The 70,694-nt window shown below is 42.1% G+C and overlaps 5 protein-coding genes and 2 long non-coding RNA genes across 10 annotated transcripts in view; 5 read left to right on the plus strand and 2 right to left on the minus strand.

Moving 5' to 3' along the window:
- The window catches only part of LOC128769912 (cysteine-rich secretory protein LCCL domain-containing 1-like), an 11,892-nt gene extending 11,415 nt beyond the window's left edge, over nt 1–477 (minus strand). Inside the window, exon 1 of the mRNA XM_053883983.1 lies at nt 335–477. The gene's annotated coding sequence lies outside the window, so the exon portion shown is untranslated. The remainder of the gene's footprint in view (nt 1–334) is intronic.
- Nucleotides 478–4,113: 3,636 nt separating this feature from the next.
- LOC128769913 (neuropilin and tolloid-like protein 1) lies at nt 4,114–18,568 on the plus strand. Of its 2 annotated transcripts, XM_053883985.1 has the most exons (13): nt 4,114–4,287; nt 4,386–4,445; nt 5,269–5,403; nt 5,474–5,722; nt 11,683–11,724; nt 12,341–12,468; nt 12,590–12,818; nt 13,087–13,200; nt 13,286–13,430; nt 13,764–14,058; nt 15,640–15,748; nt 15,831–15,925; nt 18,423–18,568. In XM_053883985.1, exons 1-11 carry the CDS (start codon nt 4,260–4,262, stop codon nt 15,652–15,654), a joined length of 1,440 nt encoding a protein of 479 aa, XP_053739960.1. In that variant the 5' UTR covers nt 4,114–4,259; the 3' UTR covers nt 15,655–15,748; nt 15,831–15,925; nt 18,423–18,568. The 2 variants fall into 2 exon arrangements, with proteins under 2 accessions (XP_053739960.1, XP_053739959.1); XM_053883984.1 differs by lacking the exons at nt 15,640–15,748; nt 15,831–15,925; nt 18,423–18,568 and having other exon boundaries at nt 13,764–15,033.
- A 4,001-nt stretch (nt 18,569–22,569) lies between these two features.
- On the plus strand, nt 22,570–23,262 carry LOC128769595 (uncharacterized). The gene is made up of 3 exons (XR_008416410.1): nt 22,570–22,753; nt 22,819–22,863; nt 23,055–23,262. It is a non-coding gene; the product is annotated as an uncharacterized LOC128769595 (long non-coding RNA).
- Nucleotides 23,263–26,551: 3,289 nt separating this feature from the next.
- atpsckmt (fATP synthase c subunit lysine N-methyltransferase) lies at nt 26,552–28,262 on the plus strand. The gene is made up of 4 exons (XM_053883438.1): nt 26,552–26,983; nt 27,158–27,295; nt 27,793–27,843; nt 27,999–28,262. The coding sequence occupies exons 1-4, from the start codon at nt 26,735–26,737 to the stop codon at nt 28,188–28,190; spliced, it is 630 nt and encodes a 209-aa protein (XP_053739413.1). The 5' UTR covers nt 26,552–26,734; the 3' UTR covers nt 28,191–28,262.
- LOC128769594 (uncharacterized) lies at nt 27,023–29,397 on the minus strand. 2 transcript variants are annotated; one of them, XR_008416408.1, is made up of 3 exons: nt 29,252–29,397; nt 27,943–28,141; nt 27,023–27,861 (listed from the first exon to the last, which is right to left on the minus strand). It is a non-coding gene; the product is annotated as an uncharacterized LOC128769594 (long non-coding RNA). The 2 variants fall into 2 exon arrangements; XR_008416409.1 differs by lacking the exon at nt 29,252–29,397 and adding an exon at nt 28,209–28,269.
- Nucleotides 28,353–44,002, plus strand: LOC128769592 (E3 ubiquitin-protein ligase MARCHF6-like). 2 transcript variants are annotated; one of them, XM_053883437.1, is made up of 26 exons: nt 28,353–28,716; nt 30,474–30,573; nt 31,639–31,712; nt 31,784–31,927; nt 32,532–32,604; nt 32,686–32,860; nt 33,252–33,492; nt 34,401–34,459; nt 34,594–34,626; nt 34,703–34,754; nt 35,092–35,150; nt 35,227–35,307; nt 35,566–35,634; nt 35,763–35,837; nt 35,947–36,081; nt 36,163–36,282; nt 36,792–36,892; nt 36,977–37,114; nt 37,650–37,833; nt 38,428–38,497; nt 38,583–38,764; nt 39,405–39,539; nt 39,896–39,985; nt 40,069–40,201; nt 40,577–40,712; nt 42,400–44,002. In XM_053883437.1, exons 1-26 carry the CDS (start codon nt 28,698–28,700, stop codon nt 42,479–42,481), a joined length of 2,760 nt encoding a protein of 919 aa, XP_053739412.1. In that variant the 5' UTR covers nt 28,353–28,697; the 3' UTR covers nt 42,482–44,002. The 2 variants fall into 2 exon arrangements, with proteins under 2 accessions (XP_053739412.1, XP_053739411.1); XM_053883436.1 differs by having other exon boundaries at nt 33,252–33,507; nt 42,400–44,001.
- Nucleotides 44,003–45,318: 1,316 nt separating this feature from the next.
- ankrd33bb (ankyrin repeat domain 33Bb) lies at nt 45,319–57,723 on the plus strand. The gene is made up of 5 exons (XM_053884240.1): nt 45,319–46,039; nt 49,482–49,611; nt 54,111–54,251; nt 54,317–54,480; nt 56,903–57,723. The coding sequence occupies exons 1-5, from the start codon at nt 45,587–45,589 to the stop codon at nt 57,560–57,562; spliced, it is 1,548 nt and encodes a 515-aa protein (XP_053740215.1). The 5' UTR covers nt 45,319–45,586; the 3' UTR covers nt 57,563–57,723.
- The last annotated feature ends 12,971 nt before the right edge of the window (nt 57,724–70,694 follow it).

A 70,694-nucleotide genomic window follows, 5' to 3' on the forward strand; every position in this document is an offset into this window, starting at 1 on the left:
TGTTCAATCTATTCTCCGTCTCTCATAAATAATGGCATCATTTTAGGCAGCTTTACTTCTAATATGCCTTTCCATGCAGCCAAAAGCGCAAAAGTGCATCCGCAGGTCACAGCATCCCCTCTCACAGTGGCTCCAGTGTACCGTCACACACGTTATGGTGCGGCCACAAGGTGAGATTTATTCACAAGGTCACTATTTACTGTACACAAAATCCACACAGCAGCCTGATTGAATTTCCTTTTTCAAAGATGATTTATGTAAAATATCAACACTGCTACTGTAAATCATATATACAAGCTCCATACGTGCAGAGAGTAGGAATCAAGCAATTTACCTTAAAAACTGGTGAGAAAAGTGGCTTCAAATCCAGACACGCTTTAAATCCAAATCCATCCCACCAAAGTGAGCTGAGTTGTGAGTGAAGACTGCGTTGGACTGTCAGCTCCGCACAGGCTCTCAAATGTCTGAAGGTACCTGCTGAATTCCTCAGGTCTTTCAGTGCATAGCAGGCTTCACCCACTGCTGCTTATGTTGCACTCACATGATACTTTTGTGCTTAGCAACGCTCAACAGAGCAGACCACACCTCCGGGTACCGGGTTGGACCCCCTTTTGCATTCAGACCTGCCTCAGTTCTTCATGGCATAGATTCAAAAAGGTGTTGGAAACAGATTTTGGAAACAGCCAGTTGACATGACAGCATCTCACAGTTGCTGCAGGTTTGCATGCTGCACATCCATGATGCAAATCTCCTTTTCTAACACAACACAAAGGTAGGGTGGCCATTTCCACAGCAATGAAAAGGACGACACTGTAGCATTTAGGGAGCATGGATAATCGAAACACGTGGCAGTTGTGTATCCCTCAAAAACGAAAGATTATAGTGCATGTCAACACGATGCAGTGACTCTGAAATTAAATTAAAACACAATTTTGTCAATCATATATCATGAAATAAGTGTCAGAGAACACTCTTATTCCACTTATTCCATACTCTGGTGTGACTACACTGACAACTATGGTGATTTAGCTAAACAAGATAAAAGCAACTGTTCATACAAGAGTGTATGAGTAAGAGCATGGGGTCCACAGTCTACGTTCCTACAGTCAAATGCAGTCTGTGTGTGAGAATGAGTGACTGAGAGTAAAGCGATTTGGTTGCAGGACATGCATGAAAAGTGCCTTATAAATAGGAGCCATAAACTTCACAGTGCTCTGCTGAGCATATTTTGTTATCATGAGGTGATTTCTCAAAAAACATAATACCAGGACAGACATCTCCGCTGCTCATCTATTGCTCTTATGTTTGTCAGTCATAGCATGCCTTTCAATAGCCCCCTTGCCTCTGGTACTGGAGTCCCCATTACATCAGGAAAGAATGCAATATGCATGCAAGCCATCTTTGCAGGCTTTATAGCAATAAGTGTTCTTTTGACCACTCTAAATAGAGTGTGTATTTTGTTTTTTTTCAAAACTTTTGCTAACATGTCATAAGCAGCTAGCACAAGGGTGGATTCTCACTAGACTTTTTTCATTGGAACAAATTTGTTAGAACATTGGATGATGTGCTGTGTTACATTCAGGCAAGGAATTTAAAATTCGGACTGTCCCTTCTGGTAAGAAGCCATCCCCTTCCCCAGAACATGAGCAGTTGTTGAGTCCAGACAGGATGGACTCATAACCCATATTCTGACTCTACCATCTCAATGTTGCAACACATTTCAGGCAACCAATTTTCTGTTGTCCAATTTGTGTGTGCTGTCCATGACCTGTTCATTGATGTCAGCAGTGCCGTCCTTTCAGTCTTCGGCTGCTGTATGCAGGTTCTGCATCAGGGTTCACTGTGTTGTATGTTCAGATATGTTCATCTGACTCTTACCTTTATCATCAAATCATCAAAGCAGTCTTCCTATTCTATCTTTCATATAAGTATCTTCATTCACACATCTGCCTCTTAGATTAGTCCCTGCAAACCATGCAGATGGTTTGGAGTGAAAATCCCAGTAGTCATTGAAATTCTAAGCGGAGCCCATAACGCTTTCAAGCTTAAGTTACATGGGCACAATCTGAATGGATGTATTCAGATCAGAGATTAGATCTTCCTTGTTTGCATGATGCAAAAAGATACTGAGGTGTGTGTGCTCATGCAGCGAGACATTTCCGCATGGTAAAGCATGGTCAAGTGTGTGAATGGTAGAATGGATCCATTCTAATCTTTTGTAAACCTTTAATCTTAACTCCATGTCCTGTGGTCATCGTACAGTGTGTTCCTATTCTGCAGTGAGGGAATTACGGCATATTAGATTGACTACACAATAAGAGCAGCTCTTGTATCCAACATTGAGGATGTTTCTTCTTTCCCATCTGACCCAGTCATCTCTTGAGGTCATTGGCTCTGGGTTACACTGGTCAGATTGAGGACTCAAATATTGTGTGCTCTATAAGCAGAAGATGAGACTCAGGGGAAATCTCAGTGCTTTACAGGCAAGAAAGAAGTTGTCTGAGGAAGTTGGAATCAAGTGTAAGTTTCTAGCTACATAGATCTCTAAAGAGAAGCACTGCTGTCGTGTATTCTTGTCGGTTAAACTTGTCAAAGATCTCATCAGCAGTGGCGGCCGGCAGCAGGGTGGCCTGGTATTCCCCTGCGAGACCACCATAAAGCTTCAATTCATATGCTTTTACATACACTGGAACATTTATGTAAGTTTGTGGTTGTGTGTGTGTTTGCGCGTGTCCGTGCCGCTTTCTTCATTTTGACATATTCCAACATCAACATGGACACATTTTCTAACCGAGAGAAGAGAAGACAAATTCAATCCACTGGTTATTTATTGGATAAATAATCAAGTGGCCATTATTAATTCCGGCTTCTTGAGTAAAGCACCAAGGAAAAATACAGTTGTGTAACCTCAGGCCATGTCACATAATGTTGTATTATTTATTATCAAATTGTATTACATCATATAATGAAATCAAATGTGCATACCTGTAAAGAAACACCCATGAGTCTCTTGTTTTGTTTTCCGTCTGACAAGTTTTTATTAAATTATTTTGGAGACCTTTCCAGTCACCATACCCATATTTTAGATTTCATTTTTTTCCTGTCAACATCATGTGCCCAAAATGATGCTACATTACATACAATTCTGGATATCAAGTTATCGTCCCAGTCAACTATAATTACAACTGGAGAGTTTTATACTTCACGTGAGTATCCATTTAAATATATATTATAAATATAAAATATATACAAAAACATTGTACTTCATCAAGTATGTGACAGAGTTGAAGCATGTAAGCCACTGCTGCCCCCTGTTGATTACCTGAGGTACTACATATTTCCCAGCTGCAATATACAGTATATATACAGGATATATGAACAAGGTTAAAACTAGAATTATTGTAATTCACAGATCACTGTATCTAGTAGAATCTGTTCATAATAACCGTTATTAATACAACATCATAACACAACAACAACAGTCTTGGAAAATCACAACTTACAAATTACATATCAAGTACAGGAGCTTTATGGCATTGGTAAATCGTTCTGAAAAGAAATCTTGAGTTAGTCCCTGAAATAAAACAATCTATATTGTTCCTGATTTAATACAATATTTATGCTGTTTGAGGAGATCAGAGGTGCCACAGGAGGTCCTTTCTTCCTGTGGCAATAAAAACATACAATTCGTCCTTGAAAAAAATACAATGAAGGTTTTTTTGGCACATTTTCTGTTCTTGAACTGCATTTGTTGCACATTGTTTTCTAATCTATTTTGTATCACTTTTTTTTTTTTTGCACTTTATAATATTATTTCTTTTTAATTTATTGTGATATGTTGTGTACAGAGCATGTTACAAACACGATTTCCCTTGGGATTAATAAAGTTTTTCTGCTCTGATTCTGATCTGGTCTGAATTGGGGACAAAGTCGGTCCAACGGGTCTGAAATCTCACATCAGCATTTCATCTAGGTTTGACTGATACACGCCCCTCCTGCAAGAATAATCATAAATATTGAAAATACCCGCCCCTGGAGGGCGACATCAGGCTGTGACTTGGCCTCTGGATCAGTGGCCTCTCCTGTGGCCTGAGCCGCCTCTGACCGGCGGCTGCCCGGACTGGATTATAACGGTCGAAGGTGGAGCTCCAGTACGAGCGAAGGAATCCTGATTCATCTGTCACAGCAAGTGAAGACCTGAAATGCTGGAGCTTCTTGTGATTAGCTGAAGAAGAATTTTTATAGACGCACAATCCAATATGTGGCTGGAACTTCTACTGCACCTGTGTAAGTTGTTTTTAAATGCAGAATTTCAACTCAATATTTGTGCTGTGATCATCTTAATCCACCTGAAAATGAAAAGTGAGTTCCTCTGTTTTGTACAGCTGCAGGTCTCATCTCACCTGCCTTCCCAGGGGCTCTTGGAACTAAAGCAAAGACCCAAGGTAGGTAATGTTTGCATAAAGGGACGATAAATGGCTTTCATTTCAAATGATTTCCATGACACTTCACCACCATTAACACCATATCGTACTATTTTTTTTTTTTTTTGTAAAAACGAATTATGTAGAATCTGTAATTTCAAAAAGGAAACCAGCAGAGATCCACTAGTCTGCTTGTGTATTTTTGCAGTTTTGTGCATTATTATTTTTAGTAAAACTACAATGCCTTTGAACTCAATGTTGTATTTTATTTATTTAGTTTTTATCATTAGTTTGTTTCCTTTAGATGACATCAGAGTTTTGATAACATGTTTAAAGAAACACAATCTGGACCCATTACACATTACATAATGATAATGCAAAATAAATAAATAATACATTGATTAATTTATTTTAAAAACAATAAAACAAACAAAAAACAACTATTCTTGCCATACGGACAAAAATGTTGTTAACCTTTGTTCTTTATCTTTGTTAAGTTTTATCTTTTTTTATTATCAATTCAATCACTTTTAAGAATCTTTTTTTCAGTTCATGAAAAACTCACTCACCTCCTTCTTTTAATCCCATCATAATGAATGCAAGTCCCTCCTCTACAGAATCTCATGCAAATCTCTCACCGTGAACTGTTGGTTAAAGTTTCAACATCTTCAATAAGTGCACAGAGAGCAACATCCTGGCCGTCCTCCTTCTCTCTGCCTCATGCAGTTAAAATGAAACACATGAAACTAAAGTTACAAAAGCGCTGTGTATGCATTCGGTGATGACTATAGTATTCGAGTCTGCTAAGTCAGTGTTTTTTGCTCTTGGTCTTGCCTACATCTAGTCAAGAACAACTCAGGTGTGACGCCTGCTGGCCAGTGTGGCGCGTGGGTGAAGGAGCCTGAAGGGGGGTACTTCACATCACCCAACTACCCTGAGAAATACCCCCCTGAGAGAGAATGTGTCTACATCATAGAAGGTGAGGTTCTGGGTTGAATGACATCAAAATATCCCCAAATATCTCCACTAAAGGACCCTTCTTTCTGCAGCTGCCCCCAGACAGTGTGTGGACTTGTTCTTTGATGAGAAATACTCCATTGAACCTTCCTGGGAATGTAAATTTGACCACATCGAGGTGCGCGACGGGCCATTTGTTTTCTCGCCCATCATCGGACGATTCTGTGGTCAGGAGAGTCCAGCTTATGTCCGCTCCACTGGAAGGTACCTCTACGTCAAGTTTGTAGCAGACGGAGAACTGGAGGCCATTGGCTTCTCTGCACGTTACAACTTCACACAGGGTGAGTAAGTTACAAACCAGATGCACAGCTCTACGCCAGAATGCAATTTCTCAATGCCATCCGAGTTTGATGTATTCAGAAGGTCCAAATGACTTCTTTAAAGGGGACCTCTGCAGACTGCAGAGAAATACAAACGTCTGACAAGCCATGCCTGTGACTAGTGATGTGCTGATGGGGCTTCATGAATCAGTGTCCTCATTTTCAGTGCTCAGTAGATGGCGCTGTTGGTTTAAAACCGATGAGAGGGTCATTGAAGTGGTTGTTGAAATCTTAAGATTTTAGAGCAGAGAGTGCCATCTGAAACTGAGGACGCTGTTTCATGAAGCTTCGTAAGACCATCACTAAACGCGACTCCCCTTCGGTCTTAATGGATCACATATATCTATCACAGAAGCGTTTCAATCAGCTTGTGTGGTGTTGTTGCCTTCCATCCTCAGCTCAAATATTTGTCCTCATCCTTGTCTTAGACACTATTAAGTTCACAGTCATATTCATTCACAAATGTTTATGAATTTATTGGTGTAGTAGTATGAACAAATGCATGTATCTACCTCAACGGCGGCAGCTCCTGTGAAGAGGGATTCAAAGATAAGAAGGACCAGATGGTGGAAAAAGCTGAGCCACTTGTCTTGTTTAATGGTGAAGGATGGAGAACTTTGAGCCAAACATATTTTAAGTTGCTTTGAGATGTAAAGGTCAGCACATGGATCACAAGGGAGCCGTAGATAGGCAACAAAACAGTTTCACTGGACCTAGTCGGTGGGTTTTACTTTCTATATTTTCATCTGATGCAGCATATTTCTGACCTCAGATATTGTGTCTTCATTCAGGTTTTCCACCAGGGATATACTGTCTTCATTCATTCATGTTCTGTGGGGTTTTGCTTTGGCATAGATGAACACATATAGACAGACCTACACACAGACTCGGTTGATGAAAGCCTGTCTTCCGTACAGTACAGCTTGCCGCTGCTGAGCCTCTGCAGCAGCAGCAGCAGCTTAGACTTTGTGACCAGCAGATTTTATAAGCCACCTACGATTAATCTCTCATTCTGTCCAGATATTGCTCTCTGCCAAGACCAGTCTTCAGCATCTGTCAGTAACGTTTCCGCCTTGATGTTGATGTTGGACAAATTCCATCAGATAACGTCCGTGTTGCCGCAGTCAGCATTTGTTTAGCGTTTCATAAAAAACAGTTTTCTCAAATTATTCATAAATCCTCCTTCACTTAAAGCATCTAAACAAGCAATCTACTTCTATTTTAAGGAATAGTTTTGCATTTATTTGCAGATAAGCTGAAGCTGGTTCCCATCTGTTTTCACCAAAACTAATCAGTATCTCATGCCAAATTCTAATCTCTTGTCAACTCAACTTTCATGGCAGAAGATAATGAATTCAGCAGCCCACACAAACTCAGGGTGTAAGAGTGAAATGTAAATAGACAAGTTATCTTTTTCATGTTTCACTGTTTCATGGGGAGAGAGCGCAACTCAGTTGCATAACCCGGCCCTCAGACAAGGTTGAGATTTAGAGGTAGATTACTTGGATTCAAGACAAGTGATGCAGATGGTATCCTGGTCAGGGATCAACACGCGTGTGAAAAAGTTGCGTGAGTAAGAAGATGTCACCATTCCAATCCTGCTGTTGATTTTCACGGACATTCCAGTCAGTCACCTTGCTATAGTTCAGTTTGAAAATTGACTGTCAGAAATGAATTAGGTTGTTGTAATGTTGGAATGCTGCCCCAGGAGCTGCTCCTACTTTCTGGAGGTGTGACCACTACACTGGCACTGAAGGGCAAATGACAACCACAGAAGGAGAGCATAACCACAAAAACTTGAATCACAATTACAAAAACAAATGCACAACCACAAATACTGACTGTGCTCCAGCTGAGGAGACTACTTTAAGAGACTCTGACTAGATCAGCTGCTTCCTCACATGTGGTTTAGGAGTCAGTTAAGCATGTGATCTGACATACACAAGGCGACCATGTAGACAGACGGCAAGATCACAAGTCTCTTCTGACTTTGACATTTTTCCTGACAAAAACAATGAAAAATAAATGAAATAAAACAAGTCCAAAAGAATATTCACATGAAGAGGCTCACTCAAACTGGAACGACAGAAAAGAGAAACCTGGTCCAGCATTATTTTATGATGATTTCTTTTACTTTTTCTTTGTTCTTGGTATATATGTGGTTGAGAATGTGTAATTCCAGATGTCCATCCTCAACAATGGCAGAAAACCTTTACGTAAGTTTAATCTAAACATTCAGTTTGTTCAAATAAAATCCTATGGGAATTTAGTATAGCAAACACACCCATACACACACATGAAAGTGACTAATCTTGGCTCAAACAGCGAAGAAACACGAGAGGATTAATAAGAATCCATGCAGATCTGCAGTGGTGGTGTTTATGCTGCTGCTTCTCATATTTGAGTAATAATAATAACAAGATGGCCAGTGAATAAAATGGTGACTCGGGCATGTTTTGTAAACAGGATGTAAGATGAAATATGATACATTAAAATGCAGATGTGGCAGTTTCATCACCAGGTTGTCATTTCTGCTGAGACCTAATCTGTCCTCAACTAAGCCGGTAAATCAGGATTTATAATCCACCTAGCAAGTGGATTCATCAGCACAAAGGTTTAGTACACAATATCTCTAACCTTGCTGTGCCTTCTGATTTCTTTATTTTATCAGAAGGATTGAACAAGGTTTTGAAATTATGAGGCAGACAGAGAGAACATGCTGACTGGTAGATTAAGTATAACCCTCTCTGTTTCTATTGCTTTTTATTTTATGGTGCTTAACCTAAAAAAAAAATTCAGACAGTATTGCACATGATAATGAAAACTGAACTTTATCATGTGGTTCTCTTTCAGGGTGACCCTCATTGTGAAGGGTTTTTTTCCCCACTACAAAACCCTCACTTACCTGCACTTACTGCAGTGAAAGTATACTGGTGCAAAATCAGCATTTTTTAAAATCAGAAAAAGTAAAAAAGTAAAAGACTGCTGTTCAAAGCTCACCTCTACCAGAAGAGGTCTCTGACATTAACTCCAACAGTATTCGTCAGATAGACTACAGTGAATTGACCTTCTGCACTACTTCCTGTTGATGGGACCTTGTCCAGACTCCATCATGACAGTACTCACCTCCTTATAAGTATTTTTGTTGGTGCATTTATGGACTTTCTTAGCACATTTATGGACTTTCTAGTTTTGTGACTGCACCATCCTGAGGAGAATGGTGGCATGTACTGTGGTAAAAAGAGTCCACACCGTGCTTTGCAGTGATGCAGTTCTTCAAATGAAGAGAATCAGATTGGTCAATCCAAGGCATGAAAGGCCAATCCCAGGAATCAGTTTATATCAAATAGGCAGCTTGGCTACCAACGCTTACAAGAACTCGAGGGGCTTTTCTTATTTCATATACCGAAACTTTGACATGGCAGTTGTCTTTACATAAGTGATAAGAGCTTGTCAATATCCTCTATGGTTTCAACACAGTCACAGTAGCTTTTGTAACTCACTGTCCCTGCCAAATTTATTACTCGACTGAAACACATTTTTAAAGTACATCAAGGTGAGAAGACTGCTGAAGACCTTCGAAAATAAGGCGATTTAAGCTACTCATAAATATTTTAAGCTTTGTGTCTCAAGAAACAGCCATGTCAGGGCTGTTGAAACCAGGCAGGCATACAGACAATTTTGGGTGGCTGGGGCTCTAGTGTGTGCAGCATGAGGAAGCGTGGGAGGGGCTGTGGCGTGGGCTAGTGAGCTATATGGTGCAAACTTTCAGATAAGATATATTTGGGCGCAAATAATGAGAGTGCAACGCTTTTTTTCCTGAGAATTTTCAAATAAAAAATAATGAATGGGCTCCGAAAGGGGCACCACTAGATTATATTACATTAGATATCCTTTATTAGTCCCAATGAAGTATAAGAAAAGTTTTTTAGTCCTCTGCACGTACATGGCGTAAAATATTTTTTCAAACTCATACTGCTTGAAACACTGTACCACTAAAACTGAAAGGTGTGAAAGGTTTCCTTTGGATATTTCATGGCTGGCTCTCAGTCCAGTTTTTAATCAAGTCAGACATGCATTTTGTCTTAATCCAGTGTCCTTATTATAAGTGGGATCATATGAGTACTAACTACTCAGCGCTGTCTTGGTGGTGGTTCGTTGAGATACCCTACTTCTGTGGTAGAATTGTGATCTGACCTTTTATGGAGAATGCCGCCTTTTGACTTGCTTAAACAGCATTTTAATAACTCCCACCAAGAGTCTTTATAAATCTCAGTCCAGTCCCTGCAGAGATGCAACAAACCCATCATCAAGTTCATATCAGTCAGGGATTTTGCTTAGCTCATCCACCTCTATTGTAAAATATCTGTCGAACCATTTCACATTGAGACTGCTTTAAGTGGAGCCATTGTCATGACTGCTAATCTAAGGTTGACGCAAGAGCAGATGATTCTGAACTCAGAGGACTCGGACAAAGCAAGAGTTCTGTCAACCACAAGATTTATTACAATAAACACAAAATAATACAGACAGAAATCTAAACTGAAGACCAGATGCGGAGCGCGGAGGACAACACACAAAGGGAGAGGGAAAAACCTAAAACAGAAAACAGGCGTGAGATACACAGCGCTGCAAACAGGGACAACAGAAAACTATGCACTCAGATATAACTCTGACGCGGCCAATACAAAACTAAAGACGCTCAGTAGAGGTGAAGACAAAACTCTAACCGAGGAAATAACTAGCCCACAGGCTGAACTAAAGTAGCGAGTAACACACACTCTGGGAAGCCAACAAGGAGCTAATGACAGGGAGCAAGCAATAGGAGAGCTAGATAGAGCAAGAAAAGGGACAAAAGTGACAGAATAAGGAGATGAGCGCAGAGCAAAACAGAGAGATAAACAGGGTCACAAGCGACCGGAGCAATCGAGAGAGACCGTACCATGAGAACAAAAGACGATCATCTGGCTGCACATGCTGGTTCTCCAGGTGTATAAATCTCTGCAGAGGCAATCAATGGGATGAGAACCAGCTGCGCTGCCATGAAGCTGAAGGGGTGAGAAAGCAAACATGAACCGGAACACAGGAAGTGACACAGTAAAAGCATGAACCATGACAGCCATGTCGGAGTGTTCCAAAAAGTGGCACTGTGGTGGGAGTAAACAACAGTACAGCAAAATGACAAGTCGGTCAGATATTCAGCAGGACTGCCAACACTCACCCAATTGGAGTGAGACACACAAATGAGGCTTGTTTTTGTCTTGAAGCTCCCAAACGTGACTTTGTGCTAGTCTAGTGGTTAGAGAACGCCACGGACATCACAAGGTTGCAGATATGCGCCTTCATTCTGTTATGGATTAATTCTCAATTAAAATTAATGAATTTTACCATCAGCCAGTTTGAAATTTTCTCTCACTAGCTTCACGTATTGAAATCTATTCTGAAAACTTTTGTGGCTTTTATCATCCTGTTTTCATACAACAATCAAGCATGCACAATCAAGCATGCGATGATGATGATGATGCCACGGCTTGTGACCTCGTACCAACTTTTTTTTTGGCTCAGCGCCACCTTTCACAGCCAAAATTGCGTGCAGGAACCAGAACCGATGCGTCTTGCCAGTTGAAAGGACTCCCAGTGACTCTGTTATTAAACCCTATTATTTTAAACCCTGTGTATTGTGTTGTTTTTGTTGCTCCTCTTCTGGTGCTTCCTAAAGTGGGCAAGTAATCTTCCTGTGGTATTCTGGCATTTTCCGGGTCTGATTTTCTACAACCCATCACCTAGTCTTTGTTTCTTTCAACAGCTCACTTGTTCCCACTCAAGTCTTAACTGGTTCATAAAAAAGTGGCAGATTATGAGATGTGCAGTCCTGATAATGTCAATATGGAACCCTCTTTCATTTTCTCTCTTTAATTCAGACCCGGAGTTTAAAGATCTGGCTGACGTACCGGAGTTGCCTTGTAAGTATTTCAAATGTGATCACAGTTCTATCATCTGTCTATCATCTAACATCTACAGTTGACAGTATGAAAGCAGCTGTGCCAAACGCATTGTTTGGAGCCGTTCAGAATCAATATTTAGCCCCTAACAGGAACAGATAGCCCTTAAAGGTACACGAGGGAAACAAAATTATAAATTTGGTTTGTTTTTATCCTTCAGAGAGTGTGACTATGAGGCTTTTGTGCAAATCACTTGCCAAGTTACTCGCCAAGTTATTGGAGAATTAAATCAATGCAAGTGAGATATCTGTGAAGTAAATGCAGGGTGCACCGGATGTGACTAAAAAGTTGAACGACAATACCACTTTTTGTATAAAAATAAAAGAATAGTCCACCAACAAAGCGGATTCTCTGGGTCTTGGGAAGTTTAGATTGTCATGGCAACACAGAGACGCACAAATTGGACTGATCAAAAGAAAAAAAAATAACATCCACAGACACTGAATTGGAATCAATGAATACATTTTTATGACACAAATATTAAATTTAGTGTTTTGCATGGTTATTCTCGTCTTTCATTATCACAGTAATTTGTGCAGCCAGACAACTCTTTTGAATGACAAATTGTTGTCCACAGTTTGTGAGTTTGAAATGACAACACCAGAGGGAATTGTAGAGTCGTCCCAGATCTACAGAGACACTAAGGCATTGGCAACGGAAGCAGTGGACTGCAGGTGGTACATCCAGGCTCCACCAAGGGCAAAGGTCAGTGTCCAGCTAACACACACAAAATAATAATCCACACAGTACTTGATATCAATTTCAATTTTAAAGTAAACAATTTTCTTAAATGGCAATGAATCTGTCCATATTTAATCGTTCTCAGATCTACCTGCGGTTCCTGGAGTACGAGATGCACAACTCCAACGAGTGCAAGCGTAATTTTGTAGCCATCTATGATGGCAGCAGTTCTGTGGAGCACCTAAAGAACAAGTTCTGCTCCACGGTGGCCAATGATGTCATGCTGACCACGTCAGTGGGCGTAGTCCGGATGTGGGCCGACGAGGGAAGCAGGAACAGTAGATTCAGGATCCTGTACACCGTTTTTCATGAACGTGAGTGGTCATTACAGTCAAAAGAAAAGGAAAAATGAATGCATTTTCTCCAGATGAGGTGTTCTCCTTGTCAGATCTACCGTATATAGAAAGTGCTAAAGAGATTTGGGTAAACTTTTTTAGAATTCTACAGAAACAGCAGAAAAGAAACTGCAACCGCTTCCCCCGCCCAAAGGAAAAAAATCTCGCCTGAAAAACATATCAAACAAATAAATAAAAAATAAAGGACATCTGATCTAATAATGTCTACATAATGGAATCATTGCAGCACCATGTGAAGGGGAAGCCTTCTTCTGCCACAGCAACATGTGCATCAACAACACTCTGGTCTGCAATGGCATCCAGAACTGTGTTTACCCCTGGGACGAGAACAACTGCAAAGGTGACGAAAGACTGAGCGCTGCTCATCCAGAGGGAGTGAATGTCCTTAACTCCTTAACTGATACTGGCAATGCTTGCTCCTCCAGAGAAGAGGAAGCCCAGTATTTTGGACACGATGGACAACACCAACCTCAGCATCATCGGAGTGACCTGTGGCCTGGTTCTCATCATGCTCATCATCTCTGTTGTCATTCAGATTAAACAGCCCCGCAAGAAATACATCATCCGCAGGTACCTCATTCCTCATCCTATTTTGCACAGGTTTTCTGTTGCCTGGTTTCTGTGGTGGCAGCATCATCAGGAAAGGTGACGTTCTTCAACCCAACCAAATAATGAGCAAAATGTAAGCACAAAACTTTGTCCATGAAAACACCGTCAAGACTCAGGAATTGCGCGTAGGACTATTTCCCATGCTCCACAGCTCCCCCAACAGGACAAAATACACACCACTCTCCATTACATGTTGGACTTCACTTAATGCCACTTTATTAGAAGCATGCAGTCCGCGATGTCTCCGTTTTTCTTTTCCATATCCTAATGGATTTGATCTTCTTTCATCTTTAGAGATGACTTTGACCCAGCTCTCCTGCACCCAAACTTTGAGCCCCCCCACTATGAGCTCTGCGCCTTGCGTCGAGATCCATCCGGTGACCTGAATGATGCTGCAATAGCCGAGGAGTTTGAGAAATGTCAGAAGTTCCGCCGCTCCTCTTCCAAATGCATCCGTGACCACCACTGTGGCTCTCACGGGAGCATGCACGGCAGCATCCAGGGGAGCCGCAGCAGCCTGAGCCTCAAAGAGAGCACCGCCGACTGTGACATGGGGACAGTGGTGCCTCCACCAGTGCCTCCTGTGATGGTGAGCCAGCAGTCCCCCCACCTCTCTCACCACAACACCCCAACTGGACGGAGGAACATTGTTGTCATGAAACACAGTTACTCCCAGGACGGAGCCGAATACAGGGATGACATGGACGATGACCAGATAGTGGCTCATGGCCCAACGACCAGCAGACAGCACATTCACCACTATCAGATGCATCATCATGGCATGCCGGGTGTCGACCAAATGGTCCACCGTACACTGTCAAATGACTTCTGATGAAAGTACAAGCTCGACGAGTTGAGTAACGCGTTGGGCTTGAATGAGTGGTAATTATTTTATCAATGTGTTCAGTGTATCTTTGAGAAAAAACACTGTCGTGAAAGTTACCGCTCATGATTTCCTACAGAAACACAACCTCCATGGGACCAATTTTTCTTAAGGCGAAGGAGAAATGAATTTGCTTTCTGGTCTAATCATAGTAAATATTCACTGTCAACAAAAAATTATGTTTGAATGTTTTATTATTTTCCCTTTGTTGTCTGTCATCATCTCACATATTAGTCATTTATTATGGTAGAATTCCGAAATAAATATAACATTTTTCTTGCTTACGCTTTTCCAGTTAGTTATAATTTATTCTTCTGCACTATAATTACAAGAAAAAAAAAGCAAAACTGTGCTATTGTGGCCGATACCCGCTATCTCAATCCATAGTTGATGGTACAGTCACAGACATGCAGAACAGAAATGCCAAATGTAATGTACGTCAAGTATTGATGAGGATAAATAAAAGTATTGCTTCCTGGGAAAATACACAATAAAGTAAAAATGTGAATAATCCATACATGTATGAAATGTTTAATGTTTTGCACTGATAATAATTCAGACAGTTGGAAGTGAGGAAGACGGTAGCTTCCCTTACCATACGATGTTTCGTATGTTTTGATGTGAGTAAAATGAGACTATATTCTTGGTGATGATGATCTGGACTAGTAAAACTGAACTTGAATAAAATCATGAAAATAAACCAAAATTTTTTCTGTATTCTGTTTGATGATGGTTTGGGGGGTGGGGTGGATGCAGCTTTCACAAGGGTTGAGAATTGGCCAATTGCAATCATTTTACCGGGCGGAAACACCCTTTTCACGGAAACCAGTGTGATGACATCCATATTTAGGGCATCCTGCTGAGAAAACAGGGCATCCAGTTTCTCATGTTTTCCCCCCTCTGGCTAAAAGCCAGCCAGACAAAGCAGTTTGATGTGTTCTGTTTAAAATAGTTGTAGTGTTTGCATTTGGGCTATTGACAGTTAAATTGACTGTGTACTGTATATTACAGATACATGAGGGTGAAACGGATCCCCTCACTCCCCATTTGTTTGATTTTGAGTTGCTTATTTTATTTATGTTGGTATCAGCTTGTAACTGTTGGAGGCTCAACCTTCACAGTCATGGATGGGAAAAGACAACATTATATACAGGCAGTAGCCAGGGCAGCCACGTAGTCGGTTGGATTAGCGCTCCCGCTGTGGGGTCCTCAGAAGTTGAAGGACACGAGCAAAGTTACATTGTGGCTGCATCGGGTCATATCAGTTGACGTTTTCTGTGTTTGCAGAATGACCTGCCTTAAAATTACAACTTCATGGTGCAGCCTCAAAATGTTTTTCAGCCAATAAAGAAAGTTCTCCCACCAGAGGCCAAGAAGTAGAGAACAAACAATAGTGGTAAGGATCACATTTCTGTTTGTGTTGTCGTGATTTCTGATTCATTATTTTTACAACAATTGTCTGTAATTTTATATTATAGGTTGTAGGAGACATGACATCCTTAAAGAGCAGACAAGTGTTGTGTTTGTCTTGGACCGTATGCCCGTTTGAAGTAGTTGGGTCTCCGATGTTCAGGTCAGTTTAAAAAAAAAATCTTTTCTTTGGGTGGAGAGAGACTTTCATTATTAACATATTAACATTCATTTTTTTCTTCAACAGTATGTGTCACCTCATGGCATATAAACTGCTTCCAGTCAACTGCCATGACATTAATTTTCCAAAGTTGTTGCATTCTTCTTCTTCTTTCTCTTTCAGCTTCTAACTTGAGGGATTGCCACAGCAGATCATCTTCCTCCATCGCACCCTGTCCTCTGCTTCCTCTTCTCTCAAACCTACAAACCTCATGTCCTCCTTCACCACCTCCATAAATCTCCTCTTTGGCCTTCCTCTCCACCTTCTGCCTGGCAGTTCCAACCTCATCATCTTCCTACCAATCTAACTGGCTATCTGTCCTCTGTACATGTCCAAACCACTCGCTATCTCTCCTCTGTAATTAATTTGCCTCAACTTTCTTAGCAGGCTTTGCAACAAGTGACAGGGAGGAAGCCAAAACAGTCGTAGCGCAATTTCAGAGCACACAAAGTTCCTGATACCACAAATGTACTACCATTCAAAAAGGGCAGAATTTCAGTTTCAGTTTAAGAACCCTGTCACGAACCCCCTCCTTCAGTTCAAAATGGTGTGGACTGCTTTCTGCTCCCAGTTCTTCTCCTTCTTCTCTTCTGGGATTGGGGGTCGCTTCTTTCCGCCACAGACACACACACACCTGAACCTGATCCCGCAGTCTTCCCGTGCAATAATTAAACGCTGGTCAAAAGACAATCGGCATCAGTTTGTCACGTGTGTTCACCTTGGTACGACCCTCCGGGGTCGTCTCGACATCTTGGATGATTCATCTCCGGACCATGGACATTTTGCCATGCGCTTTCCTTTCGTGAGTTTTACTGCTTGATCTCTTTTTGTTTTCCAGTGTGTCTGTGCCTAAACCTGGTTCCTCTCTCTCCCGGTCCTGTGGACTTTCCTTTTTCTGGCTCCCTTAGTTATTGTATAGTAGAGTGTTCCTGTTTTATTTCTTACACACTCCTTTGAGATTAGAAATAGAGATTTTTGTTTTTCTTATTAGGTCTTTTTGTTCTGTTACTTGTCTTGTTTAACTACTTCTGCACTGAGATTGAGTACGAGAAGTGAGTTCTATTAAACTGCTGGACTTGACCCTCCGTCTGTCTCCTCTCTGCTGCATGTGGGTCACCCGTCTACGAGCGTTACAAAGCCAGCATATAAATTAGCTCAGCACTTGAGGACTCAAAATGAGGGAGCTACTTGAGGAACTTCGAAACGGAGGAAATTTTATGTTAACAAATATGTACCTCAGACAGGAAAAGGTACGCTCAAAGTCAAGTGGAAACCAAAACACCTGAATATTGTCTGCATTGCAAAGGGATGGTTGTACGGACGGAGCTATGGAGACACATGAGAAGGTGCCATTCTAGGCCAAGGAAAACAAAGGGTGCTTGGCCTTGCCTCAATTTTGTTTGGTTTGTGTCGCGGGAGGAGATTAACAATACAGAAAATGCTGTCATGAAAGTATAAAAAGCAGTTGATCAATTGTCTCTGGAAAAAAAAAAAACAGAGAAAGATGGCCAGTGCTTTGATCAGCAGACGGATGGAAATGGACTGTTTCTGATGATATTAACTGGGAAAACAGAATAAAAGATCAACCAAGAAAGTAATCATCAAAAAGATGTTGATAAGATAAGAGCGTTGGCCTCGTCGGATCAATATTGGCAGAGCGTGAGGAGGCCAGATCAGCCAGTTGCATGTAATTCCCTTCATAACCACCTTGGTGAGAGCCATCAGTCACCGTGAGACGCAGAGGGAGCGGATGAGTTGGGCTTCAGGATGCTGTAGATCTATTCACGCTGTATTCCAACCCAGTTCTGCAAACACGGAGGATTACGAAGAGGGTAGGAAGTGGGGAGTCAGGTCAGAGGAATGGAGGGATGGATGTCCGCAGAACAGCATCTCACTCTGACAGCTGCGACTCAGAAGCTTTTCACTCTGCGGGTTCTGTCTCGGGTGGCCTGAGTCCCATGCGCCTCCTGCTGTGCAGCCTCGCACCTCTGCGCCTAGGGCCATGTCCTTTCTTTCCTTTCCAGCAGGGGGCGCTCTGTGCACGTACCTTCCAGCATCTAGAGTTGCCAGAGTCTAAAAGCCCATCCCCGCAGAGAGATTCCCGAGAGTCTTCCGTCTTGGTCAGAGTCTCTGTCTGGTCGGGGATGTCTCCAATCCTGCACCAGTAGTCTGTCTGACATGAGCAGACCCAACCACCATCTCTTCATAGTGCTTCTCCAGACTTACCATTACAGTAGATTCATATTGAATCTCAACTAAAGAAATGAATGAATGAATGAATGGATCTGCCGTGCTGTGGACCACACTTACTCTGCTACTCTGCTTTTATCAGATGATGAACTTTCACCTTTCATCTGCTCTATTTCGCCTTAAAGGCACTGTTATCTTTCTTCCTCTTCCACTGCAGATCTCAGCGCAACTCTGTCCTTCTGTCTTCCAGCTTTCTCTGTCGCACCCTCAAAGATCTCCTCCACCTGCTGAGGTCCGTGCTGCTCAGTGCTGTGGTTCTGATGATGCTATGTGCTGTTAGTGTTGTGGGGGTGGTGGTTGGAGGGGCAGGAGGAAAGAGCAGCTCCCAGCAGCTGTGGAGGAGCTGGAGATCTGTCCATCAGCTGAGCATCTGTAGATCTTGGATCCTAAAGAAGCATTCCTCCATGTTGTTGACTCAGGTTTGTGCTTCAATGTTGAATAAAGTGTTTCTGAACCTGAGACTCCAGTTTTCTTCTGAAGGCCAGTCAGGTTCCTTGTCACTCAAGGAAGCGTCCCAGTTCTCTCCTCCACCTGCTCCACACGTCAGATCCCTGGCAACCGAGATCGTCTTCCGTCCATCGTCAGCGGACTACAATCCTGGCTCCAGCTGAGCCTCGCGACCCGCTGCAGCATGGGACCGGTTCAGTCCACAGCATTCCGGTGACTGGAGTTGACACTAGGCTAGTCATTGCTTCAACATTGAAATGCAGAGTCAGGCTCATCTGTGTGAGACAGTGTGACTCACAGAACCCACGAATCCCATGCGCTGGTGAGTCCAGGTCCAGAGCCAAACAGACGTGCTGCTCCCGCAACTGACCAGGTTTAATGGTTAATCCTGCAGAAATACAGGAAGCTGCTCTGCTTGTGTCGAAGGCCCTATCGTATAAAACAAGATGTAGCTTGATGCTAGTAAACAACACCCGGATGTAGCGGTGCGTTAATTCAGTTTTTGTTTTTTCTTCTTCTCTGCCTCTTGTTTCTGCTCTGCAAGACAGGCCGCATACCTGGTGGCATCACTGGGCGCGCACACCTGCATGACCTCAGCTGTCAAGCTAGCATGTCCATTCTGGTTTGTTCAGCACACCAGGGGCAACTTGCATAGAACAATAAACCTCCTTCAACATGTCAGAAGACAAAGAAGAAGTGGCCGCTAGCTAAGGCTAAAGCAGTAGCAGCAGCAAACAGCCTGCTAGCTGTCGCTCAATTTTGCGCTGAACACATCCTGTTGCCTCTAATTACGGTCCACTTTTGAAAACAACTGTGTACTGTGTTGCTTTCAGGCTGTTTTCATGTTTTGACGTTTAAATCTTGGTTCGGCCTGTGAATCGTTGCAGTTTATGTTAAGTTTATCTGACAGTGTATTGACAACCTCAAACCCTGCTTCCTTTATCGGTTTATAAAAAGAACTCCTTGAATTAACAGGTCATTTTTCTATGACTGGATTACATAACTCAGCATATGACGACTCAGGTAAGCCTGACCTGTGTCCCGAGCCATGTTGTTACAGGCTCCGTTCGCAGGTCAGACTTGCCAAGGCGACCGGTCCGCTCAGGAGAACCTACTTCACTGTGAGCGGAGGCTGATGTTGTGTCTCTCCTCCCCGACAGCCGGTTTCTGAGTGGCGAGGGCTTCAGCTACATTGTTGCATTGCATGCACGTGCGCGCTTGCAATCGCACTCGCATTTTTCACTGCTGTTTGTGTGCAGAGCCACATGAGCTGCCCACTGACGTGGAGGCCTTCGGGATCTCCTCAGCGGAAATCTGAGTCATCTGGAGACCGCTGGGTCCTGGACCTGGACGGCCACAAGCCTACGAGGTGGGTGATGGCTGGCGGTGCTTCGGTGTGTGGCATCATGAGACCTGCTGTGTGTCTGCTGAGCAGGTGGGTTTCTGGAAGGACGGCGAGGAGGAGGAGGTGGAGGCCAAAGACAACGAGTCTGACGTCATTGGGTACATGGTGAGAGCTCTTTTCGTGAACTGATCATGAAGCCAGCACTCAGCAGTGGATGAGGAAGTTCATGAGACGATGTTGAGGTTTAACTCTGGCCACGCCAGGGGCGTGTCCTCCTGGGGTAGCTTCAGTCACAACAATGCTGCTCTCAGGAAAGGTGAAAGGCTCACTTGCGCAGAGGACCGAGAGTTGTAGGCTCATGAACCGACCAGGGGAGGGCGTGTCCTCTCAGTCGAGCCAAACCAAGCCCGGCTCACAGCAGGCTGATGGCTCCCTCCAGAACTCCTCTGAAGGTCAGCTTCTGCAGCCTTGGACTTTCCACCTGAGCGTTGGGCTTCTTCACAGCACAGGAGGTGACAGGAGGATGGTGGAGATGTGATGCTCTTGGTGTTGCTCTCTTCTTCATCCTGGTCACACCCCTCCATAGTGAATGAACTCAGTTCCTCTCACGTCTCCTTCCATCCACAGGCGCGTCTGGAAACGCCACGATGGCAGTGTGTTCCTGCTGCTGTTAGTGGGGGGTGCAAACTCAGTGGGAGGAAACCAGAGTGCTCAGAGGTCTCGGGTTCTCCTCACAGTTCTGAATGAGTATCTTCGGTCTGACGGCGTTTGACTTGATGTTCACCAGGTGATACTCAGACAGGAGGGGCGGGGCCACACTCAGGTAACCTGAACCATCCACCCCTTCACCCTGCTGTCGCTGCCCAATGGCGGTGCCTACATCATTGAGGTGCGAGCGTCGAGCGAGGGAGGAGAGGGGGCTGTGAGCTCGCAGGTTCGAATCCTCACCTCTTCCTGTAAGTTCTAACCGCAGTGTCTTTGAGTCACGTACTCATGAGTCTCTGGTTCAGTGATTCTCAAACGTGTGTGTGTTACCAGAGACCATAAGCCGGATGACACACACACACACACACACACACACATTTGTCTGTCTATCCTTGAGGGGATCATCACCCTTTCCCCAGCTTCTCCCCATAACCCTAACCATCCAAAACACATGGCTAACCTGAACAAGGACTCTGAACCAAACTGAACCCAGTTAGAATCACCACGTTCTTTTGAAGTCTTCATCCCCAAATAGAGGATGAGCCTTTGCGGGGTCCAGCCAAAGGTTAAGGTTAGGTAGCGTTTATTGCCAATTCTGCCACATGCGTTGCATACAGAGGATTGAAATGTCACTAATCACTAGTGACATTTCACTACTGGGATGAAGACTTCAAAATAACGGGGTGATTCTAACTGGGTTCAGTTTGGTTCAGAGTCCTTGTTCAGGTTAGCCATGTGACATATACGACACTGAACCATGTATAACAATTCAGCTCTCATACACCCCTTAGATCATGGATACATCCACAACCCTGCTACAGTCCCAGTTCTTGAGTGGACAGCTACAATGTCAGTGACCTCTGGGCCGCTCACATCTGGTCTCCATGTCTTCCAACTGTGTTCTGCTGCTCCTCCTCACAGAAACATATCCAATAATGAAACACGCCCAGCAACCGGTCCTGCCAAGATCGAAGGAGCTGGAGAGATTGTGTTTCCGTGTGTGAGAAAAAGAGCTTATGAAATAGCAAGCTGACACATTCCTACACACCATATTGCTGGATGAATCTGTAAACTCACCATGTCATCAGAATTTCACATTCCATCAGAAAATATGCAGCTCCATACGGATGGTGCCTCAGTGAGTCGGGGTCTGGCTGCAGGACAGGTTACTCTGGCTCAGTTACTTTGTCAACTGACTGTCTGTCCATCTCCAGCCTCTGTCCTGTTGGTGCTGGTGAATGGCTGAATCACCTGGTGTCTCCATTCCGTGTTCAATGAGGGGCTTTAACCTGTAACTGTGTCAGTCAGCCAAGAGTGAGATGAACTGTGTGTCTGTGGCAGAGCAGCAGCAGCGCCACCAGATGACCAGGACCATTTCTGCCCTCTGGTGGAGACTCTGCGCTTGTTCTCATGACTACACAGGGAAACATCAGGAGGATTGAGCACACTAGCCATTAGCCCCGCCCCAAATTCAAGTTTCCCCATCTCAACCTCATTCCTCTCATTTCTGGCACCCGTCTGTCATCTCAAGGTCACGCCCCCCCCAGCCTCAGACAGAACCATTGAGGGGTGAGTTGCTGTGCGCACATGGTGATGCATATCAGGGTTTGCATTTGTGAGAGATGTTCTTGCTGGACTCCCTGGAGCCAGATGGCTTTGGTGACATGTGCTGCCAGAGCATCTTCAGCTTCATCACGACTGTTCAGTGGCATGCATGTTCTACTGAATTAACAGAAAACATTTCTTTGTCAATATTAAATCAGACATGGGATGAGGAGAAGTGTGTTCCTATAGAAGCCTTGTTTGAAAGGCTTTATTCACTCTTCTGTATATTAACTCTACTATAAGAGAAGTGTGTTGTGACACCACAGCGACCATGCCCATCCAAGTGCCCCTGGCCATTGGACCACCAAGTTTGGCGGAGACCGAGAGGAGCACTTCTTCAATCATGTGTCTGAAGTTTTGACCTTGTAGAGCTCAGAACAGGGATTCACCATTCATCCTCTCCTCGACAAATCCTAATGGTAAAACTGCTGTGTCATTTGTAATTTGTAATGTTTGAAAATGGATAAAACTGTTGTTTTCACAGAAAGCACTCCACTTAACCACTGGAGCTCCCTTCTGGTTTAATGAGGTCAGAATCTGAAGGATAAAATAGGAAATTTTAATTCTTTATAAAATGTATATTTATTGTCTAATGCTTCAAACAACATTCTTATAGCTGAATTGTGTTTTTTTTACATGCTGTGATTGAAATATACAGGTTTAAAAATGATGGTGTGAGGCTTGTGATGATGGTAATCATACAAATTATTTATATCTTAGGATGACATGCTGCATATCTGGAGATGGTGGTGGATCACGCTGATGGAGCGTTCCCAGAGACTAACCAATCATGAAACACTCGCTATGATAACTGCATCTCTTCTATATATGGATGTTTAAAGTCCTGGACAGAGATTTGCCCACTGGACCAGTGAAGCCAGAGTGTTGCTCCAAGGGACTCTGCAGCCGATATACAGGATCCCAGAGGCCAGAACAAGGGAGCATGTCATGCATCTGCGATGATTCAATGTCTGCAATTCACTGAAATCCATGTTCTTTCTAAGCTTCCGCCTGCAGAGGCCAACAGCTGCTTCATTCTGGAGTCAATCACAGTTGAATATGCGTTTCTTTTCTGAATGACAGGTATGAGTGTTTTTTCAAGAGTGTCAACAAAGACATTTAGTAGTTTGATGTAAAAGGTCAGATGATTTTCCCATCACGCTCAATTTCAATTTGGGTTTCCTCTAACCTATATTTCATAGTTACCAAGGGACATCCTCTCGGAAATTCTCCTGGAGGTGATACTCCCAGAGGGAGATGACGCATTCCTCACCCTGGTTTGCTCCACCTTCAGAGACGCTGTGTCCACGGACTTCTTCAGGATACGGGCACATTTTCAATGGCTGGACAGTCTTGAGGGGTAGTGTTTCCACAGGTGTAATGAGGAGCCCACATTCTGCATCCAAGAAGGACTATTACAGGATGTACACAATCGACACCTGCCCAGAATGTGGGCCATTGTACAAAAACTGTTCACCTGGTATGTGTACCTCTCATTTTATGGCTTTGATTCACTCTTAATTTATGTATTTAGAACTGACAACAAAACCCCTGTTCTTTACATAAGCTTTGTTGGGACCGGTAACAGGGCAGAACTGCAGGCTTTTTACTCTGATGCCGATGGGTACTGCAGTCATTTTTGCAGTCAGATGTAACAGGCCTCAGTACGTTCTGTTTGATAAATCCTTGTGTAAGTGAATTGTATTCTTTTGTGTTGTTGTCTTCAATCCTGTTCCTGTCCGTGAACGTCACAGTCCTGCTGCATGTGCTGCTGGAGTACACAGCAGCACCCCATCAGATGAGCGAGCTGGACCTGAGCTGCAGTGGACTTGAAGATCTCCTGACTTGGAACATGTGCCAGATCGTCATTGTTCCTCCCAGACGTTGTGTGCTTGTGTTTTCGCTTCTGCCATCGCTATTGTTTGGGGTTGCTGAGTGAGGTGGAATCACCACTTGTCTTTCTCTTGTAGTTTCTCTCCTGCGCCATTCTTGTTCATATTGGTTCCTGGTTCGTTGGGTTGGTTGTATTTTTTTTTTCCGGATGTTTTCAGACTGACACATTGGAGTTCTTTACTATTTATGGGGATTGTACTTGAGGTTTTGGACTCCATGTTGACATCATTTTTGTCTTGCTCATGTGAAGGAAAAATTATTGTTACTGTTCAGACTAAGTTGTGAAGTGGTGAAGGCAGCCTCATTGTTTTTTGTTATACCATTTCTCCCTGTTATCAGAACTCTGAGTGCAGCCTGAGCGTCTCACAGATGCTCAAGGTTTCTGCTACATTGTTGCTTGTTATCTTCAGTGTTACTGTCTATACCTCCCGTCCAGTGATTCAAGTGTATGCGCGCTGAGAGTGCCTCAGTGAGAGTTTCAACTTCATACTGTGAAGTTGTCTTCTCACTCTCTTTGCAAAGATTCTTCAATAAATATTCAGAAACGACAATTCTCTCTTTAATGAAGTCAAGAAATTCCACAACACTCACTCTTGGGTTCCACCTTTCATTATTCATTCAAGCATTTTCTGATTTGCTTGTGATGTGTAAAAACAGTTACATGAACAAGCTTTTATCAGGGAAGGAGAATATTTGAGGCTGACCTCTTCGTGGTGGAAACTTGGCACACAGCATGCGACCCTCTTTTGAGTTTGCAAGTTTTAATTGAACTTTACACACTAAAACTTAAAACATCGACTAATACTTTTTACTTGGTTCAGCAACAATTAAATTTTGTGTTTGTTTTTGCTTATCTTTGTAATTTTTTTTTTTCCTGTAAATACAATGATGTTTCCACAAAAGATGCCATCATCATACCCATTTTGGAAACCTGGACACTTCCTCTGATATTATGTAATGTACATAACAACCTACCCCACGTTGCACTACAATATTGTATATATTTGTAAATATGTTATGATGACTACCTGTTTGCACAAACGTTTACGTATTTCTGTTTTTTCACTAACAACTTAAGAGCTCCAATAACGGTGGAGCTCTTATGGTGGGCTCCTGTCTGAGATCAATAAAGCTACCTTTTAAAAAAAAAAAAAATTTCTACTGAGCAAAGTTCCACATCACACCGCCTCTTTTCCAGCCATCATATTTCTGTTGAGCAAACTGTCACTGAGCACATGTCCAACAAGATTCGAACTACAGGTGTTCTATTTTGGCTGCTCACCTGTCCATCTGTCTTCAGTGGACATCAAGTGATGTCTGGTAATGAAAATCTGGGGCAATGTATGTCTGCTTGCATAGTCATCAGTTTCTTGCATATTGCAGAGATCTTGCAAGGAGCGCTTCCTTACAGACCGTCGGGAACTTCCATATCGGTGTTTCCTAAGGTCCACAGCATCACCCTGCCATCAACATATTTACAGTATATTGAGCAAAGTGTCCTGTATTCAGTATTTTGTGTGTGCTGATACACTGATTAAAAACAATTTATAGTGTAAAAACCAACTACTGTGTGATGTGATTAACTTCTGCAAATATGTTATTTCAGAGTAAGATAAAATCATCCACTGTATATTTTCCATATGTATTTGTCATGCATATTCTAAAATACAATATTTCCGGTGGAGCAGAAGAAGGGTCCTGAGAGGCCAGGTGGAGGAACACAGAACATGTAGAGTCATATAATTGTCTTGACCTGTATTGATGCATCACAGTAGATAGTTGCATTAGATACTTGGAGCTGATTTACTTTCATACCCTGAGAAATACAGCTCGGCACACATTGAATTGAAATTAAGTTAAAAAAGTATAAGTGACAACTATGAGGTCTATTTTGATTTTTATGAGATAATAAAATAAAAACAATATACCGTACGTGTCAGCCAATCACGACGCGTCTTTCGGCTAACGCGGAAATGGTAGGAGCGATTTGCTACGGGAGAAAATTCCTTCATGGATGGAAAATGAATAAAAATGTATCTGGATGTGTATAAGTGACTACTATGGGGTATATTGTGATTTTTGTGCGATATAGAATAAAAACAATATCCCGTACGTGTCAGCCAATGGCGACGCGTTGTTCCGCAGACTGTGGAGAACGGACATAAACTTCGCGATTCGATGACAAACATCGTATTTTGTAGATTTATGTATGATATAAATGCAATGCGTTTGGTAGAAGGCGCCTTGAAATCCTTTACTTCAATTTCCTCTGACTCATTAAAACATAAAAAATAAAAAAAATCGTATATGCCGGATGTGACGTCATCAGTCCGCGGCAGGTCGGACACATTTGGTACCTATACCGGCGACACTTCTTAAATGGAATTGTTGTCCATTTAAAATCACTACACACTTTGACTGTTATACAACCGGTTTGTTTTGGTCTATTTAAGTAATTAAGCATCGAGTTTGATTCATGGAGGCTCACCTTTGGGAAGCGCGGTGACATGTCCAACGAAAACCTGATCACGGACTCAAGGAAGAGCAGGAGCAAACTGGGTCTGGTTGTAACTGGGGTGATTGGAGGGTCACTTGTGGCTCTGTACGCGGTCAGTGGCCCGTTTGTGGCACCTGCTTTGAGAAGAATCTGCCTCCCGTTCGTCCCCGCGACCCCTACCCAGGTGGAGAACGTCCTCTGTGCTCTGCGACACAGGAGAGGGACTCTGGTGGACATCGGCAGCGGAGATGGCAGGATTGTACGTTCAGTACATTAAGTATACGTTGTTGTTCCGACTGAATTTTTGTGGAAAGTTGTGCATTGCCTCCTGCGCATCAGGATGGCTGAGTATCCTAAAATGTCACCATCACTCCTAGTGTTGTAAGTTTTGTTTTTCACTTTTCACTTCTTTGTTTTTCCTGTTATCCTGTAGGTTATTGCCGCAGCCAGACGTGGCTTTCAGGCATCTGGCTTTGAGCTGAACCCCTGGCTGGTGTGGTATTCCCGTTATAGAGCCTGGAGAGAAGGGGTCCACCAATCCACCGCCTTTCATATATCCGATTTGTGGAAGGTCAGTGGGGTGGTACTGACTTCTCAATGCACCAGCAGCACTTTTAGGACGATGCCCAAGCATTGTTGTGTTTTACATCTAAACTATGGTAGCTGCAAACCTGTCAGAGCAAATCTGCTGCTGCTGCACTTAAATAAAATGGTCTAAAATCCAAACATACATAATCATATGTTGCAGCTTTACCAAGTCATGCGCTGAGTATTGTCACTCGTGTTCGCTTCTATGAGGAGAAAAAATAAATTTATCTAAACACAGCATGAGAGCCAACTCGTTGACCTTTACCTGATTCAATTTTGTGTGCTGCAGGCCGGCATTTACAGTGAAAAGAAGCAACCGTTACCGAGTCCATGATGATAAAATTGTACAGTACATTGTATTGTTACAGTAACCAATTGTTAATCTTGCAACCTAATATACCACACAGGCACAGTCGTTGGGCCCATAATAGAAAACACGTGGTTGAAGAAGCTAAACATGCTTTCCTTGTTCCTTTCCAGGTCAGTTTTTCACAATATTCCAATGTTGTCATCTTTGGAGTTCCTCAAATGGTAAGTTACTTGTGTCATCTGTAAAGTTCCCATACACAGCAGAGAATATACCTTTGTTGTGTGAAATGTGTTGTACGATAATATGAAAACCTCACTTACCAAGCACTTTTTTGCCAATCTGAATGAACATGGATGTCAAATGGTTGTTTGTGCAGATGGAGCAGCTGGAAGTGAAGCTGACTGATGAATTGCCCAGCAGTGCCAAGGTGGTGGCCTGCAGATTTCCCTTTCCCACCTGGGTCCCTGAACAGACCGTCGGGGAGGGCATTGACACTGTTTGGGTGTATGATGGCAGGACCTTTAAATCAAATGAAACAAGATTATATCAGGGCAATAAAACGACATAGATTTTGATGCTTACATACCAGAAATGTTACCATGTCTTTTATTACATTTCCAGAATAAAGCAACATTATAATATGTGGGATATTGCTTTGGTCCAAAGAGGTTTTTATTTCTTTAATTCTGCAGACAATAACAAATAGAGTGCCTTCAATTGATAACAGAAACATCCGTAGTTCACACTTTAACATCTATAAGTGCCCTAAAGGGAGCTATCATGTGGTTGTATGTATGTATGTACGGATGCATGTATGAGTTAGTTAAAACGAGCGCTTCCCATGATGGTCGTTGACTTGTTGCGTTGTTCTGCCATCTTGTGGTGGAAACATTGCATGACAACAACTTACAATACAACGGGCTAAGTGAAATGTGTCGATTTGCCACGGATTCCTGGAAGGTGAGAAGAAACGAGTGGTGCTTCGTGAACAAAGACCCGACATGTTAATAGGGGGATAGCAAAGTCACACTCCCTGCCTGGCCACGGAGGATCTTCGAGAGAAACAACAGCCCAGATGGACACTGCAGAGGACGGTGGGTTCACGACATTACTTCACATCATAAGTTGCCCTAGCACGTATAGTTGATTTGCTATTGGTAGTAAAATGTTAATGTTCCCTGTCCTACATGCGAGATAATGTCAAGAACTCTTTTTAATCGCCAAAGTTTGTGGACAGTTAGCCATGCATAGCACGCTAACTAGCTTTAGCTTCGCTGTTTCACGACCAGATGTTTTACTGTGTTTTCCTCTTCAGAGCAGTTTTATTTCAAGAGCACCAGGGTAGATGGTACGTTAAAGTCGAGTGTCATTTTGTTTTTTTTAATTTGTTTTTTTTTTTTACAATTTCTCTAGAACTGTTACCGGAAATATTGAATCTGGTTTTAGTAAATATCCGTGGAACGCAACTTCAGCAATTCCGAAATAAATTGTACACAAGATGATTTCTTTAACCACTTGTACTGTGCACTTATACTTTTACGTTGCAGCTATTCAGTTGTGTTAGCATCTATGAGGAGAAAAATTCAACTTATCTAAACACAGCACGAGCGCCAACTCGTTGACCTTTACCTGATTCTATTTTGGTTACGTGTGCTGCAGGCCGGCATTTACATTGAAATGAAGAGAGAAGAGATGAATGAAGAGTTGAGTCTCTGTGATTTGACCTGTTACAGTAACCGATTGTTAATCTTGCAACCTAATATACCACACAGGCGCAGTCGTTGGGCCCAAAATAGAAAACACGTGGTAGAAGGCGCTTGTAATTGTTTACCACATGTTCTGGTTTTTTTTAGTAGCAAGTAGCTTAACATAGATTTTTGTGTGTGTGTTGAATCAAAAGTTCATGTTGGTGCACACTATATACTGCTACTACTACCACTATTACCGCTAATAATAATACTAATAATAATAATAATAATAATAATGGATGTTTATTTCACTCTCCTCTAACACTGTGTAAAGGCCTTACATGATACATATAACATTTGTATGATCACTTCCTTTAAATGGCTTTATTATTGTAACATTACATCCTTTTCAGTCAATATTTCTTTTTACATGTCACGGAGATTGAAAGGGAGCCGAGTGAAGAATGGTTCTTATTATTTTTGCTTTTTATTCCAACTTGTCCCTTTTTTTCCAAACAGTGCTTGTGTGTAACTGTGCTTCTTGTGCCTCTGTGAAGTCCTTTATGTCGTGTTGTGTGTTATCAGTTGGCTACTTCTGATCTTTGAAGTCCCTTCTCTAGATTGAGGTTTCTATATCAGATACATTTTCTTGAAAGCCCCATGTTGTTTATGCTTATCATTTCAGTCATCAATGAGTTCCATGGTAATTATCCTGAAATATATTTCTGGAAAAATCTATTTATTATAGCTTTTTTTTCCACAATTTCAAGGTCATTGTATGAACAATAACAATGAAATGGCATATAGTTACACTGATTGTGCAAAAGGTTGTTGTGTGAAATTGCTCAATTTTCTGGGGATCACAATATTTGTCCAGGAATATTTTTTTGTTTTTTATCCATTTGTTTTTGTATACTACACCTAAGCGGTCATGCCCACAGCACATATTCATCATGCAGTTTAATGTATTTAATTATTATTTGTTTTAAATGTGAATTGTGATTTGGCGGTGTTTCACAAATGCATCAGAAATTCCAATTAAATTGTTGCCAACATTTGTTATTATGATCATTTTTGAAAATGTCAACAAGATCAAATTGGATGCTCAACTTTAACCTTTGATCCCCAGGGTGAGGATCATGATGTTTTTGTCTACTTTTCAGGAGACATTTGTCGGGTTTGTCGGACTGAAGGGACCCTGGACAAGCCCCTCTTTCACCCCTGTGTCTGCACCGGCAGCATCAAATTCGTCCACCAAGAATGGTTGGTTGTTTTCACAAATGTTTTCTTGCTTCCGCTTCTACATGTACGATGTAGTTACTGCTTCTCACAAGGAGATGGCGGACTGCAACTTCAATCTGAGCATCATTGGTGTTTGCTTCTATCGCAGTTTGGGAGTATATAGGGTTTTAAAACCGCCCCCTGTCAGAGAAGAGGGAGGCAGCATTATGGAGTAGGGGAGGTGGGTGTTTGTGGTCCTGCTGTAAACAACTGTGATGTTGCTGAGCCATAATAATGATCATTGTTGCTTCAGAGAAGAGAATGAATGTCTCCAATGGATGAGATGAACTGTAAAAGTTATGTAATACACTATGGGCGTCGCTAGGTGGCATCCCAAAATACCAATTACATGAGTGTATGTAGTTCCATCGTCTTCTTGTAAATGTTCTTATTTTCAGTGAATATTCAGATTCTTATTCTTCTATATTCTCCAACCATTTTCATGCGACAGCCTTCTGAAATAGTCATATGGAAGTGGAATATTTAATTGGAAAAAAACGCACAGGCTTAGCACACAGGACTTTTTGTACGACTGTATCTATTAATATGCTCATTTATGATTTCATAGAATTGTTCTGCATTTTAACTGTGATGCAATGTGATTGGCTGATTCCTTTTTTGGAAATTGATCCTTTATACCAATCTCATCTACCACAGCCATCTCCTGCGCACTCCAGCAAACATGTTGTAGAGACGTCACATGGCACATCCACTGACTGATAGAAACTCAGGACTTTTTATTAGAGTTGGTTTGGTATTTTGCTCTTTAATTTTTGGTATATATTTTTTAAATGTACTGACTCACTTGAAAAAAATCACAGTATTCACGGACAGATTTTTAACATTAAAAGTGTATTCTGTCAGTAATTTAGAAAAAGAAAGGAAAAAAAATTATTGGTAGGTGAGGCTATTCAGAAAATCTGTGCGCAGTGATGGACCAGAAAATCAATCAATAACCCTCTAATTTTATGTCAAGTGAACATAGGTGATTATGCTGCGAATTCTTGGATGTGTCTAGTAAGAAGTTCAAATCTCTGCCCTCCTCAGCTTGCTGCAGTGGCTGAAACACAGCAGAAAAGAATACTGTGAAGTATGCAGTCACCAGTTTGCATTTGCACCGAGTGAGTATTTCACTGTTTATTATAATTATTCTCTCTTTTTTTCTTGCTAAGTTTGTTTGTTTTTCTTATAGTTTACTCTCCGGACATGCCGTCTCGGTTACCCTTCCAGGATATCTTTTCAGGTCTGGCCATCAGCGTGGGAAGAGCCATAAGATACTGGTTCCACTACACTCTGGTGGCCCTTGCTTGGCTTGGTGTGGTGCCCCTCACAGCATGTAAGTATCATATAAACTTGTGCCACAGTCAAGGAACTCTCCAGGCTCCACTCATTCTTGCATCCATATAGTCTGCGCCTTTGTTGCGATAAATATACAAAGGAGGAAATGCAAATTATTATTCCCATGTTCCAGCTATGCTTTATTTTAGAAATCAAAATTGTTGTCCTGATGTGCTTGTGTGTGGGCATTGTGGAGGCTGCTCAACATGTAGGGACCGGTGGCAGCATCAAAACACTCTCCTATACCACAAAAGATTGCCAGTGCTGAGCACATGAATGTGTTGCACATGAATGGATGTGCTGTGGACTGCTCCAACTTGCAGTGGACTTGTTGGAATATTTGTTTTTTTTGGCTTCTTTCCTTTCCCAAAAGCAAACCATGCTTCTATTTTAATTTGCAAATGGAATCCTAGCACATGACTTGGCATTTTATCAAATGTCAAGATTGTGCTCACAGACTGAAATGTAAATAAGAGCTTTGGAAACAGCTGTTCTGACTCGCCAAAAAGTCATTTGATTTGTGAGAAGCTTAGCATCAACAAGTGATTGTGAAGTGACTTTGTTCAATTATGTCCTAATTTTTCTGATAATTCCTTCAACAGGTCGCATCTACAAGTGCTTATTTATTGGCTCTCTGAGCTCTCTCCTCACTCTTCCGTTAGACATGTTGTCAACGTAAGTGCACTGTCATCTGTCACTCTCTTGTTCTCTTTTCGTCTCTGCACTGAAGTTCAGCACTATCCTGTTGTGCTGCAGACAAAACCTGACTGCTGACTGCCTTCAAGGCTGCTTCGTGGTCACTTGCACGCTCTGTGCCTTCATTGGTCTGGTGTGGCTTCGTGAGCAGATCATCCATGATCGTGACCCCCAATGGTTAGGGCAGAACCCTCTCCCTCTTGTTCCCCATCGTCCACCAGCAGCACGGGATCAGGTTAGTTCTGCTGTTTTGCTTTTTTTTTTTGAAGTTTTTATATCAAATCAATATTCAAAATAACATGTTCATGAAGTTATTTAGTCTGATATCTGATATCTGATATTTGCCATAGTTCTTCCATCAAACTTTGTTTCTTAAATCATATTATTAAATTGTATAAGCTACAAATGGAAGCTGTAAAACACTGAATTAATTTGCTACAATCATCATCCAGGATTCTTTATAATTCTGTTCCTCAGACAGTGAAATATCAAATTCAATTTCGAAGTCCCAAAAAGAAATTGTTATATATGTACTTTACTTTTACTTCACTTAACTGCAGAACAAAATACATAATAATAATAATAATAATAATAATAATAATAATAACAACCATATTTCTTTTCAGGCTCCAAGAGTTGACAATGCCTTTGATGACGCTTCAGATGAGGAGGAAGAAGTCGACGACCGTCCAGTTTGGGGCTTAGTGGCTGATCTTGAGAATCATGACGATATTTTGGCGGCTCTTGATGATGATGATGATGGTGATGATGAAGAAGAAGAAGAACCAGATGAGGAGGATGATGTTGATTTTGATGACGAAGATTTCAATGAGGAGTGGGGAGAACAGGACAATATCAATGATGATGGTAATGAAGGACAAGGTGAACATTCATTTATTTATTTTTTATTGGGGACTTGTTCGTCAGGGTCATTGTTGAAGTTTGCTATTGGTGCTGGTCTATTCTTGTTCACCTGCAGTACACTATAGATTTTCTTTATTTATTCTCTGCATGTATTGCAGCAACACAGTTTTGTGAAGAAAATTAACATAGACAACATCCACCAAAGCAAGGAAGACTTAATGCAAGTGGCTATGATGGAATGATGCATTCTATATGGGAAGCCATGTAGTATGTTTGACCACCAACAGTAGCAATAGCTATGCAGATTCTCCTCGCTGAATGGAAACGTTTCTGAAGAATAAAGGTCATTCGCACTTCTGTGACTTACAGTCAGAGTGGTTCTCTCACAGTAACTGATCTCTCAGCACACCATGATGCTGCTTCCACCCCAGTGATCTGTTTGCATAACACAGTCCTGGTGATGACGTTCACCCTGTCAATGCCATACCGTTAAACGTCCTTCACCATTTTGCGAGTGAGAATGTGCAGCACTTTTACTCTCTAACCCATAGCTGTATTTCAAAGCAATGTCTCAATGTCTTGTAGATCCGGCCACCAGTCTGGACTTTTTCCACAGAAAAGATATTCAATTGTTTCCTAAGCCAGTGTGAAGATGACAGAATCTCTCCTGTTGATGCTATGTTCCATCATGCCTCAGAGCTTCCCTGAATCCTCAAAATGAATGTCAATGTTGCCACTCTGTAAACCGGCCTTAAAATTTTAATTTATCCAACTATATAAAACACATTTTCAGCCACTAGTTTTTGCAAATGCAATCATTTTATCAGATATTTTATATTTATTCTCTGCATGTATTGCTCTAATACAGGCACTAAATCTTGTATTTCCTTCTTTTTCCCTACTTTTCAAAGGCTTGAACTGGAATGCTGTAGAGTGGGAGCGTGTTGCGGAGGATCTGACATGGGAAAGGGTGAGTGAGTTCAGCATCATCCCTCCACCTGCCCTGCTGATAGTATACTGAAAGGAGATTGATTTTCTGACAGTCTCTGATGCTGCTATGTTTTAATTTCTTGGGCCCTGTTTACATAATTTTCTTGTTTGCAGATGTTGGGGCTTGATGGCTCTCTTGTTTTCTTGGTAAGAGACACCTTTTTTGTGACCAAATGTCCTTTAGACATCAAAGTAACAAAGTAAATTTTTGTATTTCTTTTAGGAGCATGTCTTCTGGGTTGTGTCCTTGAACACTGTTTTCATTTTGGTGTTTGGTAAGTGACGTGGACCAATGTTCAGACTGAAGGCGGAATTGAGATAAGAATTGAGATAAAATATACATATAAGTTCTTTTTAATGTGCATGGTGTCAGGTCAACTGGTTGGTTTCCCCACAAACCTTCACCTTGCCTTCTCGAAAAACGTAGCTGCAAAAACAAAACAATGTCATTGTCTATAAATGGGTTTAATTTCTAATGGCATGCTGAGACTACTAGACAAATATTAGAAGGTAGTTGATTCAAAGGACCGCACATTGCACAAAGCAACAAACTGTATTGTCCAGCTTTAAAATGTAGTGGGTTAATTCAACCTGTTTCTGATTACTTTCCAGCCTTCTGTCCGTACCACATTGGTCACTTCTCTGTAGTTGGTCTGGGCCTTGAGGAATATGTAAGCTCACAGCAGATCATTGATCTTTGTTTATTGCACTTCACTGACCTTCTCTAAAACACTTTTTTCCTGCTAGGTTAAAGCTTCACACTTTGACGGCCTCCTTGCCACAATCATGGGCTACGTTGTGCTGGCTGCAGCTCTTATGTGGTGCCACGTATCCTTCAGAACAAACTGCTGTTTCAAAGGGTTACAGTGCATACATTTATTTTCAAGACTGGTGTGAATAGAATATTAGATTTCTGCGCAGTTTGTGGATGAAAATGATTTTTATGGAGATAGGCTTGACCTTCTTGCCCGTCCATCAAGTCATCCAGACTCAGCTTGTGGTTGCCATATGACGGCATGTAGTATTGGGTTTCATGCAGAGTTCTGTCATATATAACATATGTTGGGTCCTTAATACGCGCCTCAGGCTTTGGCAGCATTAGTGAGATTCCACCGCTTCAAACGTCTCCTGGGAGTCTGCTACATTGTTGTCAAGGTAAAACTGAGATTATAGGAGTGCACTGTTTTCATCATCCTGTGAATGTGTTTACTGTTTCACCTTTCAGCATGAAACCAACACTCATACTGATTGTGCTTCAGTCAAATTATAATCATTTGTTTCAGGTTTCTCTGCTGGTTGTCATGGAGATTGGCTTGTTTCCCCTGATCTGTGGCTGGTGGCTGGATATTTGCTCATTGGTAAGTTGACACACTGTTGCGCCAGAAATGTCGGCAGCCAAAACCATGTATTTATTTTATATTGATGTAGTTATCAGCATTCGTTTTGACTGTTGCTCGTGTGTTGCAGGAAATGTTTGATGTCACCCTGAAGGACCGGAGTGAGAGTTTTAACTCCACTCCTGGCACTACCATATTTCTCCACTGGCTGGTCGGCATGGTCTACGTCTTCTACTTTGCCTCTTTCATTCTTCTACTCAGGGAGGCAAGTTTTTCAACTTTGATTCATTGTGCACTATTTGTTTTAATTGAAATAAACACATCATCTTAATTTGCTTGTTCTTAGGTTCTACGCCCTGGTGTCCTATGGTTCCTACGGAACTTGAATGATCCAGACTTTAATCCTGTCCAGGAGATGATTCATCTCCCCATCTACAGACACCTGCGGAGGTTTATGTTGTCTGTGGTGAGTCCACTACAACAGACTTAAACATATGATGAACAGCTTCCAAAAAAAAGCATGAAATAGTTAGTAGCTAGAAGTACTTTAAGCCCTGTTCGTACTACATTATTAACCTTCTAAAAATAAATATGATATTATTGATAATATTATCAATATGAAATTATACTTTCTTTATTGTCATTGCACAAAAACATATCACTTATTATGGCAACGAAATTTCGGTCTGAGGCCTCTGGGTTCCAAAACCGAAACAATATGTCCAAAATGAATAAATAGATAAATACTTATCAGACGATGTACATTTATATACCAAATATAAACAAATAAACAGTACTGCAGTTATTGCCGTATTGCATTGTAATTCTGTGTGCCACAATCGTTTAACATATAGTCGCAACCCTGCACTTGTTCTCAAAATATAATTTACATTTAATCACTCACTATCAGTGTGATGAAGCTCAAACATGTCCAAATGTTTCACTCTGCAGACCTTTCTGGTTGTTCATTTGTAGGTGGTGTTCGGCTCCATAGTTCTGCTGATGCTTTGGCTCCCCATCAGGATCATCAAACTTTTCAGTTCCAACTTCCTGCCTTACAATGTTATGCTCTATAGGTACCTGTAATCAATCAATCTGAATGTAAGTCGGTGTTGACACTGCGAGCGTGACATTAACTCGATGTTCCTCCTTACCTGCAGTGATGCTCCTGTAAGTGAGCTGTCCTTGGAGCTACTTTTGCTTCAGGTGATTCTGCCGGCTCTACTGGAGCAGGGACACACTCGCCGATGGATGAAGCAGCTCATTCACGCCTGGACTTACACTGCAGGATACATGCTGTACGTTTACTTATGCAGTATTATCTGACTCAAGCGTATGTTGAAGTTTACATTTTGCAACCTTATCTTCTCAAGGCTCAATCTTTTTAGCAGTTTAAAGAAGTAGTACTTCGCATTAAGTTACCAAGCAGCATTCTTTCAATATTGTTGAATAAAAGAGGAACATAGTGCTCAGGACTATACTTTAAAGTTTTTTTAACCTCAAAATTAAGACTTCTTTTATGTTTCTTAACTAAAGTTATTTCTTGTTTACACGTCAATTGTTGAACGTTTAGCTCAAAATGTAAGCGGCTTCAGAATTTCAGAATGTTACTAATGACAGTCACTGTTGTAGTAATTCAGTAGTTCGCTTTGTTTTCTGGGGAGTGAATGTTTTGGAATTTCGCCCAGAACTCTATGTGGTCATGATGATTTCATTGCCGACTGTGTGCATCTGGAATGGTTTGTTACCATTTGTCCACCTTGTGTAGAGATATGTGATGGTAATATTGGGTATGTTACCTGGAATTAATTCCTCATGTTCCCCACTCCACAGAGACCTTCACTCGTATCTGCTTGGGGACCATTCAGAGGATGATGACGTACACGTCCGCTTCCGAGCCGGCCGCCGTAATGAAAATCATTTCCATGGTCATCACGCTGCCCGTCATGGCCGTCTGCAGCAGAGAGGCCATGCTGACTTCAGGCCGTACCACCCACCTCTTAACTTCCCCCTCAAGGTCATTACATATAATGTGCATTTCTCTGGTTAGAAAGTTAGAAATTAAGCTCTTCAATTTCTGTTTGTGATTTACTAATGTTACTGTTGAATTGGCAAATTATTTTGGCATGAAATATTTCACTTATTTTGACTGGTGACAACATTTTACCGCAGAGAGTGCCATCTGGTGGCCTCTGAGATCATTGACTACTGTGTCATGAAACCTCATCTAACCATCACTACTTAATAGTTCCGTCATTAAAAGGTATTTAACTATAAAGTTGACCACTCAAGTTTTTGATGAAGAATAGCCAGGTTTATGTGATGTCCAATATGTGTGGAAATTCTTTGATTGTTTTGGAATTTACACAAACATTGCAAATTCAAGTGATGTTTTCAACTAACATTCAGGTCAGTGCAAAAAGTACACAGGTACTTTTCCCCTCAGTTTGGTGAGAAAATGAACACTGTCCCGCGCTGTGTGTGGAAGAATTAGACTGACATGGAGAGGTGGCAGAACCACTTTTCTTTATAGTTTGGTATCATCTGTTGCTATTGCTATTACTTGGGGGTAAACCAAACAATCATTGGTTACCGTGACATGTCTTTCCAGATCCTTCTGCTGATGGTTTTCGTTTGTGTCACACTGCTGCTGGCCAGTCTTCTGTGCTTGACGGTGCCTGGTAAGTCTGAACCACCAGCAGGGCTACTGTCCTTTATCTCTTCTTTTACTATGGTTCCTTTACTCCTCCCTCCCTTCATCCCCAGTGTGCGTGGGCAGAGGATTCATGTCCTTCTGGATGGGCAGTACTGAGGTGCATGAGCTGTACACAGCGGTCAGCGGCCTCTACATCTGCTGGCTTTCAATTCGTGTTGCTTCAGTGCTGCTATCTTGGATGCAACAGGATCCGACAGTCATCCTGCACAAGGTCCATGAGTGGGCTTTCATGGTAATGTCTCTGCTCCCTTATTTAGTCTTTATAATTCCATTTTGCTTCAATGTTGAAGTATCATTTCCCCCGTTGTGTCAACGGTTATATGTACAAGCGTCAAAAGATGTTCTCTTGCGGGGCAAGTGGAAAGTGAACTGTCACAAATGTCAAGCCCCCAGCCCCACAAGCTGTATGTGACCACCAAGGACTGGTAATAGTGGGGTCCCATCATGTAGAAAATGCAGTTTGACTAATGCAATACAAGTTAAAATTGAGAAAAGTTTGCACCCTTTAAAAACAAAAATGCATCACTTATTTTGTGTTAGTATTACTCATACTATTTTTATTTTGCTGTTATACTTTTTTTATTCCCAGTTTAATATGAATCTCTTCTGATATTCATCTTGTGATTACATTTTCACCTTCAATCTATGCTCCGCTTGTATCAAATCTTTATTCACTTGTAGATGTCTTACCGGTAGATGTTTTTGATTTTATGCTAAAATATATGCATTGTAATTCAACCATTATGAACGCTAATCCCAAACATATAAACAGTCTTTAACAGCATTTATGTAATAACAGTTGTATTAAATTGGTCTGGTTATTCAGATACTAGATGACTTGATTCACTTGGAAGCTGTCATGGTCCTCTCAGATTGTGAAGACCGTTGTGGTTGCTGTGCTCCTGGCTGGAGTCATCCCCCTGTTGCTCGGACTCCTGTTCGAGCTGCTGGTCATCGCTCCGCTCAGAATCCCCCTCGACCAAACGCCACTCTTCAACCCCTGGCAGGTGATGTGACGACACACACGATGTTTAATCTTCACTCCTTGGCTCTTTGGGTTTGAATGTATTGAAAGTTCATAGGTGTAATGGATATTCAGAGTCAAAGTCAACAGTTTTCTACTGAACACAACGTCAACTATTTCATTGTATTCATTTTTTCTTTTTCTCATACTATGAATTAATTTGAACAATAGAGTAAGTCTCAATATGTCTACTTTTTAAATTCTATAATTCAGTTTTGAATTCGGCATCTTGGCGCCTGTATTCATTCATTCATTCATTCATTTATTTGTAATATTTTCCTTTAAACGTTCACCCGACTGGCAGCTGAATCCTTTTAACTTTGTGGATTTGTGTTGTAGGATTTGGCTCTGGGTGTGCTTCAGGCCAAAATCATTACTGCTTTCACACTGATGGGTCCTCAGTGGTGGCTAAAGACTGCGATAGAGCAGGTGACGACACAAAACCATTAGCTTCAGCCAGTAAGACAGCGTTACAGCAATAAATGCTTCATAGATGCCATTCTCTCATGTAGGTTTATGCAAATGGACTCAGGAACCTGAACCTCGTGTACATTGTGCGGAGACTGGCAGCTCCTGTCATTTCTGTCCTCCTGTTGATCCTCTGCACTCCTTACATCATCGCGAGAGGAGTGGTTCCTCTGCTGTGTGAGTCTTCTCTCTCTTTCTTAAACTGCAAACTGTAATAAAAATGGTTCAGTAACACTGGCAAAGCCATGGAATTGAAAAAAATGTATGATTAAATGTCACTATATCCAACAGTGAATAATTACATATACACTTTATTCCACATTCACACATTCATCTCCTTATTGTGTCTCATCTGCTTTCATTTCAATTTGCACATCCGCTCTCGAGGTACATATGCCACACCAACTCTATTCCCCTTTGGTGTTCCACATGAAAAAAAACTGAAGACTTTCATACTAAATCATGTTCCAAGTACCATTTGTTATATGAGGAGCACCAGGCATTTTGTGAGTGTCAGCTAAAGTGAAAGTGATCTTTGTGTCCACTGAGCAGGCGTGAAGCAGGAGACGCAGACACTGGTGGAGAGGCGCATCTATCCTTGCCTGCTGATGGTGGGCATCATGTTGGCGGTTCTGCACTTCCAGGTTCGACAGTTCAGGCGTCTCTATGAGCACATCAAGAATGACAAGTACGTGGAAACAGATCCTCACGTTGTGTTTCTTTCTACTCTCTATTGCTGATAATTATAATAATAATAATAATAATAATAATAATAATAGAACTTTATTACATCACCTTTCACAACACTGTTCACAAAGACCTTTTGTTTGTTTTATTTGTTCCTTGTTTGTTAATGTTGGTGTCCATCTGTCTATAAAGACAGATCCCTTGCACAATGATAAAACATACTCAGCGTTGACTAACTAAGCGGCTTCTTGGTGTCATGTTAAACGTTTCCTGAGCCAAGAAAAATGATTCACCTGTGTTGGTTAATCATAATTCAGGACTCATAGTCGATATGGCTTTAAAAAGTTCCAAATTGTCAATGAAGGGTGTGAGCGATCGTGGCGTACCAATAAGGTATAAATGAGAAGAGTCAGAATAATGATCATATGAATCATATGAAGGACCACTGCAGATTGGAGAAAGGTTTGCTTCTGTGGATTAAAACCTAGGGTTTTATCGCCAACAATAAATCTCAAAACTCTCCCCTCTACTTGCTTCTTTCTCTTGTTTTTCAGAAACAATACTTACGCCCCGTATTATCTGACTCAAGTTTACGTTTTGCAACCTTGTGTTGTCATAGGCTCAATCTTTTTAGCAGTTTAAAGAAGTAGTACTTTGCATGAAGTTAACAAGTGGCATTTTTTCAATATTGCTGGTTAAAAAGGGAACATAGTACTCAGTACTATACTTCTATATACTATATATACTATATATACTATATGTATACTATACCTCAAAATTAAGACTTCTTTTGTTTTTCTTAACTAACGTTATTTCTTGTTTAAACGTGAATTGTTGAACGCTCGGCTACACAGCCCAAAATTTAAGCGGTGTGATGCGAGGAGAAAGTACACAAACGGAAACAGCATTTCTAACCCACTGGCAAATTCTCTCCCAAGTTCGTGCAAAGTTCATTTTTTGGTTTTTGATATGTTTGAAGTACCGGGCATGCAAAAATATATTCATTTTTTTTATCAGTATCATTCCATAGTTCCAAGAAAACCCCGATAAAGAGTGTTTTCCACTTAATATAAGTCACTGTTACATCTGCTACTCATCCTTCAGCTTCTGTTGGGATGATAAGGTGGGGTACAGATTTGGATCATAGTGGGCTGTGAAGGTGTCATATGAGGAAATAAAGGATTGCTGTTAAAAATGTAGAACACATTGAATGCTCATTGAAGTTATGTTATACATTTGTTTACAATATTTATTATTTTGAGTGAGCTGTCTTACTGCTTTGTATTATTGCCTTCTCCGTCTTGTCCTCCCCACACCAATACAAATATAAATATTTCCTGATAATTCTGCATCATTGTTGTCTTTACGTTCATGAAGAGTTTGATGCAACTATGTGACGCAGCTGTGAACACAAGAGAAACCAAGGATTATTGGAGCTGGTTTTGCATGAAAATTCTGATGGGACCCATCCACACTGAACCATGTTGAAGCATATAAAATGTTTTTATAGACCAAAGTAGGGGATGCTGTAATGAACCCTGATAATTCTGGGAGATTGTTGCTGGTTGTTTTAGACTTGAAAGGTGGGGTTTTTTGGTGGAAACATCCCAGATTTATTTTTACACTCATGTTTAAAAAAAATCTGTCAATATTTTGTCAAGAAATGTTTTACTCCTCTGCTTTATCAGGTACCTGGTCGGACAACAGCTAGTCAACTATGAACGGAGGAACATCAGGGCAGCGTCCAAACCCTCCAAGGCATCCACGTAGAGAAGCTCCTCTGCTCTTCAGGTGGATCTGCCCGGCAACAAAACATTTCAACTTGTCAACATTTCGTTCAAGATTCGTTTAGTGCAACAATGAGCCATACCTACTGATGACTGTCCAAAGATATATGTATATTTTTAACCTCAGATGGAGTCGAGGTCCTGGACGACGCAGACAGGAAACCAACTTCATGTTGTCATTTTAAGAAAATATATTTTTTTAGAATTTTTTTCTTTATTTACAACACGTCCAGTTGGAAGATCATCTAGGCTTCTTTTCCAGACACAATTCTTTTTTTTTTTTTTTTTTAAACTGGCTTCCTGTCAATGACGTTTTAGATAGATTAGAAATGTCCTCACAAAGTTACTGTTACTTAAAAACGCTTATTAGACATTTCAGCTCAATGATTGTCAATCAAGTCAGCCCTCCAGAACAGGCACATTTTCGTCAGGTGGTCACATGGTACAGATGAGCGCAAGGTCGCTGAAGCACTGTTTTAGCTGATCACAGTTTTGGGTTGGGGGTTAAAAGTTGTTGGTGTTTTTTTTCTTATCTTCTCACGTTTGGATTACTGGATCGTTTGAATGAATATGAATATCTAAGGAACGCTGCTTGTATTTTTTGGCACATACTGAAGCCATTTATGTTAGAATTCTGTGAATTATTTCGTTGATATTTGTCAGTTAACTCTGGCAAATGTCAGGTGCTTTTTAGGGGCCTGTGTTTTGGAGGCTTCATTCTGATTCTACTACTGTTCAACTGCACAGTTTTGATACTTGTATTCATTTACACGAGCTTGTGAACGACTGAAGCAAACAGAATAGACTGTTTGGGTTGGTTCCTGCTTGAGGTTTGAGGTTCCTTTCTGCACCCTGATCATTCACCACACTCAAAATGAAACTAAACTTCTGCACTTAGCCTTCATTTTTTAAACTTTTATCTTATTATTCTCTCTTCTCCAAAAAAATACTCACACAAACCAACTGAATATATGTTTGTCTTTATTGCATTTGGATGAATTTATGATGTGTTTTTAAGTGCCTGAATAGATAGATAAACCCGTTATTTCACTAGCTTTGCTGAAGTTTCCTTCAGTTCCGCTTCCTGCCACTGGTGTCGCTATTTAGCAGAGCTTTCTTGACTGAGTCACTTTATAGGAGCATGGACCTTTACTGTATGACCTCTACTGAGTGTCCCCCCGAATTTCAAGTAACAGTTTAGAACTAGCTGAATATTTCATGTCAGCTCTTTGTTGCTGTGTCCTTCATTTCATCATCACTTCTGCATGTATGACCCCCCAGATGCAGGTGTTGGACCCTTCCCTTTGTGGTTTTAAAAAATGTCTGCCTCTCTGTTCAATATGAGATTCAAGTGACCTTAACTGTTGGCTGCAACATTTCAGTTTCCAGAGTCAAATGATTTCTATTGTTTTTTAAATGTGAAAATGCAGTTTCTGCACAGCTGTCATATGAGATGGAAACAAAAAGTTCCAATAAAGCCGATGTCAAATGTTGACCTGTGTCTGGAATGGATGATTCATGTGAAATATGAATTCTTTAAAAACCTCCTCTAATTTGATTTAACAAATACAATATATACATTACTGAATTGTTTCTCCCTGAAGAAAAGACTATTTTGACTGCACACATTTCAAGTTTTTTTTATTTATTTTAAAATACTTGTATTAATAGACATTAGTAAAGCAGCAAACCTTGGACAGGATTTAACACAAATACCACTGTTTTTTTTTTTTAAGTGCCAGATCGGGATGACTGAACTCAGCCTTTAAAACAGGAAGTGGAGTTATTAGTGCCTAAGCCAATTAGTCCATCTGAAGCTTCACCTTAAATCCTGATGAACAGCCGGTGACACTCTGACTCGACTTTCTGCCACATTGTTTTGTATCTTTTCAGTCCTTTGGGCTGAATTGGCTATAAACATCAGCCACAGCAAGCGTTTATTGGTGCAACTAGTTTACCAGAGTGAAAATAGAGGGGAATGTTCCAGGACGCATGGATGGAGAATCCCAAAAGTCCATGTCGTCTTTGGGAGATTCTATTGTTTTATTGTTGTGGCTGACAGGCCTTGATGTGAACTGAGTGACAAGCTACTTAATGGGTTGACTGGAGGTCAGTGAGACGCCGCCGCCGCAGCCAAGTTGGTCATTGGAACTTAACCTGTTGAGGGAGGGCGTGTCCTGTAATCCAGTTAAAATTCTGTGAAAATATCAGTAGCTCAATTGAAATTCATCAACTTGATTCACAGAACATGGCACAATAATCATATTGTCATTGTCATATTGTGAAGCTCAACATGCTATTCTCCCAAAAAGTTTTAAAAATTAGACTTTTTTATCCAAACGCAGCCGCTTGAAAGACTGCAGAATGATTCATCAAAATGAAGCATGAGATGAGCATCTGTAAATGCTCCAAGTTTGACCTTGTCGTTGGTATTAAAAAAATAATTCATGATTCAGTTCCTGTTCATGGATGTAAACTGCATCTGCTTGAAATATAATCATCTTCTTGAGGTCATTTTCTGTTGGTGATGAGAGTGTAAATAGATAAAGGCTAATGAATGAGCTCCCAAGACTGTCTTCTGAATGTGGTCCCCATCTAGTGTGAGGTCTGATGTGGGCAGCTAGCAAACAACTCTTCTGCAGGTCAACAAAACATTGCTTATTTGGATAATCTAGTGCTCATTGTCCTGGGAGCATGTGGCTGCTAATGGAAGCAGAGCGAGTCTCAACTAAAGGGATTATCCCCAGGCAGCTTTCATCCCCACCACTGACCATCACAGGAGGAAGTCTAGTTCCTCCACGAAACGGTGGATTAGCTAGTGCACGCTGTTGGCGTGCGACCAAGAAGACAAGGCCCTCCTTTAGCTTCTCATGGGTCAGTGCGCTGTTGCGATCACTCAAGTCAGAACCTGAATGACTTGATGGAGTCGACATTTCTGTAAACGATAATGACCTCTGCTGACCCTTCCGTTTTAGGAGTGCCGACAACTTCCAGGAACGATACACCATCCGGCGACAGGTAGGATGAGACGCTGCCGCTGGGTCATCCAAAAGGACTTCATGTAAGTTAAAGGGTCAGGGGGGATTAAATGGTGGTGATCACTGAGGAACAACTTGACAATGCAAAACCACTAGCAAATGGAGTTATCACACGAATGCAAGAGGACGAAAAAGAGTTGTGCAGCGGTGAAGAGAAGCCAGAGATCACCGGGCTAGAGGAGGGCGACGGCGAGTCAGACGGCGAGTCCCAATACAGCAGGAATTACTGGGAAGATGAGGACGACGTCTACCAGGAATTTGAGGAGCTGGACTTCGAGTCACTGCCGGATCGCTCGGACGAGAGGAGCATCGCCTCGGATGACTCCTTCTACCCGCTGGACAATGCCGTCAGGACTCATATGTTTCGCACGCCCAGCCCGGAGGTCCCGGAGCCCATCTCCTTCTTCAAAGCGTGCTGCAACAACAACGCCATCATCGTCAAGATCATGATCCGACAAGGTGTGACGGAGGAGGAAGTGATGGAAACCGACAGGAACAGAAGAGTAAGCTGATTTCAAAGGCGTTCATCCGTCTGCAGTGCATCGACATACACTAATATCATAGCACTGTGACTCGTGCCAAGTTAAAAGGATACTTTCCTGATGCTTTTCCTCCCCGGTGGAGTACTGTAGTTTAGCCATTTATCCGAAAACATTTTGAAGTTAGGCCCCGCCCACTGGTCGGGGTCATGCATCAGTCAGGAGTCACTAGCTCAGTAGGCTAGGTAGAGCTATGTAACACAGTTTACCACCCACAGATCCACCTATTTTGTCAAAACATTCTAGTCAAATGTCTCAACTATCCAGAACCAATTGTACAAGATGGTTTCTTTTTCTTCTTTTGGATTTTTCCCTCTGACACACTTTGCACACCAAGATTCAGTGGTGTTCAAGTCTTTTCTGGTCTGCAGTTCAAATGCATCGAAGGGAATGCTATAAACTAGTGCTGCATTGGTTTAGCATCTACACACAGTGCTGAAGGTGTAATTTCACTCTGGTAACCCAGTTGAACTGCTGCTCTGCAATGACTCAATTTTGAAAATGATGCTGTTTTGACTAGACCTCTGTGAACTTACCTGTAACGTTTACAATAGTAATTGAATCAAACACTTCTTAGAAATGAATGACTGAATTGATAAATTTGGTTTGGCTATACACAAGAGTCAAGGCAAATTGAAGGTCGAAATGAAATTGAAATTGAATTGAAATATTTTTCTCAATGTTCAGAACATTTTTTTGCCACTCTGTTGACAAATGTGTTGATCGGAAATATTTTCCAGAGAAACACTCCAAACCGTGGGTTTGTTTACAAACTGGCCACCGTACTCAAAAAGGGCAACTTCAGTGCGACGACAAAAACCTCGTCCCGGTTTCACTCGATCAGATATATAGATCACTAAAGCATTCAATGCTGCTTAAACAATGTTTCCAGATCTCTGTCCTCATTCGTCCTCACTTCAGTGACAGCAGCTCATGTTGACCCAGCGACAGAAAGAATTTTGTTTTTTGTGGACCTATTTCAAAGACTCCTCGATTCCTCGACTCCTCGGCGTAGATGACTCTTCACACATGGAAAGGCATAATAGGGCTCCTTTAAAATGTGCAGGAATTTCCTTACCACAACTAATATTTTCATATTATTCATATATTTACATTTTCAGAATAATTGAATGGCAATGATCAAAATGACTATGCATTCCATGTTGAGGCTAAGTACCACTGAGCATGGTAACAACAAATATCTTCTGCTTTCATATCCATGTTATAAACAGGAAGTGTGGCACCTATATGATGATAACCAAATAAACCTGGTCACATATTTACTAGCAAAACAAATAGTGCATGAGGGGCACTTGTCATGTTGTTATCTTTACAATAGTCTAGTTTTCACTTTATTCTTTTTGACTACAGCTTTAGTTTGCTTTCGACTGACCAGGCAATTCAATAGATTTGCAGAATCAGCATTTGAATTGAATTGTCTCCTACCTCAGGGAGTTGAACTGAAATTACATGAAGTGGAATGTCCTTGACTATAATATTAAAAACACAAACATTAAAATCAAACACAGATTCCTGCAATTTTGAGACAAAGCATTCTGAAAGTTGAATGTAAGCATGAGTCAGATGTAGTCGTCTTACAAGTCTTTTTCTAACTCTTTGTATTGACTTTGATAAGTGAAGCAGATAGAAAACAAGAAGTGTTGCACACATATTACACAGACATATCCTCCCAGTGCTTAGTGTCTCTCTGTTTTCATTCTCAGATCATGTGTCAATTTCCTTATGACTGATTTTTTACACGTTCAACATATGCATGTGTCTTATTTCTAACTGCATGGCTGAGATGAAGGTGTCATGGAACTGACTAGGCGAGGACCCAAGTGCAGGAGCAAGAGTTCATCCAAGGGCTTATTCCAGATCACAATGAAGAAAAGGAGCGCCACAAAAGGAGGGCGATATAAGCAACTCAGTCCAACTCAAATCCAATAATCCAAGCGCTTCACTTGGAAGGAAGATAACTGACTTGACTTGAATCGACACGACAATTGAAGTGACACAGACTTCTGAGCAAGATGATACACACAGACAATGAACACAGATGCAGAGGGGCAGATAAGGGGAACAAAGCAAGACACCAAGTGTACAAAACCACACCAAAATAAAACAGGAAGTGGACGAGAACAAGGCAACAGAAGGTACCAATTAAGAACTAAAACCTGCCAAAGGATAGCAACATTTAACATAACCAACAACGTGCAGCATGGGCCCCTCAGCACCTTGTAGCCTAGAATCTCCTCCTTCAATCACCTTTTTCTACCAGGATTCTGTCCTTCTGCAGGAGCAAGTGTATCTTTGCTGCCTGGTCCAGATGAAGAGCCACTTACCCACCCACAGCTCCATTTACTCCATTTCTTGCTCCCGTTTTTTTCCTTTACATTCAGTGTCTTAGTTGCCTTTTGTATTGAAGATTTTATCAAGTTTGCAGACACTTTTTGAAGGAGCAAGCAGAGCAAACCTCTTGTTGCCACCTTCATTTCCACGTGTGAGGTGTAAATATTTACAATGAACCTTGCAAGTCTTTTACATTTTCAAAGGTAAAATGTCCCTGCCACTACTTAGCTATCATTTTTGTTTGTATCTCTATTTTTGTGAGGACCTCTCATTGCCATAAAAAAAACACATGGCTAACCTTACCCAGGGCTCTGAACCAAACTGAAGCCCAGTTATAATAAGCTTATTATGAAGTTTTTAAAGGTCCCAGCAATGAGGTATTTTTCGAAGCAATGGTCTACTGAAGAAGAGTCAGACCAATCACACACACACACACACACACACACACACGCACACACACACACACGCACACACACACACACACGCACACATGCGCGCACATTAATGAGATTGTGGAGGTTTGTGTTGGCAAGGATGTGGCAAAGCTTGTCAGCCTCAAATGGGGCAGTGTTTGAGTATAAGTCAAATATAACCCCTCTTTCTCTTTTCTTCAGACAGAGAGACATTCACTCTACATATTTCACAACCCACACTACTGTTCTCATCTGTGCTTGGAAGGGGTTTGGAGTTTTGGAGATGACCTGGAGTCTTTTTCCAAACAGTCTGAGGAAGCCTCTGGACCAAACTCACGGTCACCTGCTGGAGAGCAGTTGGTAATTCTTGCGGTGGCAGATGGTTGTGTGATACAGTGGAATCAGAGTTGAGAAGCAGCTTGGCACTTGGGCTCACTAAGACACTGACCTCAGCACCGACCACGACTAACATAGAGGATCAGGGTGGAGTTTGGCATTTGACTTCATTTTAAAAACATGAAAAATATTCTCAGCGTATGAAGTAAAAAAAGATGTTGCTATGTGTGAAGTTCACTTCATATTCTCATCTCATCCTGGGATCAAAATCAGAAAGGTGACATCGAACTGTTTTTGCTTTCCAGTCAGGTTTGATAGTGGCCTGTTACCATGGGTACGTGGACGTCGTCATTGCGCTCGCTCAGTGTCCACATCTGGATGTGAACTGGCAGGACAATGAGGGGAACACAGCTCTGATCACGGCAGCACAAGCAGGTACGCTCTCTGTTTTAAGTCTCGTTGCCTCATGGACTTGAAAGCTGGGTGCAATATTAATATATTTTTAGTCTAAAATCACTTTTATCCAATAGTTACAACACTGATGCTCTATTAATTTCAATGAATTTCTTTGATACTTCCTCAGGTTATTTCTAAAGAAATAAATGGATTCAAATATTACAGAAAATCATGAGGGGAAATAAAAAAAAGACTAATAAAAATGTTTTACGTAGTATCATTAATATTGTCCAAATAAATCAATAGAGAAAAGCAAAACATTCTCAAGCTTTTGCTAGTCATTTCTTTGTGAACCTTTGTCTCATGTCATTGCTCAACTGAAGTAATACTTTGTCTTGCAAAAACAAAACTACTAAGATTTTTGGAATGCTAAAAGTGTCAGAATTTGGTAATAAATACGGGAAAATAATATAAAAACTTGTGAATGGTAATAAATATAGTAGTATATTGGTTTATTTTTGGCAGTTTTTTGGAGTTACGGCACTATAGTCTGCTTTCCATGAGATTCACCACTTTCCCAAGCTGGGATCGACCCTCTAGTGTCCGACTTACGTCCAGAGTGAATCACGTAATGTATGTACGTCTGTTTGAATACAATAATTTAAAGCACCAGTGGGCTTAGAGTGCAGTGAGTTAACAAGCAGAAAGATTCCTTGTCAAGTTTGGGTGAAAAAGAAAACAAAAATCTAAACAGACCAGGACGGAACACAGCCATCTACTGAGCGCTGAAAATGAGGACACGCTTTCATGGAGCCTCATCACCCATCCTTGTGCAACGGGTATTTGGGCAGCTTGGGACGGCTCTGTTGGATGAGCTACTTCTAGCTTGAATCATCCAACCTTCCTATTCTGATGTTGGTCAAACACCACTACAGAGTGCTACTGTCGTCATTCAAATCTGCTCCGGTCCTCTTAGAGCCCTTTTGGAGCCAAGCCAACATCACAGTTGTGACGGTGGCTCCCCGGCTTTTCCACTTACGCCATATCTACTCACACACCAGTGAGTCACCGTATCCATCGCCAGGACACGTGATGTCATGCGACAAAGTTTGTGCAGTAAAACAATGGGGTTCTTCTGTACATAGTTTTACATTAACAAATGCAAGCAGTTTGTGTGTGTGCCTAAAACAGAACCGACGGAGCAGAAGAACGGAAATTGGCAACACAAACAGGAGTTAACACTCTCTCAGACAGAGTTGTGCAGAGGCCTCTCTAGAAAATCCAGAAATCCAGGCAGTCTGCCACATGAGCCTGGGACCAGGTGGCACAAGTCGCTGCCATGTTGATGATAAAGCTGTGCGTCATCCAGTGATGTGCAGTCAGGGGAAGCAGGTGAGGCAGTGCCTCACCTGTCAATCTTGGAAAGAAAAAATGTTAATTGAAAATATAAATCAAATGGTTATAGTTATCCACTGATTTCCGCTATGAATGCTATTTATATTTTTTTTAATTACACCAGTTTTAGGTTTTTATTCAAAAGGCTGAATTTTCACATGTACTGTTCAAATACTGAGAAGAGAAGCGCGGTGAGGCAGCCACCTAACTAACCGTGCAGGTATGCAGTGAGAACGTATTGCTGTGTCTCTGTATGTGGCTATTAAAACGTTCAAACACTTTTGCTATTGTATACCTGATGATATCATGATTTTTTGGATCAACAACTGTATGTGTGTCACTAGTTTCTTGCGCTGAGCGATCATAAAACGGCCATGAAAAGCCACAAAGTGAGGCACGCAGTTCTCCTGCCTCATGGTACTTGTGATCCCAGGGATTCTTCTTGCGACAACAGAAACAGTGACAACAAACGACAGTCTTGTTTGATCCACGCTGCTCTCACAACACACAGAAGAAGAAAGGGAAGTGTGGAGCCAAAATACAAGCATCACAAGCATGAAAATAAAACAAGATTGGCAATTTGGTGAAGGCTTCATGGCTCTGTACTAGAGATGGTCGATGAGGTATCATGAAACAGTATTGCAGGGCTGATGAAACAGTTTCCTCTTGGTTCAGCCACAATGTGGGTTTTCATTGAATTGGTTGTTTGGGTCCAAACATTTTACAGCAGACAGTGCCATCTGGTGGCCTCTGAAAATGAACACACTGTATCATGAAACAATCTTCTGATCGCTACTCTGTACACCACGTGGGTGACTCAGTTTTCAAACAAAGTGAAAACACTGAAGAAGGCAGAAAGGAGGACAGCTGTGACAAGTGAGAATACACAGCAAAAATTAAAAAAAAATCTGACATGATGTAACCATAGTATCAAAAGTTTTTTTTCTTCTCCATGAAGACTGTTGAACTGTAGCAGTCGAAATGTTTCAGCTGGTGAGTCACTGACCTTCTGCCCCGAGCCAACACTTAAGCGTCTAAATTTAGCAACACTGACACAAGTTAAGCCACTAACTAGCATCTTAACTGAGCGCTAAACTCACAGGTTGAGCTCTGTGAGAAAATGAGACATTGACCAGCAAGTGGAGATATTATTACAACTAGACAATGCTACTGTAACATACAGTATATTGACAATCACCAGTGCTGTTTTTTACAAATCAAAGGTCAGTTCGTTTTCACAGGCAAACTTTCCGCTGAATGTATTGTCAGACCTTGTTTGAGAATAAAAAAAACTGAAGATTTATTATCATGGTAAGTGATTTCTCAGTGATGTGACCATGTGGGTTTCATTGCAACGCAATTCATGGAGCTCTGCTATATACAGTACATGCTGTATATTGTTGGCTTTCAGACGAGTAGAAACAGTCCTCCAAATCATCTTTACCTCTCATCATCACCACTATGAATAAATGACATATTGTTTAGAAGCTGCAACAACTGAAATCTATTGATGAAGGTCATATTTTCTTCTTTACCCTCATCAGACTACAGAACAACGTGGTGCATGAATTATGCAACCATCAAAATGATCATCTGATTCTTGCTTTAAAATTGTAATACTTGCTACTATTACATATAAGTTGAAATGCTAAAAAGCCTCTAGCCAGGACGTGTGGAGGTTGGTGATACGCTGTTGACCACAAGGTTCTTGACTGTGTATTTTTAGATGTACTTCATTCTTGATTCATTCTTCAATATCAGTTTCATCTGATCCGATGCATCAGCCCACATATGTGCGACATGCCTTGATGGCTTTTTGATTTTACAACAGTGCATCCACCTAGTGTTTTTGATTTGTTTAAGTTTCATCGATGAATGAAACAATAAATCAGACAAACAAATACACGCAGGGCCTGGGGAGGAATCTGGAAACACATGACACGCGAATTGGAATTCAAGCTTGAGATAACTGGGAGAACACAAAACGCACTCTGAATTAAACTCACGACAAAGAGCTCGGTGGTGGAGAAACACACACAAGGAAATAAGTACGTCTGAGAGAAAATGAAAAGTGAGACTGGAAAACTGCTCACACGCGGCCAGAATAGTGAAGGGTAGAAACAGAAGAGGAGCGAGGAAGGACAAGGAACTTATGCAGAGGCTGAATAGGGATTCAAGCGCGCAGAGAAATTGAGAAAGGTCAGGGAATCAACCAGAGCTTGGAAGTCCTGAGACAGTTTACCGGAATGGAGCGAGAAACAACCATCTGGCAACAGGAGCTGCCGTTGATGGGTTCATATTCTTGGGAGGCTAAATCACAAATGAACACAAGGTGCGTTGTCTGTGAAACTGGAGAGAAGGAGGGAACGGGAAAACAAGAACAACCAAGGGTAACAAAATAAAATCACAAGACAATTCACGGAGGAAAACAACAATGAACGGACAAAGTGCGGACACAACAATTTCAACATTTCTACCATCTTGCACTTTTATTATGCCGTTAAAAGCATAAATGTTTCAATAAAGCCAACGCAGCTGTGAACAACTTCAGTGGTGTGGTGTTTCTAGGCGCCATAAATTATGTGTCAAACCCTAACCCTAACCTGAGTCGAGTCATCTGTAATCTAAAGACAAGCCAACTGTGGTCCATTGCTAATTTTATTGAAACCAGAGCAGGCCATAGTGAGGGCCCTATACCTGTATTCATGAGTCCCTTATGAGGTCAGAGCAAACCTACAAATGAAATTGATAAAATAAAATAATAATAAAATATTGCTTTTATATCTTATATTTAGAATGTGTTAGCAGGATATTCACCACTTAAAAATGCCGTCCAATATTTATAGTCTATAGTGACCATCTTGATGAAATGTAAATACAATGAAACAATGTATGCTCAAATGACCATTTGTATATAATGGCACTGTTAGACTCATTTCCCTTGTTTTGTAGCATTAAAGTAACAAGATTAAGGGGAAATTATGTCGCTTCTGTGCTTCTGTCTTATTTGTTTGACAACAGTCGCAGTGGAAATTGTGCCAAAAGATGTCACAGGAGGTGAAACATCTCGTCCTCACGTGTGACAAATATTTCACGCAAACTTGTGATGGGCAGACACAGACTGTGTTTTATGTCTGTTGCAGGACATGTTACTATCTCCAACTACCTCCTGAACTACTATCCAGGACTGGACATCGAGCGGAGGAACTGTCATGGCTTCACGGCGCTGATGAAGGCAGCCATGCAGGGCCGAGCTGACTGTGTCCGATCTCTCATGCTGGCTGGTAAGCCTCACCTCCACCTTCAGAAGAAGAGAACATCCCGTTCAATCTTTCATGTCTGTCCCCAGGAGGTGACATCCAGGCGAAGGACTGTGGTCGCAGACTGACCCCCAGGGAGTGGGCTCTCTTCACAGGTCGCTACGAAACCGCAAAACTGATGCTTCGACTCATGTCCAACCCATGTGCAGAGCAATTCTGTGACTCCTTCCTGCTGGAATGGCCGCCATTGGAGGTGAACATGCCTGACGCTTTCACTATTTTTATGTAGCTCTTCAGATATGGTATATAATTGCATGCATGCAGCAGCCAATTTAAGAAAATGTGTTTTAAAAAAGGATTTTACAGAATGCTCTGCCTGTCTTAGCTGCCGCTCCTTATCTCCTCAGTGCTCCAAAGTCAAGGTGCCCTAATGGAAAAGCTTAATCCCCTTTGATTTGACTTTAGAACAACAGGGAAGCAACAATCTAAGACTGTGAGCTGGCTCACAAATCTAAGTTGGGCCAGACCTACATGAGACATTACAGTCAAGCATGACATTCGCTATACTGATAAATCACTATTTAAAGTCCTTTAGAACCACTCTACACCATCATGGGGTTCCCCAGTCTTATTCAAATTTTTACAAATAGCGAAAATAAATATGAATGCAAACGCTAGAAATGAGAAAGGAGGAGGATTATCTGCGTATTGATGAAAAGGAATGAATTTTTGCGATAAGTGATGACATCATGGCCCCGACTGCCATGGCTGTCTCCCCGAAAGTCACCACTTAACAGCAGTACTGGCGCATTACAAATAAATGTATATTTGGCAACAATTGTTCAGGTTATTGCCAATATGAGCACAAGATCTTCTGCTGTCATTATCACCAGCGAATATTGTCCAGACAGATGTGCTTCCGACATGTGAGCAGCAGACACTCCTCACAGTAGGCACTCACAAACACAAGTTTTACATTTGTATTATTTCTTAACATGATTCAAAGAAGTTTCCGAACCTCTCCCAATCCCCTGTGCTCCATGACGCACGATCCACACGCCCACCCACAACACTATATAGAAGTAATACTCTTCCCACGATTTGCACTCCCCGTGCGTGATGTGTGAAGCACGAGCCACACTCACCCACCCCTGGAACTTTACAAGGGAAAATGTTCTTTTAGTCCATTGAAGGGCCTTAAGGCTTTGTTGTCAGTATAGGATGCAAAAGTCCAACATCAATATACAGTTACATCCCAAAAAATTAGAATATCATGAAAAAGTTATAGTTTATATTTATATAGTTAATATTTTTTGACACTCATTTCAGAATGTGAAACCCATATATTATATAGATTCATTCCACACAGAGTGAAACATTTGAAACATTTATTCCTTGGCTTATTGATAATGAAAATGCATGTCTCAGAAATAAAATATCATTTTTTTTCCCTATTAATCTTATGTAATATTCAACTTTTCTGAGACACCGTATTTTGGGTTTATGAGCCACAATCATAACTATTTCAAGAAATAAATGTTTGATATGTTTCACTCAAATAAAAAAATACTGAACTTTTTCATGATATTCAATTTTTTAGATGCTCCTGTATTAAGCCCTGGAGGTTCCTAAAACATCTCACATTTTATCTTTATGTTAGTTGGACAACCATCTCAGCATTTCAGAATGTGAAACCCATATATTATATAGATCCATTACACACAGAGTGAAACATTTGAAACATTTATTCCTTGAAATTTTGATAATTGTGGCTTACTGATAATGAAAATGCAGTGTCTCAGAAATAAAATATCCTTTTTCCCCCTATTGATCTTATGTAATATTCAACTTTTCTAAGACACTGTATTTTTTATGTTTATGAGCCACAATCATAACTATTTCAAGAAATAAATGCTTGACATGTTTCACTCCATGTGCAATAAATCTATATAAAATATGGATTTCACATTCTGAAATGAGTAACAAAAAATATTGAACGTTTTCATGATATTCTATTTTTTTTTTGACCACTGGTCAGTGGTCCATCTGAACCCCATAGAGAATCTGTGGGGTTTTGTCAAGGGGAAGATGAGAGACACCAGACCCAACAATGCAGATGACCTGAAGGCTGCGATCATGCTACCATTGCACTCGAACAGTGCCACACACTGATGGTAATTGATGCAAAAGGAGGTCCAACCAAGTATTGAGTACATGGAAATGAACATACTTTTCAGAAGCCTGACATTTCTCTTTAAAATATCCTTTTTTTCATTGATCTTATGTAAAATTTCTGAGACACTGTATTTTAGGTTTTCATTGTCTATGAGCCACAATCATAACTATTTCAAGAAATAAATGTTTGACATGTTTCACTCCATGTGCAATGAATCTATATAAAATATGGGTTTCACATTCTGAAATGAGTAACAAAAAATATTGAACTTTTTCATGATATTCTATTTTTTGTACCAGCATTAAGCCCTGGATGTTCCCAAAACATCTCACATTTTTATGTTATGTTAGATGGACAACCATCTCAGCATCACATACTGAAACAACCACCGCACATTGCAATGAAAGCACTGAAGTATGATCATCGCTTGAGGAGCACAAACAGCAGCTGAAAGAACGTATAACATCCTGATTTACTTTTGTTGATCTTATCGTTACAGACTCTGGTGGCTCAGGCTCAAGAACCAAAGTCCTGTTGGCGGCGCCTCTTCAACCTTCTGTCATGCTGCCCATACAGGTTCTACATCAACAACAAGGTGAACCCCGTGGAAGAGGGCGTCCTCGATCACGTGGTCAAGATCACCTCTGGTCTCCGAAGTCCCTTCATTGCCACTGCCTGTCGAACCGTGTGCCCAGGTAGCCCGCCCTCTGTGGGAAAGCGACGCCATGCTGTGCAGGAGATTTTGAGAAGGCAACGATTGGCTGAACTGAAGCGCCTTGGCCCGGAACGACTGAACAATTACAAAAGATTGTTCCAAAACTCTCGGGTTCTGCTCATCCCGAAGGCCAAGGACCGTAGGGCGAGCTTGCAGCCACAGCTGCTGACTGAGATGGCAGCAGTGTCCTCGGTGGTGATGAGGCGAGCAAGTCTGCTGCCTCTGAGCATGCTCAGGAGGAGCAGCGTGCGGCCCAACATTGTGGTGCCAAAGGTCAGACTCTGCAAAGCTCCTTCACCTACTTTCATCCCGGAGAAACTGAAACAGAGCAAGAACTACAACCAGCTCCAAATCCCAAACTGGGATTTCAAAATGAAAAAAATAGAGAGGAGGAAGGAGGAAGAAGAGCGACAGAGACTGCTGCCCCTCATGAGAAGAAGGTGATGCTGTTGCTTCATGAAACTTTCCAAGTTCCAGTTCATGCATTTTTATCTGCTTAGAGTGGTTATGATCTCAAGAATACCAGAGGACAAAGTGCAAAGGACTGGTAACGTTCACTGTCGATTCCTGGAGGCTTAATGTCATTCTGAAAATAAAGGCTTGTCATGTCTACTAAAAATATTGTCGAGCTCTTCATAGTGCTTGTCTTTCGTCACTTGTATACATTTAGCTGCCAACAAGAGTGGGCTAAAATATCATCACATTTTATCAACAACAAGTGTCTGTACAGCGCAACCAAGTCATTGCTGTATGTAAAACAGTTCGAAAAACAAACATTTTAGGCCAATATTGATGCAAAGAATGAGCGTAACAATTAACAGTAATAAGCAGAAAACTCATGTATCCAACAGCAACAACACTCTTGCAAAAGATGGCTTTCAATATACATGGGGTTTACTACACTAACACTACTATAGCAGTGAGAATATTATTGTTTGATTTCTTCAACAAAGTATTGTTTTATTTTATGTTTTTAGACAAGAAGACATGTTACAATTGCAATCACAATGTCAGACCACAGTAAAATACAAAAAAGTATACATAACATACGGAAACAGAAAAGAGATGTTAAAAGAGAAGTTAACTCTTGCATGTTTTTTTTCTTTCAAAAACATATAGACATATGTTACCTCAAAATAAATAGACAAATAATTGCAATAACAATAATAAGAATTAAATGAAGAAAAAAAATAAAAAATAGTAAAAAATGGGGAGTTGGTGGTAGCAGAAAGGGGAATGATAGACTCACACATCAACAGCAGTCAATGAAATATAAATCTCTGACCAGGAATGAGTTCAACACAGCCATTTTAACAGGATTGAACCAAACAAAAACTAAATGCTTATGGAAAAAGGTGAAATAGAAATGCAAACTTAAGTAACTGAAGTTTACATATTGTTTGCCCCTCTACTCCAAAGACAACAATGTTCTCATACTTCCACTTTACTATTTCACTGACACAATCTCCTCGATAGCCGTCCCTCATACGTCTTTAAAAGACTTTAGATGATGTTGGGTCCTGTATTTCTATTTTATTGTGAATCACTCTTTCTCTGAAGGAACAGCTTTTAATCGTGCTGCAATCCAACATCTCTTAAAGAAACCTAGTCTAGACTCTGAGTCACCTCAGCCCCATCTCTAAACTTCTTCTTTTTTTTTTTATTATTACAATTTGGAGGACGTTTAACTCACTCCTGGCAGACTCCTTCTCCGATTCCACCCTCATTAGCAGAGTGAACTTCTTCTCATCCACAGCTGAATTTACCTGTATAGTTCCACAAGGTTCTATTTAAGGTCTCATTTCCTTTTCAGTCCTCATGTTACCTCATGGTGAGTAGGCTGGCTGGCTTCGCTTTGGTGCTCAGTCTCTGCTATAGCCCCGTTTTAGAGAAGAGCTGACAGACTTTCTACCCACCACTGAAGTTGTATTTAGATGCCCAAGTCAGCACCATGTCTTTTGATTTAAGCTGCGATAGCGCTGAGCATGACTCCCGTACACGAGTGTTACTGTCAGCAACACTTCTGGATTTTATCTCACAATTACTTTCAAGACTAAATGCACAATTTTAAAGGTCAATTCTAAAATGGACTTGTTTGCTTTTTAATCATTTGTGTCTTGTTTTCAGGGCAAAGGCGAAGCAAAAACCTGGATGCTTGCTGCAAAAGCACAATGAAAAAGCCAGGACAAAGGCAATAAACAATTGGGCAATTGCTGCCATAAGCAAAGGTTTTTAAATACCAAGTAATTGTTTAAAAAATGTGCAGGCTTATAACAGGCTTATGGTTGGTAATCTTTGTTTTATATTTACTGTTCTGAGTCCTGAGAAGCCAGAACCTCGCTGGATTCTGTACACTCAGGGTCTGAGGACAGCTCTCCAATGGTACACATGTTTTTCAATGCATTTATTGCTTTGCTTAAAGGCATTCAGGTTTCAGTAATAGTATTTCCACCATGAACTGTCCACAAACTCATCAGCTGCCATCTTCATGTTGTCCTTGACAGGCACCTCCTCCGACTGCAAAGACCAAACAACCAAGGTTAGAGTAGCAAGACACAAAGATCACAGGAGGCTTGGGGCCCAGTGCTCACCTGCTTGTCCGGCGCTGCAGAGTCTTCATCTGTCATTCTAGAAGACAAGACCAGAGGAGCTGGATCAACACCAGCCCACAGCACTCATAGGTGCAAGAAGATGCTTTGTTCTTACCTCTGAGGTGCCATGTTGGCCATCCCGGGTTCAGCACCTGAGCACACACAAGAAGAGGTTGATGTGAGCGAGCAGCAGGTTTTCCTCACTAGGACCATGAGATGCACTTTTCATGGTAACAGAAACATAAGGATTCTTCTCACCAGTTCCATGAAGCAGCAGGATTCCAACTGCCAGAGCTGAAAAACACATGCACCTTTGAGTTCAGTCTTAAAGTCAATGTTTCCTACATGTCTGCTCTATCGCTAGCAGAGTTGGCACCTAGCGCAGAAGAGACATTTGGAAGCAAAGCTCTTTGTAGTTTGAGGTCTGGAAGAAGAATGGGAAGATGAATGAACTCACCAGCGATCAGGAGAGATTTGGGAGTCATGATCTTTTCAGTGGTGTGATGAACTTCAGCACCGAGGCTCAGACGTGCTCAGCTTTATCCTCCCTTTCTGCCTCAGAGCAGTTTGCTTCTCATCAGTCAGTGTTTGTTTACTCTCCTTAACTAGAGCTCAGTCCACATCGTGGCCCCTCTGGCCGCAGTGAAGCTCCTTCTGTTCTCTGATGATGGTCCTCAGGAGAAGATCCTTGCCATGGTCGCAGTGGAAGGTTGCACCGAGGTTTTGTTTGCTCATTGAGACCCTATGGAGCCTGTAGTCAATCGGATTAGAATTTTAACCACTAGCTGTTTGACTGATGTACATTTATGCAAATAACTGTCAAATCCCAAACGACTTCTCTCACTGTTTTTCACCTATTTGTCCAACCGTAGGAATGAATAAATGAACCTGGCAGTGAAAGTGACCTTGGGGCTGGATAAATCCGATACACTCCCAAAGCACCTCTCACAACTTGACCCTGGGCACCCGGTCATACGCCATCTCCAAGTCTACAAAGCACATGTAGGCTGGCAGGTCATACTCCTAGGCTTGGATATTCTGCTGTCTCGTCCTTCTGAGATGCTTGACCGTTTTCCAGAAGCGCCTTAGTGCCAACCAACAGTCTTCCTCCATGCATTCCCCAAACTCCTCCCACACCCTCCCAATATATGACGGTAAGTCAGATGATATGATGAAATAATCGATCATTTACCTACGACCAAAGGAGCTCTGGTACTAAATACATTTATGAGCATCTTGATGTTCAAACGTGGTGTTCGTGATGGACAAACCATGACTGGCACAGAAGTTCCACAACAAACAACCATTCGGGTTCAGATCAGGCAGACCGTTCTTCCTAATCAATCAGAGTTTTGCCTCCCTTAAACTGATGCCGCAGAGATGCGACCCTCTGTTCCGCCTGATAGAACTCCAACACACAGGTGCTGGCTAACAGGAAGCTCCTTACCCCACAGTGAGGTGACGTTCCATGTCCCCAGAGCTAGCCGATGCAGCCCAGGCCCTCTTCCACTGCCACCCAGTTGACAGGGCACACGACTTTTGGGATGATCCCCACAGGGGGTGGGCCCATGGGATGAAGATGGAATGGATGGAGCATCCACACAGCTCTTTCGGGCTGTGCCCGGCCAGGTTACGTTTGTAGACAGTCCCCAAAACCCAAGCTTGGTTCCAGGTGTGGGACCCAGTATGCCTTCGGGCAGGATACACGTAATACATCCATTCCTCTTCATGAATCGATTTGGACCATGCTTAGTCTGACCTCTCACCAAGGACCTGCTTGCCATGAGTGACCCTAAAAAGAGGACTAGGCTTCTGACAATATAGCACCACCAGGTGCGCAAACCCCCCAGCGCGATACGGTGATGGTCATGGGGGACATGGGACGAATACATAAGAATATATAATACTGTATTTGTTTGAATCTTGAGCCATACAATTCAGTTCTCATTTGCTTTCCATTCATACCTGCCTTGTAGGGAGAACATAATTTGGATCCAGTTTAGACACAAATGCCCATAATCCAACATCTTTCATAACATTGAAGGGCTGTGTGTTCTTCACTATCATGGAGATAAATGTCATGTCCGCATTTCTATGTCTGTTTTGTCATTGTCATGTTCGTGTTTTTCCATGCTTTTATTTTGGTTACTCCTGGTTGTCCCTGCATTTCCTTTTCCTGCTCTTCCTCTTTTCGAGCAGCACAGCTGGCGTTCATTCTTCCATCAAGCCTGGATATAAACCCCTCGATGCCAGCTTGTGCTGCCAGATGATTGCTTCACATTTCGCACGGTAACTCTTCCACAACTAAAACATTCTTGTTTTGGTCCCCAGGATTTTCCAAATTTCTCTGCGTGCTCCAACTCCCTTTCTGCAGCTTGTTCCTCGTTCTTCCTCGATCCACTGCTTCCTCTAATTCATAAATTCTTCCCGCAAGTGAGCGTTTTACTAGTCTCACTTTTCATTTATTGTTGTAGTTTTAAGTAGTTTTATCCTCGTGTGAGTGTGTGCTCTCCCCCACCGAGCACTTTTTGCTTATTGGACATCGTGAGCTAACCTCCGAGCGTGTGTGTGTTCTCCACATCATATTGGCTTGATTCTAATTTGCCTGCCCTTTGTGTCGTCTATGTGTGTAAACGCGTCATTGTTAATTAAACTCTTTAATTTACTCTCATCTCAGAGTCCTCCGTCGACCAGTGCACATTGCACTTGGGTCCAACCTCAAGCAGCCATGGCAGAATCGTCTGGCCATGTCTCGGACCCAGCAGTGGTTGCTGGTCTACAGAAGGCTTTAGGCATTCAGGGCTTAAGAATCTCGACTCTTGAAAGATCAACTCAAAGCGTCCTGGAGCAGCTGCAGCTGACTCAGCACACCCTGATACCAGCGGACGCAAACCACTATGCCGGAGGTTTATGCTGGTAAGCCAGAGTTCTGCAAAACAATCTTTTTATACAATGTTCATTCGTTTTCCATTCCCAGCCATCCCATTTTAAGACGGACTGAGCCAAAGTCGCTTATTGCATCAACCTTCTCTGTGACAAGGCCAGTCAGTGAGTGGGCGGTCTCTTTATGGGAATCAGACTCTCCCATCCTTAAAAACTTCAAGAACACCGAATATCTTGCGGGTTGTGTCTGCACTGTGGTCAACCGGGCCACATCATCCGTGCCTGTCCAACCCGTCCCAGGGGGCCTCCAACAAGAAGGTTAGTGCTCCTCCCACCACCAGAGTCAACAGAATTATTTTCTCCGCTTCCCTGCGGGATAATAACAAATGTTCTCCTGCCGAAGCCTTTATTGACTCAGGTGCTGATGACAATTTTATTGATGCTGCTTTTTCTGAGTCTCTGTCCCTCTCTCTCATCAGACTGGACACTCCTCGCTTCCTGTCAGCGATTGGCGGCAGTTCCCTTCCTCGTGTCATTCACCGCACCGTACCTTTAACCCTCACGTTATTTGGAAACTACACCGAAGTAATTTCGTTCTTGGTCCTTCCATCCTCCTCGTCTCCACTGGTCCTTGGTTTTCTCTGGTTGTCCCTTCACAATCCTCACATCGACTGGTCTTCTTCCAAGGTCACAGGTTGGAGCACTCACTGTCACGCTCACTGTCTTCGATCTGCTTCAACTGTCTCTTCTCTTCCTCGTCCTCCATCTCTTCCCGACCTCTCTCATGTTCCCTCCTGCTACCATGATTTAGAACAAGTTTTCAGTAAAGATCAGGCCTTGTCTCTTCCCCCACATCGTCCTTATGACTGCACCATCGACCTAGTTCCCGGGGCTCCTGTACCTTCAAGTAGACTCTATGAAGACGACCTGAAAGAGAGGCCGTCGAAAAGTACATCAATGAGTCTTTGGTGGTGGGTCTGATTCGTCCCTCCTCCTCTCTTCTGGGGCCCGGTTTCTTCCTCGTAAGCAAAAAAGGTTAGACCCTGCGTCCCTGTATAGATTATCGTGGCTTAAATCTGATGACAATCAGAAATCAGTATCCTCTCCCTCTCGTTGATCCTGCCTTTGAGCCTCTGAACCAGGCCACTATCTTTTCTTAACTTGTTCTTCGAAATGCCAACCACTTGGTTCGGATCCGTGAGGGAGACGAGTGGAAGACTGCTTTCAAAACGCCCCTGGGACACTTTGAATACCGGGTCATTGCCGTTCGGTTTAACCAATGCACCAGCCGTTTTTCAGGAATTGGTTAATGACGTACTAAGGGACATGATTAACCATTTTGTCTATGTTTATCTGGACGATATATGGTTCTTCTCGAAGGGGGAGGAGGAACGTCAGGAGCATGTCCGTCTTGTACTTCAGAGGCTGCTGGAGAACAAACTGTATTGCAAGGCTGAAAAGTGTGAGTTTTACGTGAAACAGGTCAGCTTCCTGGGCTTCATCTGGGCAGAATGACGTCTCATTCCCAATCCAGCCAAGATAGAGACTGTTGTCAACTGGAAGAGTCCCGCCAACCCGCCAGCCAAGACTTCTTGCTACAGGTATTTAAAAAATGATGGGGACTCATTAACAATTGGGGCAGAATTGTTTGTGAGAGATACTGTAAATTGGAAGACTAAAATAGCGAGATTGCAATTTTCCAACAGTATATACACGGACCTGTATGCACTAGATATTGAGGAGCTGGTTGCGATCAGTGTTGAGAATTTCCAACCCACTGCAGTGTAAGAAATCCGACTGGCATTCCATGTTTTTGCTGTGAAATATTGATGGTATATAAATAATTGATCTAAAACGACTCACTGTGTGGGATATGCATTTATTAGATCATTTTCTGTCATTATAGGAAGGAGATGAACATTACACTGACTGACATAGTGGCAAACCTGTCGCTTCCAATTGATCACAACAGGGTCAGCAGGTTTAACATCTTTTCTCAAGTTTGTGTGGCCTGGTTTGCGGAATGATGTGAAAATTTGGGCAGCCGCGTGTCAACGTGTGAAAGTACAGCAGCACACAAAGCCCCCGTTTGCGATTCCAACTAAGCGATTTGATCATGTCCACGTTGACTTGATGGTCCCCTACCACCTTCTCAAGGATTCACCGATTTGCTCACAGTGGTAGATCGTACCACTCGGTGGCCTGAGGCTGTTCCTCTTTCTCCTACTTCTACCGCAGAGGTGGCACGTGCATTCCTTTTTGCTTGGGTCGCACGTTTTGGAACTCCGTCAGACATTACTTCAGACAGAGATTCCCAGTTTATTTCTGAGCTCTGGTCGGGACTAGTGAACTCCCTGGGAACGCAGCTTCATTACAAAACTGCCTATCACCCGCAAGCGAACGGCATGTGTTAGCGTTTTCACCAGTCTCTGAGGGCCTCGTTGCGTACTGCTCTCTGTGACGCTAACTGGATTGATCGTTTGTCTTGGGTGATGCTGGGGTTGCGTTCGTCTCCTAAGGAGGCTCTAGATGCCTCTCCGGTGGAGTTGGTGTTGGGTCAACCACTTCGTCTGCCAGGGAAGTTTTTGCCTAAGGGCGTGTGGGGTTTTGTTGCCCCATTCTGACTGAGTCATTTGCAGCCCCCGTGCCGGTGCACCATTGTTTTCCACAGTCGTTCATGCAGATGGAGCTGGCGACGGCTTGTTTTGTTTTTGTCCGTCATGACGCTCACAGGTCTCCTATTAAACCCCACTATGATGGTCCTTTTCGAGTACTAGAGAGGGGTGGCAAGCGTTTTGTGCTAGATTTGGGAGGCCGTTGTGACCAAATATCGCTGGACAGACTCAAGCCTGCTCATTTTGTGACAGGGGAAGATGTGGTGTGGGCGGCATTTGTACAAGTGTCTCATTTTGTAAATTTGTTTCAGAGTTTGTACGTTTTTTTTGCCATTTGTAAATGTTTTAATTAAATTATTATTTTTTTAAATTGTATGTACATTTGTCTCATAGTTTGTAAATGTGTTTCAAACGTTTGTAGTAAATGTATTTCTAAAGTTTGTGAATTTGTTTTTTAACTATGTAAATTTGTTTCAGAGTTTGTAAATGTGTTTTGCACTTCCAGGCCACCAATGTCTGAGCACTGGGGCCTTGCTTACAAGCTTCTTCAGCTTTTCAGAAGTTTCCAGATTGGGGCATTTACATCTGAGAGATGTGGGACAAACTTTGCCAGTTAGAGACATCCCTAAAAACCACTTCCGACCAGCCTTATCTTGTGGCTCGTGTATTTCATGTTCAGCTCTGACCTTGTCTTGGTCCAGTTTCACACCCTCTGCAGAGAAAATGTGTCCGACGTACGAGATCTCTGTCTTTCTCATTTTCCGTGTTTCTTTCTTTAACTTCAAGTTAATTCTCCAGATCCTGTCCATCAGCACTCTCAGTCTCCTAGCATGCTGTTTCTCAGCAGTCTATAGGTTCACTCTGTTTTACAATAACTCCAAGATCCTCCATTCCATCAAGTTCCTCCTCTATTCTGTCCTTAAGTGCTATTGGCACTTTCCTCGGTGGGTGTATGACTGGAGTGACATCTGACTTGAGCTGGATGTGGTGCAGTCCTGGCACACACCCTAGACCCATAAACACATCTTCATCTTCCAGTAGGAAGTCAGTGTTGCCCTCCTCCTAATTTTGTCCATGATTCTCTTCCAAGGCTGACAGGTGAGCTTTTCTCAACGATCCGAAATTCTAGCTCATCTTCCTTATGCTCGACATCACACTTAAGCTTTGCCTTGCTTTTTGTCACCATCGTGTGATCAGAGTATGAAGCAAATTTACATCCTGACTTCTGTAGCACTGCTTCTTTCTTTGAGATTTTCTATCCACAGCCTTTTTCCAGGCTCAGACGAGTCTCTCTGAGCCGCCTAGCTCTCACAGTGTCATTGTTCATAGTGCAGACCACACCGTCTTTTATCACTGCGTTTGTCAGCTGTGCAAATGCACAATTTTTTGCTTTGTTCTTTGGGTCTGTCACATCAGTGTCAATCGTTTCATTTGATCCAAGCACTCGGGTTAAGTGTGTTGGGGCAGTTCAGTTCAGATAAAACAAGTTTCTCGTGTATGGACCACGAGCTTTGATTTAAATCAAACGATAAATATTTTGTTCATAAATCTCTGGTGACACAACTGGCCAAACTGATAACACATAACTCATCTCTGCATTTTAACATCTGATGCTTGTCACCTTCTCCATTTTCATTTCTTTTGACTTTTTTTTATGGTAATCTTTTTTTTATTAGACAGATGAAGTGTCCACTCCTCAAGTGTATTAAATTCATAATTATTGAGTGTATTTGAACATTGCAGCAAAATGAGACTCATAACTTGATCCAAAATCTAAAATACTGTATTTATTGACTATTTACATATATACATGGGTCAGTGTTGTCGGAGCTTTCAAGTCATGAGCTCTTTGAATAAAACAAAAGGAGTGCAGTCGTCCGTCTTTCAGCCAGGAGAGAAGAAGGTTGCACCTCCACTTTGTCGTCATCGAAGGTGAGCCAGCGAGGAGTGTCGTCCTTCAGAATCAGAATCAGAATCAAATTTATTGCCATGGTCAGTGGGGAGCCCACTGACTAGGAAAGTGCCTTGGAATAAAGTGCAACAAAAAAACAAATAAAATAAAATAAATAGAATAACATTACAACAAGGCTGTTCATGAATTTAACAGTCTGACGGCCGAGGGAAAGAAGCTGTTCCTGTGACAAGAGGTTCTGGTCTGGATCGACCGTAGCCTCCTGCCAGAGGGAAGAGGAACAAACAGTCTATGTCCAGGGTGAGAAGGGTCGGCTCTGATCCGACCTGCACGTCTCTGGGTCCTAGAGGCATACAGGTCCTGAAGAGGTGGCAGGCTACAACCGATCACCTTCTCAGCAGAACGTACGATGCGCTGCAGTCTGCTCTTGTCCCTGGAGGTGGCACTGTTGTACCAGACGGTGATAGAGGAGGTGAGGATGGACTGGATGATGGCCGTGTAGAACTCCACTAGCAACTTCGTCGGCAGTCGTAGTTTTCGTAGCTGCCTCAGAAAGAACATTCTCTGCTGAGCCTTCCTGGTGAGGGACCTGATGGTTGGCTCCCATTTGAGGTCCTCAGTGATGGTGGTTCCCAGGAAGCAGAAGGAGTCCACAATAGGAATGGATAAACCAGCCAACATGAGAGGGGACGGAGGAGCTGTTACTCTCCTGAAGTCTATGACCATCTCCACTGTCTTCTGAGCGTTGAGCTCCAGGTTGTTGTGGCTGCACCAGGACACCAGCCGCTCCACCTCCCTCCTGTAAGCCGACTCATCTCCATCTGAGATGAGCCAGATGATGGTGGTGTCGTCCGCAAACTTGATCAGCTTCACAGACTCGTGGCTGGAGGTGCAGCAGTTAGTGTACACTTTCCTTCTTTGATGAGAATTTCCATGTGGCTCCACCGACTCCTCACATTTTGCAACCACAGTTAGAAGCCCTACAACAATTAGTAGATAATAAAAATATTATAATAATACCAGCAGATAAGGAAAGCGGGGTGGTGATATTGGACAAATTACAGTATTTGTGGGAGGGAAAAAGACAATTGTCTGATACAAATTATTACTTACCTTTGAGTAAACCCATCTATTTAGACACGGTTCCCATGGGGATCAATATCACCAATAGACTACTTTCAAAATCCTTTATTAATATAAAACAACACAAATACTTAATAGGGGAAGAGACACCTAGACCCAGGTACTTTTATATGCTCCCTAAGACCCATAAGGACCCTGCAACTTGGACAATACCTTTTGTATTACCCCCATGTCGCCCCATAGTGTCGGACTGCGGAAGCGAAACAGCGAGACACTGAGGTTGTCCAGGGTCAAGACTGGCGAAGGTGGTGACGGAAGAGCGTTTATCCATCAAGATGAGTGTAAACAAAGAACATAGAGAGTCAAGAAAGCCAGAAAAGTAAAGCAAATAACAATAGCAAAAGAAACCAATGATGCTTCAAATAGTGCAATGAAAAGGTCGGGCTGAAAACTCCCATCAAGCTGCTGCCGCGGTCGCTGCTGTGATGCCTCTTGTCCTGCTCCAGCTGGCGCTCACGATGGACTGCAGCATCTCGGCCCGTAGGGAAACATCCCCAACATCGTGGCCGAACTGGCCGGGGACAACGTCCCCAAAGACTTCAGCCAGGACCACGGCTATCCGGATCCCCTAAACCCCTGCCCGAGGGGCAAGACCGGACCTCCTGCAGACTCATGAGGAGGTATTCTTGTGTCTGCTCATACAGCTACCCACGGATGTTTGGAGGGGGCGCCGGACACGGCCCAGTTCAGCCGGGATTTCCAGCAACACCAGCACCGTTTCGACCTGGAGCACGACTACTTCGCTCTACTCCGCTCCAGCAGGGGGTCAGTAAAACACCTATTAGAGTGGGAAGAATACATTTTTCTGTCTCCCTGCGTGAGAGAGAGAAGAACTCTCCGGTCGAGGTGTTCATAGATTCAGGTGCTGACGATAACTTTATCGACACCTCTTTTGCTGATTCATTATTTTTTCGAAACTTGACTTACGCAATGCTTATCATCTAGTTCCCAGAGACCGAGACTTGTACTTTGCCGCACACGGATGACAGCGAAGCCGGTTCCGGCGGAGGATCCACCGAGCCTGATTGATTCCCTGGTGCCACAAGCGAACTCACCTGCTCCTTTATCACCGGAGAGTGCAAGTTCGGCTTCCGGATATTTGGATGAGCTACTGGATCTTATTACGCACGAGGAGGATCCCGCGCCAGGTGTTCCGGCGGCTGCTCCTTCTTCCCCGGCTTGCGCTCCAAGTGCTCCTCTGGCAAAAGAGCCAGCGAATCTGGACCAGCTGTTGCAACGGGAGGTTCAGGACATTATAAGGGAACCATCAGCAGCACCAGGGGACTTGGTAAGACCCACGAGGCACATTAACACTAACGCGAAAGCGAAAGACTCGTGCCTACACATAAAAAAGTCTGTGTTAATTGTGGGGGTTTTGAATGTCGCGAGACTTCCAAAATGTAGCCAAAGCGACTTACAGCTGGATGCCTTCCCCAGGGCGTCTTTGAATCACGCCATTCATTTGATCGCCACTGCTACCTGTGATGTTAACGTGGAGAAAGTTATATTAGCATTTGGCATCTCAGGGTCCGATACAGTGAGGTTCGCTTAAATCATCTTTATGATACAGCAACGGCTAAATTCCCGAACGCCCTGATCAGAATCTCTTCCGCATGAGGAAATAATGAAACGAACATCCCTTAATAAAATCCTCGGGAGAAAATTCCCTTTTGTGCCGGCGCTCCCGGAGGACCTCTTCCACACAGAGAGGGATGCTATTCACTGGACCAGGTCCACAGCATCCTCCATGCTTGAGCACTGGCTCAATCATTTAAACTAGGGGTCCCCAGAAACCTGCATAGTGAGATTATTCAAAATAACATCATCAATCTCTCTTTAAATTTTAAATTGACTAAAGATCAAACTGATCTCCTCAGCAAAGGACTCACATTTATCCTCACAAATTCACGCGTCAACCAGGGTAGAGGGCGCATAAAAACGGCCATGAGACTGGACCTGTTAGACTTTCAGAGACACGTTAAACTAGCTCTCTTTTTCTCGGGGAGACCCAACAAACCCAAAACAAACCCTTTCACTCCCAGATCCACCTGGGCCCCCCCTCCCCCTTTCCTATTTTCCACCTGGTCTTAAAAGCAATTTTCAAAAAACAAAAAAAACTTTCCTTCTTTGATGAGAATTTCCATGTGGCTCCACCGACTCCTCACATTTTGCAACCACAATTAGAAGCCATACAACAATTAGTAGATAATAAAAATATTATAATAAAACCAGCAGATAAGGAAAGTGGGGTGGTGATATTGGACAAATTACAGTATTTGTGGGAGGGAAAAAGACAATTGTCTGATACAAATTATTACTTACCTTTGAGTAAACCCATCTATTTAGACACGGTTCCCATGGGGATCAATATCACCAATAGACTACTTTCAAAATCCTTTATTAATATAAAACAACACAAATACTTAATAGGG

This window comes from Synchiropus splendidus, chromosome 13 (assembly GCF_027744825.2).
Source record: "Synchiropus splendidus isolate RoL2022-P1 chromosome 13, RoL_Sspl_1.0, whole genome shotgun sequence".
Classification (NCBI taxonomy): domain Eukaryota; kingdom Metazoa; phylum Chordata; class Actinopteri; order Syngnathiformes; family Callionymidae; genus Synchiropus; species Synchiropus splendidus.

Coding starts and splice junctions, on each gene's coding strand:
- atpsckmt (XM_053883438.1), top strand. CDS start 26,735: ATGTCCAACGAAAACCTGATCACGGACTCAAGGAAGAGCAGGAGCAAA. Junction 27,296..27,792: donor ATATATCCGATTTGTGGAAG/GTCAGTGGGGTG, acceptor GTTCCTTTCCAG/GTCAGTTTTTCACAATATTC. Junction 27,844..27,998: donor TCTTTGGAGTTCCTCAAATG/GTAAGTTACTTG, acceptor TTGTTTGTGCAG/ATGGAGCAGCTGGAAGTGAA.
- ankrd33bb (XM_053884240.1), top strand. CDS start 45,587: ATGGTGGTGATCACTGAGGAACAACTTGACAATGCAAAACCACTAGCA. Junction 49,612..54,110: donor GATCACGGCAGCACAAGCAG/GTACGCTCTCTG, acceptor TGTCTGTTGCAG/GACATGTTACTATCTCCAAC. Junction 54,252..54,316: donor CCGATCTCTCATGCTGGCTG/GTAAGCCTCACC, acceptor GTCTGTCCCCAG/GAGGTGACATCCAGGCGAAG.
- LOC128769913 (XM_053883984.1), top strand. CDS start 4,260: ATGTGGCTGGAACTTCTACTGCACCTGT. Junction 4,288..4,385: donor GGAACTTCTACTGCACCTGT/GTAAGTTGTTTT, acceptor TGTTTTGTACAG/CTGCAGGTCTCATCTCACCT. Junction 12,819..13,086: donor GTACACCGTTTTTCATGAAC/GTGAGTGGTCAT, acceptor GAATCATTGCAG/CACCATGTGAAGGGGAAGCC.
- LOC128769592 (XM_053883436.1), top strand. Junction 35,838..35,946: donor GGCTGGATATTTGCTCATTG/GTAAGTTGACAC, acceptor CGTGTGTTGCAG/GAAATGTTTGATGTCACCCT. Junction 36,893..36,976: donor TACAATGTTATGCTCTATAG/GTACCTGTAATC, acceptor CCTTACCTGCAG/TGATGCTCCTGTAAGTGAGC.